Source organism: Uranotaenia lowii, unplaced genomic scaffold (genome assembly GCF_029784155.1).
Source record: "Uranotaenia lowii strain MFRU-FL unplaced genomic scaffold, ASM2978415v1 HiC_scaffold_154, whole genome shotgun sequence".
Classification (NCBI taxonomy): domain Eukaryota; kingdom Metazoa; phylum Arthropoda; class Insecta; order Diptera; family Culicidae; genus Uranotaenia; species Uranotaenia lowii.
Genome location: NW_026597566.1, coordinates 1 through 69,254, shown reverse-complemented (window position 1 = coordinate 69,254; position 69,254 = coordinate 1). Strand labels below are relative to the sequence as shown.

General features: G+C 40.4%; 8 protein-coding genes and 1 long non-coding RNA gene across 14 annotated transcripts; 4 read left to right on the top strand and 5 right to left on the bottom strand.

Moving 5' to 3' along the window:
• Window positions 1-5,591: 5,591 nt before the first annotated feature.
• On the top strand, window positions 5,592-8,185 carry LOC129759425 (adrenodoxin-like protein 2, mitochondrial). Its single transcript, XM_055756872.1, has 2 exons — window positions 5,592-6,032; window positions 7,424-8,185. Exons 1-2 carry the CDS (start codon window positions 5,818-5,820, stop codon window positions 7,758-7,760), a joined length of 552 nt encoding a protein of 183 aa, XP_055612847.1. The 5' UTR covers window positions 5,592-5,817; the 3' UTR covers window positions 7,761-8,185.
• Window positions 8,186-11,125: 2,940 nt separating this feature from the next.
• Window positions 11,126-13,088, bottom strand: LOC129759422 (AP-2 complex subunit sigma). The gene is made up of 4 exons (XM_055756868.1): window positions 12,875-13,088; window positions 12,584-12,762; window positions 11,994-12,380; window positions 11,126-11,929 (listed from the first exon to the last, which is right to left on the bottom strand). Exons 1-3 carry the CDS (start codon window positions 12,875-12,877, stop codon window positions 12,134-12,136), a joined length of 429 nt encoding a protein of 142 aa, XP_055612843.1. The 5' UTR covers window positions 12,878-13,088; the 3' UTR covers window positions 11,126-11,929; window positions 11,994-12,133.
• A 5,187-nt stretch (window positions 13,089-18,275) lies between these two features.
• Window positions 18,276-20,007, top strand: LOC129759419 (thiamin pyrophosphokinase 1). Its single transcript, XM_055756867.1, has 4 exons — window positions 18,276-18,530; window positions 18,869-19,004; window positions 19,067-19,230; window positions 19,301-20,007. The coding sequence occupies exons 1-4, from the start codon at window positions 18,513-18,515 to the stop codon at window positions 19,769-19,771; spliced, it is 789 nt and encodes a 262-aa protein (XP_055612842.1). The 5' UTR covers window positions 18,276-18,512; the 3' UTR covers window positions 19,772-20,007.
• LOC129759417 (asparagine--tRNA ligase, cytoplasmic) lies at window positions 19,992-22,412 on the bottom strand. Its single transcript, XM_055756865.1, has 4 exons — window positions 22,328-22,412; window positions 22,135-22,262; window positions 20,970-21,837; window positions 19,992-20,907 (listed from the first exon to the last, which is right to left on the bottom strand). The coding sequence occupies exons 2-4, from the start codon at window positions 22,151-22,153 to the stop codon at window positions 20,133-20,135; spliced, it is 1,662 nt and encodes a 553-aa protein (XP_055612840.1). The 5' UTR covers window positions 22,154-22,262; window positions 22,328-22,412; the 3' UTR covers window positions 19,992-20,132.
• A 112-nt stretch (window positions 22,413-22,524) lies between these two features.
• On the top strand, window positions 22,525-32,981 carry LOC129759418 (uncharacterized). The gene is made up of 2 exons (XM_055756866.1): window positions 22,525-22,739; window positions 31,857-32,981. The coding sequence occupies exons 1-2, from the start codon at window positions 22,652-22,654 to the stop codon at window positions 32,954-32,956; spliced, it is 1,188 nt and encodes a 395-aa protein (XP_055612841.1). The 5' UTR covers window positions 22,525-22,651; the 3' UTR covers window positions 32,957-32,981.
• On the bottom strand, window positions 25,797-27,383 carry LOC129759420 (uncharacterized). 2 transcript variants are annotated; one of them, XR_008740172.1, is made up of 4 exons: window positions 26,940-27,383; window positions 26,583-26,873; window positions 26,386-26,522; window positions 25,797-25,928 (listed from the first exon to the last, which is right to left on the bottom strand). It is a non-coding gene; the product is annotated as an uncharacterized LOC129759420 (long non-coding RNA). The 2 variants fall into 2 exon arrangements; XR_008740171.1 differs by having other exon boundaries at window positions 26,386-26,873.
• On the bottom strand, window positions 32,950-36,214 carry LOC129759416 (nibrin). 2 transcript variants are annotated; one of them, XM_055756864.1, is made up of 3 exons: window positions 36,058-36,214; window positions 33,389-35,457; window positions 32,950-33,144 (listed from the first exon to the last, which is right to left on the bottom strand). In XM_055756864.1, exons 1-3 carry the CDS (start codon window positions 36,083-36,085, stop codon window positions 33,112-33,114), a joined length of 2,130 nt encoding a protein of 709 aa, XP_055612839.1. In that variant the 5' UTR covers window positions 36,086-36,214; the 3' UTR covers window positions 32,950-33,111. The 2 variants fall into 2 exon arrangements, with proteins under 2 accessions (XP_055612839.1, XP_055612838.1); XM_055756863.1 differs by having other exon boundaries at window positions 32,950-33,118.
• Window positions 36,215-36,407: 193 nt separating this feature from the next.
• LOC129759414 (RRP12-like protein) lies at window positions 36,408-61,326 on the top strand. Of its 3 annotated transcripts, none has more exons than XM_055756858.1 (8): window positions 36,408-37,429; window positions 37,511-39,263; window positions 39,320-39,479; window positions 41,326-41,888; window positions 41,951-42,102; window positions 42,165-42,717; window positions 42,927-43,064; window positions 61,269-61,326. In XM_055756858.1, the coding sequence occupies exons 1-7, from the start codon at window positions 36,517-36,519 to the stop codon at window positions 43,045-43,047; spliced, it is 4,215 nt and encodes a 1,404-aa protein (XP_055612833.1). In that variant the 5' UTR covers window positions 36,408-36,516; the 3' UTR covers window positions 43,048-43,064; window positions 61,269-61,326. The 3 variants fall into 3 exon arrangements, with proteins under 3 accessions (XP_055612833.1, XP_055612834.1, XP_055612832.1); XM_055756859.1 differs by lacking the exon at window positions 61,269-61,326 and adding an exon at window positions 43,123-43,212; XM_055756857.1 differs by lacking the exon at window positions 61,269-61,326 and having other exon boundaries at window positions 42,927-43,212.
• On the bottom strand, window positions 43,066-44,505 carry LOC129759415 (transport and Golgi organization protein 2). Of its 2 annotated transcripts, XM_055756862.1 has the most exons (3): window positions 44,340-44,505; window positions 43,583-44,267; window positions 43,066-43,523 (listed from the first exon to the last, which is right to left on the bottom strand). In XM_055756862.1, the coding sequence occupies exons 2-3, from the start codon at window positions 44,194-44,196 to the stop codon at window positions 43,307-43,309; spliced, it is 831 nt and encodes a 276-aa protein (XP_055612837.1). In that variant the 5' UTR covers window positions 44,197-44,267; window positions 44,340-44,505; the 3' UTR covers window positions 43,066-43,306. The 2 variants fall into 2 exon arrangements, with proteins under 2 accessions (XP_055612837.1, XP_055612835.1); XM_055756860.1 differs by having other exon boundaries at window positions 43,583-44,505.
• Window positions 61,327-69,254: the final 7,928 nt, after the last annotated feature.

The window sequence follows — 69,254 nt, the reverse complement described above, 5'->3', positions numbered from 1 at the left end:
TAATCATAACCTCAATGTTTTAGAATTTGAGATGAAGGTGTTCTTAATAACATAATTTGTTATTTTATTTATATACTGTGGTTCGATTACAGTGGGCCTACAGTAGATTTTTTAAAATTAAAATTAACTAAAAAAAAAGACAGTTCAGTGAATTATTCCAATGCTCAGAGATTGAAATAACATATGTAAATCAACGAAAAAAGCGATGAACATTGTTGGAAGTTTAACCAAAATTTTTCGACACTGAAAATACAAAGATTCTCAAAATACGCAAAAATAACTGGCGAAACTTTTGAATTTTTCTTTATACCGTGAACGGCCCTAATTCTGCGCATTTTCATATTCAAACAGAAATATTTCAAGATGTGATGAACAAAATATTCATGAAAAAAGCTTAATCTCTTCAGTCACTGTTTATCTTCAAAATGAGAAATTGAATAAATCAAAATAAATGTAGGAAGCAAACGTTGAAAAATGGCCGGCGTTAGCAGTACAGCTCAAGCGTTAGGAAAACAAAAAGATCAAATGAAACCGTTTTAAACAGAATTTTCTCATTGGAAATGCCTTTACGTGAAAGATAAAATCATTCTGAACATGACTGCCAAAAAAATTTAGATAAAAATGGTTTTTCAAATCAAAACAATGATTTAAGCAATGCGCAGAATTTGACACCATTTGTTTACTTATGTTCCTAATGCGCAGAATGAAAAGCACCGGAGAGAACTGATGTTTAAGTTGCAAGGAATTGAATGCAGGGAGTTAGGAGACGTTTAATTACAGTTTTCTAATAAGTTTTATGAAGATAGGGTATCCGTAAAGTTGTTGGGAGTTTCTTAGGAATCCCTTCGAATCTACATGTTTTGTTGACAAAAAATAGAAAATCTTGATTTCCGTTCTCTATCGTGTTCGCGTGTTAATCGTTCAGTTCCAACTGTACAGACTGTTCCGACATACACAAGCGGTTCCGGCGGGCCGCGGAATCGTCCCAGCTGGGGGAACTACGCGAAGCTTCTCTCGATTCACCCGCTTACTCGCACTCGTTGACTAACTGATACTGACTGATAGTAAGCCAAATGAAGCAGCGCGTAGTTCCCCCAGCTGGGGCGATTTTGTGACCCGCCGGAACTGCTTCTGTATGTCGGAATAGTCTGCACTGCACACCAACGAAAAAAGTTAGTTTGACCAGATCCGGCGAACAACATGATCGGTCAACAAATATTTGGTAAGCGAGCTGCAGGAAAAAAGCATCTGTAAGAAATAGTGAAAGAAAGTGTCACATAAGCTTCAAAGATCCAAGGCTTGAATTGGCCCTTTTTCATATTTTGCAATTTGCAATAGCGTTAAACATGCTTTTTAATACATTTTAAGTAAATTAAATGTTGGTCTTATCAGTACGGAGGGGTATATTGGTTTTATTTGGGTGCGCAGAATATGGGACATATGCGCAGAATTAGGAACAAATAGAAAATAGTGCGCAGAATAAGGGCCACTTGCATTTTTCCCAAATGTTGTAAATAATCCACATTTTTGTTCCAAAATTGAGCTCTGATTATTTTTGCCGTTAAGTTTGTTATACCGTATTTTTTTTCACCTGGAGGCAAACTAGAGGCAACCTAGGTTCGCTCTAACTGCTGTCATCGTGCTCATTTATTGCTCGAGAGGCAACCTAGGTTCGCTCGAAAAACGGACGGAGTCGCCCCGAGAAGAAAGTCAGTTTTGCGAGAAGTTCCAATACTCTCAACGTTGTTGTCAAAACATTAAACAGCTGTTTTTGGCTGAAAGCAAAACAGTTGAAATAATGAATTGGAAAATGATTATTGCCGCGATTTTGAACCTCTCAGCCAAGCAAAATCGTACTATCTGCTGTCCAGTGCAATCCGGACACGAAACAAGGCAATCCGGATGTGAAGAACCGAATGAAGAAATCCAGAAGGGAGAACAAAATGACAGCTGCATGTAAACATTGCGCTCACGCTATTTTTTTTTAAACTCAAAATTAAGTAGTTTTAGTTCAAAACAGCACTTCAGTGGCATCCCTCAACTTTGAGTTTGTCTGGGCAATAGCAAAACTAAGTTCTGATAGGCATACTCAATACTAAGTTCGGCAGCCGAACTCGAATTTATCCTTTCTTTTTTCGAGGGTAGCTTATTTTCAGGGAATTAAAGGATGATTAAAATTTTTTGTACCCGGATGTTGCTGTTCCGGTACATTCACTGTATTTGCTTAATTTTTATTACATTCTTCCGCGCCTTAAAGTTAAAATATATTGTGTTCTCAGCATGCGTAAATTTTGTGTTTTTGCTCGCGTTTTTTTTTAAATTAAATTTATCCTGTTGCTGCCAGACATGCTGAGAACTGAAGTGTCCATTACCAGGGGGCTCTTTCGAGCTTTTTGGTGTGGGGGAGTGTGGCGGGCCAAAAAAAAAAAAATTTTTTTTATTTATAACAATCAAAATTACATTTGTTCAAATAAAGGTTGAGCGATTTTTTTCCAATTTTCTGTCCAACGTAATTGTTGAAAATCTTTCAAACTTGTATGGATAGTTTCCTTTTGATTACTCAATTATTTTGTGTAATTTATGATACAACACACGAGTTCCGATTTTATCAAAAACACTGAACAAACAAGTACTTTACCCAACTTTTCATCAACCGAATGCTAAACTTAGCAAAAAAATGCAATTCATGAAGGATGAAGGACAGAGAATTGAAAAAATGTGTAAACATCAAGTCTTTTTAAAGCCGTCCACACTTACCCCAGGCAGGGGTTGGAGACAAAATTTTAGTTTTTTGTAAATAAACACTTTTTTCTTCATCTTTAACCGCCGTTTCTTTTCCTAACTGGTTGTTTGGAATGTAAGGATTGTTTCAATGTAGAGTTTTTCATCAAGAGCCAGCTAGTTTACGAGAAATTGGCAATTGAAAAAGATGCACATCACCTCGACATCGTAGGTGAAAATAGGAAATTCGCAAAAAAGTCGTTGTAAACATCCGTTATTGTCGGAATTCTATCTTTTTTACAGTTATTGGATAGATTACTAGTAAATTGAACATTCTGCATTAAAAATTTGAGAAAATAGTGCACAGTATTGTTTTAATAGCCATCGTCCACACTTACCCCGCGTCCACACTTACCCCGGTGTACCTTACACAGAAAAAAAATCTGAATCCTTAACAACACTGAAATTGAAAAGCCTTTAATATTACATGACATCGAATGCGATTTATTGATGTAAATTTATGGATTGAAAAAAGTTGAATCCATAATAGCACTGAATTCTAATGACATGAATATTACCTGACACGGAACGCGATTATTTTATGTAAATTTCCATCACATATGATGTAAATAAAAAGAAGCATCACATATGACGTAATTTTCAGTGCGAATTAAATATTACACGTCTTAAATATTTACATGTCTTTCAAATTTTACACGTCTGTTGAAATTCATAGACGTGTAATATTCAACTCGCTCTGAAAATTTCTTCATATGTGATGCTTTTTTTTTCGTTACATCATATATGCTGTAATTTTACAAATGGAGCCATGGAGTTTATTTAATATTACATTACACTGAACGCGATAATGTCATGTAAAAATAAAAACTGTCAAAAACAGGAACACAAATGTAAACAGAGTGTTTAGTCAAGTCTTGATCCTAAGTATTTTGTTAAAGCAGTTAGCTTCTCAGTCCATCGATATCGTTGGTTCCGGATATCTCCGAAAAGAAGCGGCAGCGGAAGTGGTACTGGAAGCGGCCCAACACTACTCTGCATGCTTAGATCCGGTACTTCGAAAGAAATTGAAAGGTGGTGAAAGTGCCTTTTAAAATTAATGAATCATTAAAATTTGTTTGTAGATTAATAAAGTAAATGAAATTTATTATTAAAAGATTGTTTCTTATAAAAAGATGAAAAAACTCCATTGAATCTGGTCAATAAAAAAGTAAACAAAACGAATTCCAATAGGATTTTTCCTGAATTCAGTAGCTTTAAAATTTACATCACTTTCATATTACACGCTGCATAATATTACAGGCGTGTAATATATAACTGGCACTGAAAGTTCCGTCATATATGATGCTTCTTTTTATTTACATCATATGTGATGTAATTTTCCAGATTTTTTTGGTAGTGTGTTACTTAACTTTAAGTTCATAGAATCGAACTATGTTTTGAACCACGGTCGTACTTAATTTTGAGTTAAAATAAAAGAGCGTGTGATTGTGATTCACATAAATTAAAACTTGAATGATCGTCTGATTTGAGGCTGGGTCGTTCGGCCGAAAGTCATGAGGCCGAAAGCCATTCAGCCGAAGGTCATTCAGCCGATGGACGTTAGGCCGAATGGGCTATCTGGCCGAAAAGGCCACTAGGCCGAATGGGTTATTCGGCCGACGGTTATTTAGCCGAATGCTGTTAGGCCGAAAGGACGCAAGGCCGAAAGGATGTTCGGCCGAATGATCACTAGGCCGAAAGGTTATAAAGCCGAATGGTTATTAGACCGAATGGTCATTAGGCCGAATAGTCGTAAGGCCGAATGGTCAATAGGCCGAATGGTCATTAGGCCGAATGGTCATTAGGCCGAATGGTCGTAAGGCCGAATGGTCGCAAGGCCGAATGGTCGCAAGGCCGAATGGTCGCAAGGCCGAATGGTCGCAAGGCCGAATGGTCGTCAGGCCGAATGGATGCTAGGGTGAAAGGTCGTAAGGCTGAATGGCTGTTAGGCCGAATGGTCGTTTGGCCGAATGGCTGTTAGGCCGAATGTTCAAAGGCCGAATGGTCATTAGGTCGAATGATCACAAGGCAATCCATTAGGCCTGATGACCATTCGGCTTGATGACTATTCGGCCTAACGACCATTCGGCCTAACTACTGATCGGCCTAACTACTGATCGGCCTAACTACTGAGCGGCCCGACATGCAAGAAAGCGATAATATGTCTTCTAGTCCTAGCATAAATTCGGTTCAACGACCATTCAGCCTAGTGGCTATTCGGCTTAACGATCTTCTAGCATCCATTCGGCCCGACGATCATTCGGCCAAATGACCATTCGGCCTAACGATCTTTCGGCTTAGCATCCATTCGGCCCAACGACCATTCGGCCTTGTGACCATTCGGCCTAATGACCATTCGGCCTAGTGACCATTCGGCCTAATGACCATTCGGCCTAATGACCATTCGGACTAATGACCATTCGGCTTAATGACCATTTGGCCAAATGACCATTCGGCCGAATGACCATTCGGCCTAATGATCATTCGGCCTAATGACCATTCGGCCTATCGCCCATTCGGCCTGATGACCATTCGGCCAAATAACCTTCGGCCTAATGTCGCATTCGGCCTATTGTCCTATTCGGCCGAACATCCGTCGGCCTTTCAACCCATTCGGCCTAGCGACCTTCGGCCTAACATTTTTCGGCCTATCGGCCTTCGGCCGAATGTCCGGCCCCCGTCTGATTTCGTTCAATTTTATCATTTGAAGCTTATTCTAAACTTTGTCGAGATTTACCGTTATAAATCAACTGTGGTAATCACAGATGTTCACTTATCGCGTGGGCGAACGAGAGACGTCAAAAAGCTATCGTTTCTGTTCCAACTCTCAAAATCCATCCGATCGTGCTTGAGTGTGGAAGCATTTTCTTGTTACCAGCAGCAAAGCATAGCTTAAAAAATAATTCAATCATCTTCAATTTGCCAAGAGCAATCGAAGAAATTAGCATAACTTAGAAGAATATTTGCATCGCGTGTGCTTTGCCTGTCTACCTCCTAGATTAAAGCCAGTGTTATTACGGTTAATTGGTGTCCAAAATGTTGAAGCTGATTACATCACGCTGTGCTCAGTTAAAAATTCGCGAGGGCATCTTGGCAGCTGTCAGCAGCAGCAGCAGCAGCAAAACCAGTTTCGTCGCATTGTCATCCAATGGGTACCATCAGCAGCAGCAGTCTCAGCGCCAGCTACACAACAGCCTAATTTCTCCCCAAAGAAATCTGTCTACGTCCAACCCGAAGCTGCAAAGTGAAGAGTAAGAATATTTTTACTTATCGGGAATCTTATCTGCACTGTTATTCTGCTTATAAGTGCATTGATACACTGTATTGATTACGACAATGCTAATGTTTAGATTAGGCACAGACCCTAGCTAGATGAAGGGCATGGAGGAAAACTTGAGCGGGGGTGTTTGAATTAGGTTTTTTTTATTTCTTTTTTCGAACTGAAGGTATGTTACGAAATCGCTTCAGTCCAGTTGCCGTTGACTGGAAGGTAATGTTTGGTACCTACATCAATCGCATGGAACACATAAACCTTTTAAGCAATAGCTCCATACGCAGATGTCTACGGCGAGACTGACTTTAAGCCTGAAAGCATACGATTGTTTTACATTATTATTGATGGCCTGTGTCGTACTGAATCTGTTAAACAATGAACCATAAAATTGTTGCCATCACCAAGCCAGACGGAGCCACAATTTGATTGTTATCTTCGTTGAGTAAATTTATTTTAACAATTAACGGATGGAGCATTTTGTCGAGAAAAATTTGCAAGTTAAGGAATCGCTGCAGAGTGCAGTAACTTTTGGAAGCTCTAAATTGAGGTGGTAGGCAACATTGGCGTTCAATTTCATAATTCAAAACTGTTTCATAAATTTTAAAGATCCTAAATACAGTGAAAATTAACCGATTTCCTATATTGTTTTTCACTCATAGAATGTCGAATAAAAATAAGTTCAAAAATCGATACCAACTGGAAAAATGCTTGTATCATTAAATCAAATTTCGACTCTAGCAAGACAAATAACCAGCTCAAAAATTCCTGAACTGAAACGCTTTGATTTGATTCAATAAACAAATCCAATGGCTTCGATTATTGTTTACAGTTTGCTCCAACGTTCTTGTAAATTTGTTATCAGGAAAAATATATAACTGACACTATCACTGACTAAGTTCAATGGAAGATACTGTTTTTCATTGATTTAACGCTTTCTTTGTTAGGTTTCAACATTTCTCTAAAAGTTCCAATGAAGATATTTATCTAGTGAATTTAATCAAACTTGAAAACTGCATTTCGATAGACTTAAAATTGGTAAACGAGGGTAACCAAAATAGGTTTTGAAATGGCAATTCACCCGTTTCATCATCATTAGAAATTCGCTTATTACAGGATTAATCCAATTCCTTTTTTTGGTATTTGCTCCTTTAAACGGAGATAAGTGCTATTTCCATGTGCAGAGTCATTCCAATTGAAATGTAAACAACTTAAAACATTATAATCCAAATCGAAAGCTGAACTTGATAAATTTTGTTATCAATGGTTGGAGCTGACAACGAACAAAAAGTGTCAAATCACCGACTTTATCGAACGGTTCTAGCAACAACCTTATCTCAACACTTTATTTTTTATACCTCCTTTTTTCAGGGTTGAAATCACATTTGTCCGCTCGAGTGGCGACCGGATAAAGGTGAAGGGCAAGCTCGGAGACTCGCTGCTGGACGTGGTCGTCAACAACCAGATCGACCTGGACGGATTCGGTGCGTGCGAGGGAACGCTGACTTGCTCCACGTGCCACCTCATCTTCTCCAAGGCCGATTACGATGCGCTACCGGAGAAACCGAGCGATGAAGAGCTGGACATGCTGGATCTGGCCTACGAACTGACCGATACTAGCCGGTTGGGGTGCCAGATTGTGCTGACTAAGCAGCTTGAAGGGCTGGTGGTACGGGTTCCGTCGACAATTAACGATGCCAGAAAGTAACGATGTCCTATGGGCGGGCATAATCCTCTTCACGTCTAGAGTTTAAGGTAAGGTGGTGGGATTGTGTGCTTCTGAGGCGCAAATGAGCGTGAACGATCAATGGATGAACGAGAGTTACTCACCGTAAGGCACACCATTTCTGTTCCAGTTCCGTCTAGATAGTTTTTATTTTTCTTTATTTTTTTTTCAATGACACCATTATGTGCTTTGTATTGATGCAAAATGGAGCCATCTTGATGTAGAAATTCCTCATATAGCTTGAAGCCAACGACAACATTTGAATGATGTCTGCAAGTTAGCTGTTTGTTAGATCGGCAAATTGTAACTTGAAGTACGTACGTTTGTGTTCGCGAATGGAAGTATAGATTTGATAGTGTTATTTTCAAAATCTTGTTGAACAAATATAAAGTTATATAAATATTTTAGAGGAACTGTGCGTTAATGTATCCAAACGTGATGTATCACTTCCGTCTGGTAAGTTTGAGCTAAACCTCGTTTTTAAGATATGACATTTCTGATGATGCTAGAACGAATAGTAGAATGTCGCTAAAATACCGGTATAGACAGATGTATCAAGTGGCCACAAACGTTGATCTGAGCATTTCGGACAACAGTACGAGGCATTTTCGTTCCAGTTTTTGCATTTGAATTTGATCATCGCTTCTTTCCTCGGCGCATAAATAAAATTTTGACTACGGAAGAATCAGGCATCAGTAGTTCGTCTTTTGCGTTAACTCGTCAAGATAATATTGGTCAACTTGGATTCCTCTCTCATCTGGTGCAAAACATACGCTACCTCTATGAGTTACCCTTTCAAAACACACTTTCTGGTTTTTTTTGCGACAACTTCCCGGTCAAACTCATAGCGCAGGACTCATTGCTTGACTCCAGTCAGCTTTAAAGTCTTGGTCGTACATGGCAAATCTTCCGATTAGGATTGGTCGATCTTGGATCGATCCTTGGTAGATCGATCTTTTCAACTCCGATTTTCGATTTTTTGAATCGATTCTTCGGCCAGGAAAAAATCGATTAGATCGGTTTATTTTCGATTCGATCTTTCGATCTTTTTTTCTTATTTAGGGAAAATAAGGGTATAATGGCCTCCTTAAGGAGGACGCTTATTTAACCATAGAAAACAGCTATAACATGTGAGTTACATCATTTTTGTTCAAACACTAAAAAAGTCAATTTAATAACTGGACGAAACTTGAAAATAGTAGATATAAACGTTTAAAATTGAATCTTAATTTTGTGTGACGAAATCTGAAAATCGGACACTATAGGGGCAGTATAAGCACCATCAATCGGGGCACGATTTGCGTTTTCTGTCGTAGAATCTAGCAGCGAATTTCATATAATGAGCTCTATAATTCCGTTGACTTCATTATATGAAATTCGCTAGCAGCGAATTTCATATAATGAAGTCAACGGAATTATAGAGCTGCAGCTTGACTAGTTTACATCTGAGGGTTTACCTATTGGTAAGGTGTCGGAGATAATCAGAAAACTCGAGTTCAATTCCTGATCGAGCCGAATTTTTTTTTTCCATTGAGTATTCATGATCAGTTTAAAAAAAAAATTAATTCATTTCAATACAATTTAGAAAATTATTTCCAAATCTAGTGAATTGTGTGCAGCATGGTGTTTGTGATTGATTAGAATAAAAAAAATTTGCTAGAATTCGCCCATCTTTAGAAATAAACAAAAGTGATTTTCCAAAAATTACTTTTTTCAAAAATTTAAATAAATGTGATTCTTGTTTTTTTCGCATATTTTGTTCGATACCTCACATTAACATTAAAAATCTCAATAAGAATTCCTTGAAATAATTTCAATTAAACTATAAATTATTTACATTACATTACTTAGAAATATCCTCTCATCCAACGGGTTCGACACATTCATGAAGAAGGCTGGCCAGAAGATAGGAAACCGATACCAAACCGTAGCTACCGAAACCACAGCTACAGGAGGCCACCACCGGACCCTAATGGAACACTGATATCGAAGAATAAACCCTACAAACCCCTTCCTTTTCCCTTATTAAAATTTTGTTTTTTTTTTTTTTTTTAACTGTTGAGTCGCCGCGACTATTACGGCCCCCCTCCCTACTAACCAGTGATACAAAGACCCTCGGCACATTTAAACTTTGTAAAAGTAAAAGGCCTTTAATAAACTAGTTGTAAATAAAAAAAAAAAAAAATACTTAGAAATATCAAAGCGTTTCCGAGATATTCGGATTTTTACTAGTGTTGTTTTAAAACACTAACTTCGGTTCACCTTACATAAAAGCGCTTGAATTTTTTTCCTTTCCATATGAAGAAGGGTTATACGAATCTTGCGCTTTTTTTGCATATTTTTCATAAAAAGCAGGTTCCTCTTGTTACAAATGGAAAAGATCGATTAATCGGAGATCGATCTTCAAGCTCCGATTTTTTAGATGGATCGATCCCAGAACCGTTCATCTGAATCGATCTTGGAGATCGATCCTTTCCCGAAGATCGAACAATCCTACTTCCGATCATTTCCGCTCTCTCATTCAAAGGCCCTGTTAAATGGAGATACTTCAACTCCCGATTCAGTCAGCAGCTTCACGGATAGGCATCTGATTTAGAGCTTGCACTCACTCTTCGTTTCCCGAGGTAAAATAGTGTATGCATGAGCAATCTTCAACTGCTGTTTCTTCGGTCTCTCAGTAGCAATGATCTCATCAGACCATCTAACCTCCTCGGGTTTGAGATTCCCTACCATCTTTGCCTTACCCCCTGGTCTTGTCCATTCTAAGTGGCTCAAGGAAGATATTCGCTTGGCAGACTTGCGCAAGACTAGCGAGGTTCATTACATGAGGTTTTAGCAATCAGTTTTGTAGGTAGATTTCACTGCGCTCACTCACACGGCGTTCGTAAATTGATTTTTTTGGGCGAGCATTCAGTCGATCGATTATTTTGGTAGACGTCAAATCACCTTTCAAAACTTTTGCATACAGTTATAATTTACAAACGCCAGTTACAAAAATAATCACTACGACCGAGTAAACCAATTTCGAACGCTTCGTAAGTCAGCAGGTTCACTTTAAAGAACAGATTCTAATTGTGTCGAACGTCTACTTTCTTCAGGTTTACTCATGGCCTCAAATTTTCCTTGTACTGCGCTTTGATGAGATGATCTACCTTTCCGAGACTTTGCCCAAATGTTTAAATGGTAATTGATATCCTTTTTTCGACTCGAACTTTCGACGCCTAAGATCGCTGCAAATAATCCGTTTCCGCTACTTCTTTAAGTCTAGAGGCAGAAGGTTTAAGCCTTATTCCACAGCCTAATGCTAAGGAAGGGTGACACACATATAAAAATATCCTCCCTTTCCTTCATATATGTATGTATTTTATTACTGACTAAGAATCTTTACAATATTTTTTCATCTTTAGATATAGATATACGCGTATGTGTAATAATAATAATGATAATAGCGATAATATTGTTTATATTTATCGTAACATTACGATTAAGGATTTTTGTTACACTACAACACAATATTAGTTTGCAATAGTTATGTCCTTCAATTTTAATATATTTGTTTCGTTTTGAATGTTCGCAACGTTGTACGGCTATTTGTTCTATCTTTTACACTTAACTTCGCACCAATCAACTACTTACACCGTTGTTTCTCAATTTTATTTTGTTTTTTTTTTTTCAATTACACGAAAGAGTAAGATGCTCTAACAATTATTTTAAACGCTTTATATTCTCCAGTTTACGTAATGGCAAAATAATCATCAGCTCTATTACTGTGACTTTTCGATTTCGCGGGACTCCATTATACTTTTTATTATGCTCTTTATGATTTTAGGAATTATTGCTAGCTTTTCAAAGTTTTTATCCACCATCGATTTAATTTCGGTACAGTTCGAAACAATAAGAATGATGAAAATCTTTGGACCCGCAGGAACGCTCGAAGCAAAGCATCTAGATTACTGGTTACTGGTAGAGAAAGCGGTGGTGAAGAGTACTTTTTATCGTTTTGAACTTATGTTTGCATACATGGCAGCATGGTCTGTTCAACAGTGCAGGATGAGATTCGCCTAACTGAACATGCGGAATTACTCGGCGATGCCGCAAACGAAAACTTGTTCCGTTCTGTTTCGGGTGGTTAGCATTTCGAGGAAAATTACCTAAAAGTATCAGATATGGTTTAATAAATATCGTTACAGTTAAATTGAACAGTAGTCAACTTACGATTTATATTCCTCAAGTTCAGTTTCCGCAGTAATAAGCAGATAGAAAATAGCAAATTGTCGTCATTTATCAACAATGAATAAGGAAAACGAGAGCAAACTTCCGCTGAGTAGCTTGGTGATGGTGAAAGCAGTCCGAAATTACTCGAGCGAGTTCAGCGTTAGCAGCTGTTTTAGTACTTTGGTTTGTGATGTTTCGCGGATTTCACCGGCCAGGAACATCTCGTCCACCACCGAGTAGACCTTGTAAAAGTTGAATACCAAATCGAGCTCGCACACGTTATGGAAATACTCGTTCAGAACCTCTACAAAATTGTGAATAGCCTCTAGGTAGCACAGGTTGTTGTCGTTTACGTCCACACAGATGCAGAAGTACAGACCAGCGTACCTTGAATATGAATTTATAAATGTTTTGAAGAATCATTTACAGATCATAAGGGAAAAATGGGCTATGAGGAAAAAATATCTAGCTGACCTTACTACCTATCAAAGGAAATCAATCTTAAGGTCTTATGCAATTTTGTTTTACTTTTTAAAATCCAAGAGTTTAGTACCCGTTAGCAGTTCTCATGGCTTTTAAAACAATCTTACCTCCGATAGACGATCTTGAAGTTGCGGAACTCGACAAAGTTGGTATGTTTGGCATCTCGCACCGTGACGACAGCATGCACTTCCTCGATCAGCTTCTGCTTCTCGTCGTCGTCGAAGTTCATGTACCATTTGGCGAGTCGGGTCTTCCCAGCTCGGTTTTGGATAAGGATGAATCGGATCTACAGGGTAAAAAGCCATCCGGATAGTAAATTTACAAAAACTCTCCGCCCCTTTCCCCACAGCACTAAAGATCAATTGAAGCGAATCAAATACACACAAACTCCAACTCACCATTTTCTATGAAAACCAGCTACGACGACCGGAAGCTTTTCGATGCAATGGATAAAGCGTTGCGATAGATCTTACCGAAGGCAGAGGAATGTCCGCCGTGATAGACCCGAATTTATTCAGATGATTAAGGAAAATTTGTGCTTCAAAAATTGATTATCAGCAGCGACAGTCAAACTTTCCCGAGGAGATTTTCCTGTGAAGTTCCTTTTTATGATTAATCCCGAACGAGAGAAAGGGAAAACAATTGACAGCACCCTAGCAGTGACACCCACCGTTTATTATAGTATCTGCCAGCACCACAGGGCGGTCGCAAAAATTTGGTATCATTATGCTGAATGGACATATGCGGGAATTCACGATATAATTTAAAATTTTTATTACGTTGATTGAAAAACGTCTTTTTGACGTAGTAATGGACAATTGCATCAGACCATACAAAAAAATTTGGTATCGAATTTTGAATACGGCAAATGGGCCGACATCACTATTTCGAGAAAAATGCGTTCAAAGTTTGACAGCTCCATAATAAGCTCCCAGCCAAATTGTTTTTAGTTCTCTTTATTTCTCGTAAACCAAATATCCTTTAGTTAAAGTTGTAGGTACACTCAAAATCGGTTTCCGAACTTAGTTTCTCACCCAACTGTTAACTCCATTTGTTTACATTTGGCGCATTCGCCCTTTTCAAAATTCACTACCGAATTGCTCAGTTGACATAATGGAAGTCTGGCTGATGTCATGCTGTTTTTTAAAGCCTAGCCCACATTAGGCAACATGAACTGCGATTTTTGTTATGAGACGAACTTTGTTGTCTGATGTTGTTGTTGGAAACCTGAGACGGTCTCAGTGTCTCCCGAAGAAAATGGGAGACGCTGAGACCGTCTCGAGGCGAACCGTCTCCTAGTGTGGACTAGGCTTAAGCGAGCACTCTTTGGTTTTGCTTGAATGGAAATTAGAATGGCTACGCAATTTGAGCGGGCAGTTTTGGCTGTGCATGATAAGCGAGCACTGATGCCCATCACGTTATAAATAGATAAGGTAGGCTACTAACACTCGTTTGAATGTAAACAAGTGACGTCATTACTATCTTTGAATAGCGTGCCAGGCAACAAGTTTTGCACGCGTAAGATAATGCTGCATACACCTAGGATTACTAGATGGATAGTAATGACATTATTGAAAATTCTTAAAATATCACCTTATTATATTGTGCACCGTAGCTGCGTATGATAAGCGAGTTTTGCTAGCTGCGCATGATAGGCGAGCTTTGATAGCTGCGCACGATGAGCGAGCTTGGATAGCTACGCATGATGAACGAGCACTTATGGCTGCGCATGATAAGCGAGTATTGGTTGCTGCGCATGATAAGCGAGCTTTCATAGCTGCGCACGATGAGCGAGCTTGAATAGCTGCGTATGATAAGCGAGCTTTGATAGCTGCGCATGAAAAGCGAGTATTGTTTGCCGCCACGCATAATAAGCTAATATTGGTTGCTGTTGCTGCGCATAACTAGCGAGCGCTTATGGCTGCGGATGCTGCGCACCATGAGCGAGCTTGGATAGCTGCGAATGAAAAGCGAGTATTGCTTGCTGTGCAACCTTAACGAACACCATTGGCTGACGTGCATTAAAAGAGAACTGTATAACAGAAGCAAGCATAAATGGCTGCGCATTCGTATTACCAAATATTGCAGCTACGCCTAAATGCTAGAAAACATAACTTAGCATAGACGCAAGCATAAATGGCTGCACTTTTGAGAGTGCACACGTGGCCGTGCAACGAGGCGAGCATATTTGGCGCTACAAAAAGCAAAGCATTTAGGAAACTGCGATAACAAGAAGCACAAGTAACAGTGCACTTTTCTGAACGGAGAAAACAGATTGCGTAAATCTAAGTTAAAAAAAGTTCTTCTAACCGGATGTTTGAAAGAAAAAAACAATGAACGGAAACGATATTTTTTCTTTGAGTTATGCATTTTAAGAGCAAACGCACCAATACGGGAGTATACGCGGCCCGATTTTGCTCATTTCAGCGGACCGATTTTGGTATACACACTCTTTCGCGCACCGGGTGGAAGCATTTATTTTTAAATTGTGCATTGCACTGAGAAAACTTTAACAGAAAATATTAAATTAAATTTACTGATCGAATAAATTTTCGGAGTCGATAGTTTTTTCGCTTCAATTTCGGTTATTATCATTTTTATTAATAATTAATTATTATTATGCATAGCGATTGTTGGAGGTTATTCGACGAGTTAACTGTTAACTATCCGTTATGTGACGCCAAAGTCGACATGCTGGTTGAAGATACCATACAGCAGCAACAGGGCCACGCAGTTTCGAGCGACCAGCAACCGGGTCAGGTTGTGGATGCAGCACGAACTTTTGTGCAGTTGCAGCCGGAATCATCCGAAATTCAGCGGAACTTGTGCGAAATATGCCAGCTGCTGTGGAGTTCCACTATCAAACAGGAGGTTTTTCGCCGCTGGTCCAAGACTTTGGCTTCAGTGAGTCGGAACCATTTTCCCTGGTGCAGCGCAGCGAGAAGGAGGATTGTATGCGTCATTGCCCCGGTTCAAACCTATCTGCTAAAGATACTGCTCATGGCCCCGGTCAGACGGTGAAGTTTTTTCTTCTATCTGCTGCGTACTTTCCCAAGCTGTACGGAGGGTAGAAAAAAATTAAAAACAAAAAAAAAATCGCTAAATAAACAGTTTTTTCACTAACCTTTCGCTTACGTTGATGTTACTCGATGCTGGTCAATTGCAAGTTCTGCACTGTTCAAAGATATGCTAATTCCGACGACCACTCGGCTGCAAAGATCAAACTCTGGGCCACCGATTCCGAGGGCCTAAATTTTCACCTCTTTCGAGCCAGCACAGAATACTTCCAAAATGGCTCTATATAATCTTTGACACATTTCCGATCCCCCCGCGAACAAAATTCCGTCCGCACATTCGACCGAATCAAAAGAAGAGCCACAATTGCTTAATTAATTAACAAATTGTTTACCAAAATTACAAAATTTTAATAAACATCGTTTGTTGAACTTGCCTTAATTGGTAGATTTTTTTCAGTGCATGTTTGCTCTCGCCCCTTTCTAGTGAGCAAATTTGGTGATTTTGTCGGTCCCGACGGCAACGGCCCTATTTTGCTCACCCTCATACTAACCCCCGGTGCGGTATGAGAGTGATCAAACGCGTGAGCATTTTCACTATACTCGCGATTGCTGCGGATGCCCTAAGATTTCTTTTTTCCTGAGACACGCAGAAAAATATATTTTAAAAATAATAAGATATCGGTCAAAAATAATAAAAATTTTGGTTGGGAAAAAGCACAAATATAATTCAGATTATATCGACATAAAAAACCGATTGAAAATGAACTTATCATCCTTGTTTAAACAATATAGGCCCTTTTTGAAAATGATTCATAATTTTTAGCAAAATAGCCAAAATTTTGGGTAAAACGTACAAAAGATTTTTGGTCTGAAAACAAAAATAATTGGCATTTGTTTATAATCAGTTCTGTATGATTGATGTAAATGAGTATATTAATTTTGAAATAAGGGATTTTTTTTTAAATGGATTAAATTTTATTACACCAATTAAAACGGCATTTTGTTTTTTATTAATGATTTCACAATATACACTGTGTTTTTCCTATGCTTTCCGTTCTCCTGTAGGGCAGATCTTCCGTCAAAAGCGGAATCTGAATCACGATCACTTGGCTTCGCACTGGTCCCCCGAATGTTGATGTGCATTAGTTTAAGTTTACGAACTGCGAAAGGGCGGGACCAGGAACGCAAAGGCCGATTATTATTGGGTCGCGACATCTGAAAACAGAGAGGAAAATATATAAATCAATGTTTGTGAATCAACAGATGCGCGAACAAAATCAACCCCATTCAGTCTGCCTGTCTCTATGGGTAATTTTGATTCACATGCGTATTTTTACAAGGTGTAGTTTTTGGTAATATTGGCAACTAAGACTCACCTTGATTGTACCCGATGTCGTCGGTAACAATTGTTTAAAATATCGTCCCGCTGGAAGGGCTGACGCTGATAAAGGCATCGCTCCACAGCCCGATTCACTCCCGATAGCTGTCCAGCAGGAGGATTGATGGAATGAGCTGTGTCGCTCAATTGGTTGGTAGTCCTGATCCGACGAACCAAATTTAGTCTCGGTCTGGAAAAAAGGAAATGCGTAACTGCTTCCATGCAGTTTTGATAATGAATTTAAACAAAAAAAAATAACTTACCTACAATGAAACCAACTCTGTTGCATATCCTCGGGAATCCGGGTTTTCGATTCCCGAACGCAAGAAGACAAAAAATTAACCGAGAGGTGTTTTTCCGTTCGGATGCAAGCGAGCGCAATAAGGTAAAATTTGATGATTTTTTTTTCTTTTTTTTTAGTTGACATTTCATCTTGCACGCTTGGCTAACAAAACATATTTTTCGATTCAGAACAACCCAACTATTAATTTCAAAAACAACAAAAATATTTATTATTAAAACGACGCACCCCTCTTCCATACACGATGGCTTGCTTTCGACTATTTTGTAAAAATGACAAAATGTGGGATTCTGTTTCGAATCGAATTTCATATCAAAACTACCGATTAAATGTGAATGGATAAAACAAAAATTAATAATAAAACGTTTTGTTGAATCGACTCCCCATTCTTTTTCTGCGTGGAGGAGGGTGAATGTGTGGGGCCAGATTCAAGATTGCCTGACCAGCGCTGGCACCTCTAAGGAGAGACTCTCATATGAGTTGGTGGTATCAATCGCTAACGTAATGGATCTCTTGTGTACCTTGTCATCGCGGCGGTGGCAAAAAAAAAACAGTGTGGTAGATTTCTGGAAAAAAACCAAAGAACATTGACACTTTGTGGTTTCGACAGCAGGATTATTGAAAGATCTATCTAGGAAGGCCCCATGTTTCTAGGTTTACCCAATGCTAGGGACTTTTTCGACGTTTGCTTCCAATATTTATTTTGATTTTTTGAATTTCTCGCGAACAATACATCCGACTTCAAAATAATTGGAACCAAATTGAAGATAAACAGTAACTGAAGAGAATCTGCTTGTTATGTGGATATTTTATCCTTCAAATCTTGAAATGTTTCTGTTTAAATATGGAAATGCCCAAACTTTGCGACTGCGCAGAGTTAGGGGCGGCCACGGTAGAACAAAAGGAAACAAAACACCTAAAATTGGTTCAATGTGCTAAAACATTCATTTTTACTCAAAATCTGTATACCCAAAGATGAAAAATCCTGAGTAAGCGTGAAGAGCACATGGCGAACTCTCTTTCTCCTTCTTTCTCTACAATTTTGATAACAATTTTTGCGAGAGAGCGCATTATGGTTCTCAAACCTGCCGTTCGGCGTTTTATTTACGGTGCGAACTTTCGCCATTCATACTATGCCTACTAGACTAGTGAGCTGAAAAGTACTACTGCTTCAATGCGTTAGTGTATAGTTGCTATTTCATAATAACAGCTGCTAGCTGCTTTTACCACATTCGACAGTTAATTAATAAAATTGTATATGATAGCAGTACTACGTCAGAAATCACGTGTTATCGGCGAAAGCAGGCTGCGATTATCGGAAAGGACTTTGAAGAAACAAAATGTCCAACGATGATGACGTAAGTGATGGCGAAAAGCGTTCAGTTAAATTTTTGTCAAAATAATAAGTTCTTACGCGATTGTTACGCATCAACACACACCCACCGATTAGGGCGGCTCGTGCTGATAAGAGTGACACGGCGCCTGTTGGAATTGTGTGCTTTTTTGCACAATGCCACTTGAAGGCCACTCATGTGTTGATAGTAGAACTAGTTGAAACAATTAAATGTTTTTGTTCCGGGGATCACCTAGATCATAGTTGGCTTTCTTGGGAAAGTATTAATTCCCGCAAGACAACAAAAACAACATGATGAAATTAGTCATGACATTTACGCGAAGGCATATTTCCTCGTTGCAGTTGGCCGGTCCGGCAGTCTGGAATCCGGCGGACTTGATCGACGGTTCCGAGGGATGTGGCGACGAACTGGCTGTGGTGATGTTAAATCGGCCGATTCTGCTGCCCAAAGAGTACTTGCGTAGCATCTGGAATAATGGTTGGTTTTTGTGGGACAACGTGTTCGAAGCTGTTGTTAATATGTTTCGTTGTGTGTTGCAGCGAAGGTCCGAATCACTGTTGATGGTGGAACGAACCGGTGGGTAGATTTCGTTAAAAGTCACATCGGACCGGCCGACCAGCTTAGGCCTCCGGATTTGGTGACCGGGGATTTCGACTCGTGCACCGATGAGTCCCTGTCGTACGTAACGCAGCTAAACTGTAAGGTGAGTTCGAAGATTTTTTTCGAAAATAGAAAATAAATAATATCCTATAAGAAAACTGTTTCATTTGCAGATTATTAAAACGCCCGATCAAAACGCAACAGATTTTACCAAATCCTTGAAGGCATTGCAAACGACCGGCCATGATCGACAGATAACACGTGTGCTGGTACTGTGTGAAAGTTCCGGTCGGTTGGACCAGATCATGGCAAACATCAACACTTTGTACCTGGCACGGGCCATACTGCCCAACGCATTTGTTTTCCTGCGGTCCAGCAATTCGCTCAGTTGGCTGCTGCCGATCGGGAATCACTGTATCAACATTCCTAAGCGGCTGGTTCAAGAGCACATCTGGTGTGCGCTGATTCCGATAGGGCAGCGAGTCATCTGTAGCACCACCGGGCTGCGTTGGAATTTGGAAAATCGAGTGATGGAATTTGGCAGCCTAGTGAGCACTTCGAATACTTATGCTTCCGAAGAGGTGTTCGTTCAAACCGATGGCCCGGTAATCTGGTCCATGGGAACGACGCCAAAGGATATGTGATAGTGGCTGCAATGGTCACGCGTTTTTCTGCCTGAACGACGTGGAACCAAGTTCTAATAGTATTTTGCCTTTGTTAATGTTAAGATTTCGGTTCCTTAGGTGCTTGCAAAAATTTCTCTGTTCTATCTTTATAGTCACTCTGTTTGGGTCAACCATTGGGGACAAAATTTGACTACACTTGCTTTTCTATAGAAATGTGATATGAATAAACGACAGCACATTGATGCTTAAGCTTATCGAGTGTTTAATTGGGCTTTAACTTTTTAAACATTACAAGCTGTGATAGAAATAGTGAAAAATGCCTCAATTACTTAGTAAAATGCATGAACCAGGGAATAGTGGAAGCAGTTTTTCTCGTTGCTTAAGGTTTGCATCTTCCCAAGAATCTTGGGTATAAACAAACTTCGCGAATATGGTACCGGTTCAAGAGCCAGCACATGAACCGTTCCAAACCTAAGCCGTATCCTCCGTGAGGTTGAGAACCGTAGACACGTTGATCGATGTACCAGTAGTACGGCTTCGGGTCGATTCCTTCGCGTTTATAACCTTCCATCAGCTCCTGATGATCCCAGGACCTCATCGAGCCTCCCACAATTTCACCGACGTTAGGGAGTAGTACATCAACACTTTCGGTCAACCTCTTATCGTCAGCACATCGGGCCATGTAAAACGATTTGATTTCAGCCGGGAAGCGACACAGCATAATGGGTTCGTTGATTGTATCGGTCATTTTCCGCTCCGGCGCTTCAGGAATATCCTCGCCGAACTCATAAAAAGTGCCATCATCTTTCGTAACGTTGTTCTCCTTCAACCAGGTAATCGCATCGGCATACGGCATACGACGGAATGGTCTTTTTGGGGGAACAAAGTCCGGGTTAAGCTCCTTCACCAGATGACCCCATGGTGATTTGAGCACCCGATCAACGACGTCCACCACCAAATCTTCCAGCCGATCCAGCAACTCGTCGAACGTTATAAACGGACATTCGGCTTCCACGTGGCTATACTCGGCCAGATGCCGCCGGGTGCGACTTTGCTCAGCCCGGTAGCTTTGGGCAATGCAGTATACATCCCCGAGAGCTGGCAGCACCGTTTCCAAGTACAATTGAGAACTTTGAGTGAGATAGGCTTCCTCTCTGAAAGGAAAATATGATCATTTATAACTCGTATTGCAAAAAGAAAATCAATTCAAACCAACCCAAAATAGTCCAACTTGAACAGAGTGGATCCACCTTCAACTTGCGTTTGCACCAACGTTGGTGGAGTGACCTCGGTGTAGCCACGGTCATGATAATGATCGCGGAACGCTTGCATCAAAACGTCCCTCATCTTCATCACCTTAGAGGTGTTCTCGCCTCGCACCATAATGTGCCGCTGATCTAGCTGCACATCCGGGTGAGCTTCTTCGTTCAGAATCGTGTCAGCACCGCCAGGTGGAGCTAGCCCAATCAACGTCCAATAGTCGACGTGCAACTCGTGACCCCCGGGAGCTGTCTTACCCTCTGGCACTTCCTTCAGCGTTCCGAACAGCTGAACCGACGATTCCGTCGAAAGAACCAACGCATTGTACGTTTGACACAAGGCATCCGTCAGCACACACTGCAAGAATCCAGTTCCATCTCTCAGCGTGATGAACATCAATCCTTTGCCCTGCCGTCTCAAACGATGCACCCAACCGTAAATCTTCACCCGAATACCTCGGTTTTCACTACCCTTGAAAATCTTAATGCCCTTAGCCGCCGCCCACGAGGGATCCTCCTTGATGACAATCTTTTTGGCATCCTCAAGATTTTGCTCCCGCTTCTTGGCATCCTCCTCTTCGCGCTTCTGCTTCTCGGTGTTCTTGTGGTTGTCACGAACCCACAGCTTTTGGATCTTCTTCAACTGCGACTTGGCCGCAACTTCGTACGGAGAATCGGCCTTCTCGTCTTTGGCGTCTACGTAAATGGTTGGGAAAGGTTCCTTACCGGCATGTCGCATCGCCTGGAGAATTGTTTTGAAGGGTTCCTCCGCCGTTCCTTTACCCGATTCGTCATTGCCTCGCTTTTCCGAGGTGTAAATTTCGTCTAAAAAAATTAATTGATTAATTTAAAATAGCTTCCCACAGCTAGCAAAATATAATTAAGTCATTTCATAAAAGAGAAAGCTTGTTTTCCATCGTGTAATCGATACTTGGGTGTATAATCTGCCGTGCCACGATATGATGGAAGCAATCAATCAGAGATGAGATTATGGTGTTATTTCAGCCATCAACCTCTGCTGTTCTATTTTTGTATTTCGATCAATAGAAGACTAATTGAGAAACCATGAGTTATTTATTACTAATCTAAGGTTAATATATTAAAATAAGATACATAACTTACTTATGGTTAGGTTCTCCATTGTTGAATTTTCGTCAGTACTAATCCCTATCGATGGGCTCTTCTCCGAGATTTATACCCTTTCAACCAAGGAAGATAACGACCGACCGAGATACTATTGTGTGTAGAGCCTGCAATAGACGATTTTGATGAAATTTCTGTTGCAATCTACAAAAGATATTGTAAATACACGCACCTTTTCGGCATAAAATTGAGGAATCCACACGGTGCGCGAGGCGAGAACCAGACCGCGATGATGTTGTGGCAAGAAAAATGTCAGAAAGTACAGGGTTGCCATTTCAATTTTCGAATAACTCTTGAGTGTTGTTAGCCCACTTGAAGCCCGCCCGTTAACTGGTTGGGGTATAGCACGTGCATTTGTTTTAACGGAAAAGTGGTGGTTGTTTTTGGTTTTCTGTTATTGCGAGTTGTTAAAAAGTGGCTTGAAATATTCAAATTAAAGTGAAATTTGTTCTGTTAATCATCAAAAAGGGTGATATTTTTCATTTAAACGTGAAAGATGATCATCATGGATTTGTGGAACCAGCGGGATCTTGTTCCACCGGTGTTATTTACATTTCAATGTAAAACAAAACATTGCAAAGACGGTAAGTTATACCAGTTATACCTTATTTTTTATTCCGAGTGTGCCCTAGTTTTGCACTGGTGCACCACTAGATATTGACTATTCAATAAACTTGTGTGTGTGTGTGTGTGTGTGTGTGTGTGTGTGTGTGTGTGTGTGTGTGTGTGTGTGTGTGTGTGTGTTTGGTTACCCAGGTGGTAAATTCGAAGAAGGAATTTTACGAATAGAGTTGTTTTAGAAATTTCCTACGCACACTTTCAGAGCGTGTATATGAGACGGGACAATTAACCTCAAAAACTCTCGGTACAAAAAACGGGCAGCCGGTCGACGCACATACTTGTTTTTGAGGTAATATCACGAACACTACCAGCGGCAAATAGGACTATTGGTCCCAAAGCACGTCGAGTGCCGTGTCTACATGGGAACAATGGGTCAACTCGTTATATACTCATCCGTATATATTATGCATGCAGAAAAAATCCAAAATGTGAGCGCTAATAATCACATCAGCTTCGCCTACTAGCGACACGTCGCGACGTTGATAATGGGCGATGGGCGCGCTCGCAGTCCCGGTATACGATTTCTCGTGTGTTAAACAGAGAGAGAAGTAGCCTTCACTCCAATTTCACTCCGATTAGCTGTCATTCTTATGGAAATCTGTGTAAGAGTAAAGAGCAAGCTTTATTCTTTTTAGAAGGCCCAATCCCAATAGTAACGACGCAGCGCGAGTTTCTTAGGAGACTTGAAGCGATGCGATTGATGTCCTAAGGAAAATTACAGTAAACAACATAAACAATGTACGAGTTCTACATCAAAATCGCCTACTGGACTGAAAATAGAAAAACAAACCTACGGATGACAGGAATCTCGCTAGTCAAAAAGCGTCGCTAGTCCTACTGTCGCTATTCGGTTTGGTGCTATACACATAATACATATGCCCTAAACTCCACCTGAGGCCTCAGACTATTTCCCAAACCGGTACCTGCCCTGAGGCAATACTTCGGTAGGGGGTGTCTAATTGACGCATATGCGCTACTTTCGCAACACTCGCCAAGAAGTTCATATTTAAATTAAATATCATCCTGACCGCCCGAGATCATCTTCACGTTGTGGTCCCATCGGCTACGCTGATTGTTTTGCGTAGTTCATTTCATAGCTTCGGACTCTTTAAGCTTAGTTAAGTTAACCTACGTTATCCTACGTCAATCGCAATTTGCGCCAGTCTCCAACTCCTTTGCAAAGCAGTCATTATCCGAGCGAGCCCATCACTGACTGCCTGCCATGTGTTGATGTCATCACACATCTTCTGCAGCATGTTGTCCGCTGTCGTTTCTGGTCTGCAGGCGGCGAATATGTTGGCACGTTCCTCTTCAAATCTCGGACAATCAGGCGCGGATCTAGACATTGCTCTTAGGGGGGGTGATTTAGTAAATTTTCAAAAAATATGGCCAAATTTATTAAGTGATTTGGCACAATAAAAACTGTGACAGGAAAAATGTTGATGATAAAGATGAAGGGAATTCAGTAGCATGTAAATAATGTTGAAAACAATTTAAAAAAAAAGTTTGTTCAAAGAATTCTGTACATCTGTTTGAGGCTGGCTTAGTCTTAGGTAAAATGCAGGCAAATGTTTTTTTTTTCACTGGTATGAAATTCAATTTACGTTTATTTATCTAGTTGGGGATATGGAGGTACCATGGAATGTTTATTTTTATCAGATAAGAAATCCATGAGCAGTTTAATTTTGAAAATCGTACTTTATTTTCAGTCAAAAATAAACCTGTTGGTATGATTTCAACTTACTCAAATGAGCATCTCTGGTTTTATGGTTAAAACTTCGTCTTATTAATGTTGATTCTATTACAATACTCGGGTAAAAAAGCCATTTACATAAGTTTCAATTATATTTAATTGAAATATTTTCTCTTTTAAGATCCAATTTAAACCGTATGCTGCTTCATTACTTTTCGAAACCCGTCAATGTATTTATTCAATAATTTTACATATTTTTCACTTGAAGATCCATTAAAATATCAATTTAAAAACGTGAATCAAAAAACAATCTAAAACAAATAAACATTTAAAACACAAATAAGCACGTATCTAAACAAATAAAATAGAGATTGCTAATAATTATATTTTATTTTATTAAAGGGGTTCGCTGAATAAATTTGCCTCCTTATATCTTATTGAATACTTACAGCGTTTTTTTACTGGGAGTTTTGAAAAACAAGGCTTAGTAACAAGATTTAACAATTGACCAGTTTTATTCACTCCACCAGTGAGGTTGACTACAAAGAGCGAATAGACTTTACTAAGATAACCTTGCTCAGTTTTGGAAAAAAAACTAGTAAACTAAAAGTTTCCAAATGCAATGCACTTGCGTATCATTTTTCTTTTTCAGCACTTCGACTTTTCAAATGCTCGGAGTATAGAAACGAAAATTGTGGTGGAGGTACCCAGTGTTTAGTTAAAATGTTAAGCTTTGTGATATCATCAATAAATGAGTAAGGTTTAGGATGAGCCTTTAGAACAGCACCTTTATCTGTTTCTAAGACTTATGGGTCTGCAGCAGATGCGAACGTCTGATCATTCTTGGAAGTCAGAATTGCTAGTAGAACTTGAAAACATTTCGATGCTTTTATTGTTCAGTTGCAGTTGTATGTACTTACACCTTATCATTTTCGGTGGCATGCATGTTCCTGAAAGCAGAGACAAACGGTAGCAGATCTGGATGTCTGCAAAGTTTGATCGATCAGATTTTCGGTTGCTACATCTACACACAAAATTTCTGAGGCCGAAAATTAGCAAAATTTTGCTCAAATTTGACCAGCTAAGTTTTTAGCAATCAATTTAGCAAAAAAAAATTACTGGAATTTAAGCAAAATAGTCCAAAGTGTCCGGACTAAATTTTTACTTATTTTTCAGCAATAAAAAATATTGTTTGCTGAAATTTTAGCAATAATTTTTTTTATCCCAAAAATTACTAGAATTTTAGTTATTTTTCAAGCCCTCGTTTCTTTTGGTTTGTGATATTAATGTTTAAATAAAAAATTCTAATATTTTGTTATCTTTTTATTCTCCACCATTTTACTCCGCTCAATTCTTCATCGTGTCAACCAGGTTCATCCACCGACCGAATAATAAATAAGGGGTTAACCAGCTTGCTCGATAACTGACCCGCTTTAATGGTTTGCATTCGGTGATAAATCTGAAAAATTAAATCATTTTATTCATTTATATGCATGAACTTTTTTTTATGTTTTTTTATTTCTGATCAGCTGGAATTTTAACATAGATACTTAAAATTCAAATCGAAAGCAGATTGAAATTACATTTTCTGATTTCAAATTAAGTTTGGAGATTGAGAATGAGGCACCTATTTAATTTATCAGATAGCAATTTTAGATTCAGTTTTCAGAGTTCAGAGTAAGAGTTGGAATAAAAATGCCTTTATTCAATTTAATGCCTTCTTTCAGAACATGAAGAAATTAGAATTCTTTTTAAAATTTCGAATGCTTTTTTAACACACAGATTAAGTTAAACAGTTTATAAAAACAATAACAAAAGTAAGTCACTTGGGGATAAGGAATGAAATTTTGTAAATATGCAAAAAAATCCGATTTCGGAATACTATTTCAGAAATGAATAATTAAACAAAATTTTACCTGCTAATCGATGTCTTATATAAGAATCTTAGGAGATTAACAAAATTCACGGTCCTCCCCCTCTTATTCAACGATTTTTTGATTGGAGATACTTTTTCCCACTGGTTGCGGTCAGTTACAACTTCCCGGATGCCTTTCTGAAAAAAGAAAATAATTAGAGAATTTTGCATAAATTGCTAAAGAAGTAAAAAAAATACATCATTTGGTAGTGCTCGTTCCAGAACCATCTTCATACAAGTTTTTGTTCTGCGAGTTGCACAAGGTTTGTCCCAATCGACATAATAACGAAAAGAGAAGCTCTGGTCAAATTCAAATTTTTGGCCCTACTTTGCTGGCAACGAGAACGGGCCAGCGATTACGTCATCAATGCTCACACCTTCAGTCTCGAGTTATTCAACTTCCGACTGCCAACCTTTAGACAACCGTTGTGAGTTTTCAGAAGCCTGTGATGTGCCATCGGAATGGCCATTAACTTTCTTCGTCCTCAGCTAAAATAAAATTTTGTTTTAAGTTAAATAGGTTTAAATTTTGTTTAGTTTAAATTACCCACTTACCGAGCAAACTCAGGTAGAATGTTCTGCCCTATAAATTGATTCGCTTCCGTGAACAGTAGCAACGTTGCCGGAACTAAAGCGCTGGTTGATCAATCGAGCAGCCCCCATCCAGCGGAGGAATTCGATGTATAGGTTCAACTCTTTCGTGTTTCGCGCCACGCCAGCTGTGTTATGGGCTCTTCCGCGGGCGGTCACCACAACTAAATAGTTGGCCGGCACCCACAGGAAGTTTTTATCAACACCCGTCCAGATGGAATTCCGGAGCAGCCTGAGATGAACGCACCGGGAACACCAAACAGAACCACAGCAATTCCACCCGCACGCACAGATCAGCAATGTTGACATCGTTGGTTGGTGCGAGTTCTGGAACAAGTTAATCAATGGAATTTTATCTTCCTCCAACAAAATTCGTGAAAGAAAAACAAAACTTTTATTTTTCCTCGCTTCGAAATTGCGACCGACTGGACGAAATGCAGAAAAAAAAACGACTGCGGTTTAAGTATATACAGACTATTGTTCGAGTCCATGCTAATATAATTGCTCAATTTGGTAGCAAAGGGTTTTTTTTACTCAAATTGAGCAAAAGCCATGACAATTTGAGAAAATGCTAACTGAGCAGTAAATTATTTTTTTTGCTAACGGAAAGTAACGGCTCATTTTTGCTAAGTGGAGCCTCGAAAGTTTTGTGTGTAGAAATAATATCAACTATAGAGTTGATTTTGACAGTTCTTACGCACACTTGCCTACGTATATGGAAAAGAAAAGTAAGAATAACCTCCAAAATTTTAGTTAACAAAACGTTGATGTCCGTTCAAGGACATGATCGCTTTTGAGGTTATTTTCCCAGAGTTAAAAAGTGTTACTGAAAATGTCAGAATTATGTCACGAAAATTTCTAGCTGTACATAGAACAATTATTGAAAATTTTCATCCTTGGACCCAATACAATTTTATTTAGAAAACCATCGAGTTTGGTAAACATTCATAAATAAGAAACCACTTTATGATCAACTTGAAAATAAATGTTAGCTTCTTTCAGGCCTTTACAAGAAATCATTCAGAATTAGTCACCATCAAACGTCGTTTCTGGTACTGGCACTTACAACAACACTGGATATCGGTTAATAAAGAAAACCAATCTGCTGTCATGATTAAGGAAATTCATTAAAGAGTGAGGTGCATGCTTTATCCTTTTCGCACGCCTGAAGCCAACACCCAGATATACACGCGCATACTGTTTATAGGTACTTAATTCAAGAATATTTTTAAGCAGCTATTGAATTCTTACTCACGCGTAAAAATGGTAATGTCAATGTTAAGATATATTGAAACATGGAAAAGTTATATTTCATCTAAATTGAGTTAAAAAATTATTGAACATTTTACAGATGATTTTTTTTCCGCCTGGGGGGGTGATCACCCCCATCACCCCCCCGTAGATCCGCGCATGCGGACAATAGAATACCACGTGTTCGGGTGTCTCGTCCACGTCACCGCATGTTAGGAAGACCGACGAGGCCGCATGCCCGAACCTGTGGTGGTACTTCATGAAGCATCCATGTCCAGTCCAGTCAGGAATTGCGTCATGTAGAAATCCACTTCGCCATGCTTTCTCTCCATCCACTCTTTGATGTTTGGGATCAAACGATGGGTCCACCTTCCTCTTCTGAGCTGTCCCACAGCTGCTGCCAGTTGGCCATGGAGCTATCTCTGGCTCGTGTTCTCACGTTTTGCGTGCCTCTATTTTCGTAGCAATATGAGTCCTCCACCAACAAAACCGAGATGGGCATGACTCTCGCTACAACGCATGCAGCCTCCGACGAAACGGTGCGGTATGCACTGATGACCCGCAAATTCATTCGACTCTGTACACTGTTCAGCTTCTACTGGTTACACTGGATGTTAAGACCAGATTTCCAGGCCGCCCCTCCATACCGAAGGATTGACGAAATTACACTCGAAATTATCCTTCGCTGACTACTTCGGATCCCCGAGTTATTCGTCATTATCCTTGTGAGTGCGGCCGTTGCTGTTGCCGCCTTCTTGCACACATACTCAACGTGGTTTTTAAAGCTGAGCCGGTCGTCAATCATCACACCCAAATATTTAAGCTCACGCTTTGATTCGATAGTGCATGATCCAACTGTAATCTTGCCTGTTTGCGGTGAAATCAGGTTTGATATCAGGACCATCTCGGTTTTGTTGTGGGCCAACTGCAAACTTTTGGAGTGCATCCAGCTCTCTACCGCATCTACAGCCTCTGAAGCTCTTAGCTGGACGATTTCTGTAGAGTTACCCGTCGCTAGTAGCAAGACGTCGTCCGCGAAACCAACCAACTTTACTCCCTCTGGCAGGCTCAATGTCACCACCTCATCATACGTAATATTCCACAGAACCGGGCCCAGTATCGACCCTTGCGGCACTCCAGCTGTAACATTCATTTCCTGAAATCCTTCGCTCGTCATGTATAGAAGCTTGCGGTTCTGGAAATAGCTTTCCACTAATTTGCACAGATATTTCGGTATCCTCTTTTTTAAAAGCGAAGAAGCAATCGCTGCCCAGCTGACACTATTGAAGGCGTTACGCACGTCCCATGTTACCACCGCACAAAAACGGTCCCCTCTTCTCTTCGTAAGTCTGGCTTTATCAGCCGTTTCGATGACAAATCGAATGGCGTCGACTGTGCATCGCCCTTTTCGAAAGCCGAATTGATTGTTGGACAATCCGCCCTCGCCCTCAGTGTACCGCTGGATACGATTCAAGATCACCTTTTCCAGAATCTTTCCAACCGTATCCAGTAGGCATATTGGCATGTATGCCGATGGGTTCCCCAATGGCTTTCCTGGTTTGGGCAGCAGAACCAGCTTCTGCCGTTTCCAAATATCTGGAAACATCCTTTCCTCTATACAAATTTGCAGTGACGATCGGAACATTTCGGGAAATTCCATAATCGCGGCCTTAACTGCAATGTTCGGGGTACCATCTGGACCCGGAGCCTTTTCCAGTTGAAGGGATTTGGCGTTGTCGCGCAGTTCTTCCAACGATATTAACTCCTCCTCGCTCGTATCCCAGTCGATCGCGACTTGCGGCCAGCTATTGATATCATGATGAGGGAACAGCTCTCTCGTTATTTCTCTCAGTTTGTTGGGGCACATTTCAGGTGGTGTGCTACCGCTTTTGTTTTTTGCCATAACTATCCTGTAGGCATCGCCCCATGGTCGGTCATTGGCATCAAGACAAAGTTTCCTTAAACATGCCTTTTTACTCTCTTCAATTGCCTTGCATAGGTTTCTTTTCGCATTTTTGAAAAGCGGCCTACGCTCGTCTCTCTCCATTTGAGTTCGTGCTCTCTGCATGTTTCGCCTAGCGCGAAGACAGCTGGCACGCAAAATCGCGATTTCCTCAGTCCACCAATTAACTGGTGGATGTCGGTTTCTACAATAAGCGCTCCTCGTCATTGCTGCGTCACAAGCACGTTTGAGTACTTTCGTCATGTTTTCCGCCGACAAGTTTGACAGGTTTGGCTCCCATTTCAAAACCTCGACAAAGACATTCCGGCCAAATTGTTTTGTCCTCCAGCGTCACCTGTCATTACCTCTCCTCTGACTGACGTGCACTTTGACCCACACGATAACGAATCGCAAAGTGGTCACTATGAGTGTAGTCCTCGCTCACCCTCCAATTACTTGTCCATCTGGGACTAGCAAATGTGATATCTATAATGGATTCACGTCCCTCTCTATGGTAGGTTCTAGTATTACTTACGTTCGCCAGGTCTACATTCAGCCTTGCAAGTGCTTCAAGTAGACTCTGTCCTCTGGCGTTCGTAAGAGAACTACCCCATTCTTGGGCCCACGCATTGAAATCCCCAGCGATAATAACGGGGCTTCAGCCTGTGAGCAACTCGACTATCCTATCCATCGTAGCTCAAAACTTCTCCAAGGTCCACCTCGGTGGAGCGTAGCAGCTACAGAAGAAGATCCCATTGACTTTGGCTATCACGAAGCCTTCTTCATTCGATGTGACCACTTCTTGTATGGGAAACTTTCCTGTCACCCCTATTTCTGCCAGATTGGCACTATCGGTCACCCAATTTGTGCCATTCAGGGCTCTATAATAGGGGTCTGCTACTAACGCTGTGTCTAGCTTCTCTTCCACCGCAATCTGTCGCAGAAGCTGTTGTGCTTCGTGACAGTGGTTGAGGTTGATTTGGATTACTTCCAAGCCCTTGATATCGCTGCTAGCGCCTTTTGGTAGGCAGAACACCTTGGGTTGCCAGTTACATGGTCACCAGTGCAAATAAGACACTTCGCCGGCTTACTGCAGGTAGCCGCTATGTGACCAGATTCTCCGCACCCCCAGCATAATCCTCGTCTGTCAACTCCCTTGCAGTCAAACGACTTGTGGCCGTACTCCATGCATCGAAAGTTAAATGTGTGTGTGTGTGTGTGTGTGTGTGTGTGTGTGTGTGTGTGTGTGTGTGTGTGTGTGTGTGTGTGAGTGTGAAAATGGTCGAATTTTTGTTCTAAGTGTCCTGTCAGTGTGATCAGTGCTTTTAATGTAAAACTTCTGAAAACAATCTCGTAAAATGACCATTTTGATTGGCAAAATAGTTTGTTTAACGAGTGTTCATCTTGAGTAACATGGCATGTAAACACAGTAGCATGAAAACCAACCCATAATGAACTCTGTGATGCCGTATATGGCGTTCCACTAGGTTGTCACCTTAGGCCAGTTATATTCATTATGTTTGTGCATTGTTATTGCCAGTTCAGAGTTCAGACTTCGTTTCTAACGGGTTTAGGAACCACAAATCCAATCCTGAAAACATAAGCCCAAAAATAATAGATCAGAATAGAACAGAAATTCTAATGAACTAAATTTAACCGATATTTCCAATATTTCTGAACAATTCCAGAAATTCGCGCCCTATACAGCACCATTCAGAACGCCTCAGACTACTTCACCAATCAGCAGGGCTTCGAAAAGGCCGCCGCATACGTTTCGCGATTCACGGTCAATTGGTCCAACCGCTTCTACAACATGCACGGGTTCAGACTGTTCAAGCGGATCAACCAGGCCCTGTTGCGGGTCCGCTCGGTTGACATCGGTCGAATACTGCTGAATTTACTAAGCCTGCTGCCGGAGGGGACTTTTCTGACCAAAACAATCGACTTGCCTACACTGGCAAATCTGGATTACCTGATGATTCGTTTGCAGGGTCTCTCGAAGCTGTTCTGCCACATTGTGGCTATAACTAGGGAAGCAGCACGGTATTATATTCGTTTCATATCGACTGGGTATTTCTTCAATTTAAACTCCATATTTATTTGTTTACTGGCCGAAGTTTGGTACAAATCTCGAGATATTTGTACGAAAGTAGTTCACTATTATGAAGAGTTGTACCCTCTGAGAAACATACTTCAGAACAATGGTAAACCTTGGCCCACGAGCGGAGATTGTGATTTACCGAAAAGTTTGAGCAAATGGCTTGGAGACGATTGGGTGAAACTGATTGATATAGATGTAGATAGCGGGGAGGGAATTTTGAACATCGGTACCGACAGTAGCTTGTTTCTGTTTCTGACTGGAGATGACGAAGATTTGGCTTCTGGGAAAAAAATTGATGCGGCTATTGAAAAGAAGATTGCCACGGGCGGAGTTGAAAGCTCAAAACCAAAAGAACTGCTGGTTCAGCGAATAAAGGCTGACGAAGGAGAAGTTGTGAGGAGGGATTCGAAACCTAAAGCGACAAAGACTGATTTGAAGGTTGTTGATAATGTAAAGTCTAAGTTCGATGTTAAGAAGTTTTTGGACGACGAGAAGAGAAAACGGCAGACTGATATAAACCAGGCAGTGACTGGGAAGGTTAAAGATCAGGTGTTCAACGTGTTTGCCAAAAATATGCTGCGCGAATTAAACCAATTGCCTACGAAAGAGTTAGTCCAAATGTTCAAAGAAGAACTTTCGAAGATCATTAGAGATAAAACGCAAGCTCGAAAAACGACAAATAAATGAGAACGTAAAGTTTATTACAGTAGAACTAATACATGGTTATTTATATGGTCAGTATCTTCCGATATCCCTTTTCAACGACTAGAAGAAGTCATCTTGGGTGTTGTCCAGCACGCACACGGATTTGGTCTTGACTATGGTTTGTTGTGGTTTATAGTTTATTTTCTGGAAGAGGAAACGCGAAAATGGAACTGATGTACGGTTATCACTAAAGGTTGAAGAAAGCAACACTAGGACTGTCGTCATAAAATGTAGAGAAACATTTACTTAGAAGTTATGTGTAATGTATTCAAAATTTGGAAATGAGAAGTTAGACACAATGATTGACAAATAAGTATGAAGCACAGCGAATGGTTGGAAAGGACTATTATCGAAACAGGAAACAATTTAAAAAAAATACCAAAACCAAAAACAGCAAACTAAAGCAAAACTTACCTTGACAAAAGCTTTGAAGTTGTTTCCGCCAATCTTGGATCCATTGGAAACGTTCGAATTAGTACGAGTCGAAAAGAAGCTGCTGTCATTCATTGGCACCGGTCTGTGGGAGACCAAGGACATGCACTTGACACGTACCTGAAACATCGATTCCATTCCGTCTATCCAGACCCGAGTCTTTTCATCGCAATCGGGGTCCTCTTTCTTGATGTGCATAATCGTTTCATCGCCGTTGTCATCCGCTTGAGACTTCACTTTGAGATCGGCAAAAGAGGCCGACAGCCAACCGTCAGCTGGAATGTGTACCGGTTTTATGAAGGTTTTATAATCTGCTGTTGTGGCATTAGTTGTGATTGCGTTTAGCTTTTCGGTGTCATTGTTGGGAACTAAACTGGAACTTTGAGCGTTTTCTTCCGCAGAAGTTAGATTGCCCCTACGATTGGTCCTTCGAGAGGGAGCACCATCGAATGCAAACAGATCATCGTCGGTAGATTGTTTGTCAACATTTCGAGTTTTTCGAGTCTGTTGGGACTGTGTAGCACTGAATGATTCGGTCAAAGTTGGTTGACGTTTAGCTCGTTTGGGCAGAGCTTCTTCAAAGTTGAACAGATCGTCATCGCCATCATCGAGCATCAGATTGACTGGCCGTTTAGCTTTCTGGCTTTTCTGGAATCGTTCTTCCTGTTCTGCCGCCTCACGATCAACAGACATAAAACCGAAACTGTTTGAAGCTCGCGAAGGCAGTGGTTGGTTAGAAGCTTTTTCATCAACTTCGGATTGACTAGATACTTTTTCCGCTGTTGGTGAAGTTTGACGTGGTTCATCCACGATCTTTGACCGAGTTTTTTTGACATCCGGTGGACTTGTCACCGGTTCTGTACATTTCCGTTTTCCTCGTTTACCTTCTGTATTCGTCCGTTCGACAGGAACAATCTCCGGCATTTTAAAAGCAACGTCAGTGCATACTGACTCTTTATCGGGACTATCGCAAACATCAATAGCTTGAGAACAATCTCTAGATTCAGTTTCCGGAATTGAGATGTTCTCTTTTAGCTGAGCTTGCGTCTTCTTTGACAAATCCTCACTATCCTTGGCGAGAGCTGGTCCTTGGGTAAATGGAATGGTTTCTAGGTCAAGAACATTGGTAAATTTGTACAGAGGGTTACAATACTTTTCCAGGGAACAATGCAAAACGGCCAATCCAATTTCTGCATCGGGAATCAACCGTCTACCCGAATTGCAAACAATCTGAGTCAAGCCGTCCACAGCTTGGGAAGACGTTTGTGAAAACGAGTCCGAAATTGCCTGCATAACTATTACGTGTGGCTCTGTGAAGAAAGCTTTCGCAATTTTTCGCTTCTGAGCGCAGAGACAAGATCCTCCAGCTTGCTTAATAATACCTTCGTACTGGGTCATATGTTTCGATTTGATAAAAACGAATACCTTTCCCTTGAACAAAGTTTCCCTAGCAGCAACACATTTGAAGGAAATGCCATCGCTTCGAACGTAGGCCTCTGTGAATTCAGGAATAAACTTTTCGTAGTTCGGCAGTTCAGAACCACTTTCAATAGCCTGAATACAAGCTCCGAAAAATTCAGGCTTCACCACTGGAACCTGCGCTATCAGGCACATCAGTAGCTTCGGTGTTGTAGTAATGGTCTTCATGATCAAATAATTGGTAGCTTTCTCCTGAAAGCTGTCCAAAACTCGTCCACCTAATTTCTGTAAAGCACCTTTCAGCTCTCCGTCAACCGAAATGGTCGAAGTGATACAATTGAAGCTGGCACGCTGCACTACCCACAAACTCTGACATTTACCAAACCTTATGCGATCCTGAACTTTCAGCGGGGTCGGTTTATCCTTGGCAATCGGGTCACGTTCCTGTTCGATGCATTCGTTGAGAAACGTTCCGTACCGGGAGCCGGCATCGACCACCTTCAGTGCATCGGCTTCCGGATACAGGAAGGCATGGTTTCGGCTTATCGAAGGGTCCCCCTGGATGATCAGGTCCCCCACGGAGCGGCTAACCGTGTGTTTCGAAAGCTCCGGCCGAATGTAGTAAAATGTGCCTGTGCGGGTTAAGAATACGGTGTTATAAGTCATAATGTTTTTGGTTCAGATTTCAATTGGGTTCAATATATATGAATTTGCCATCAGCCCTGTCATGTACAAGATTTGTTTGGAGAAGGATCGAATATGAGGCAAGTTCTCGTCCTAAAATTTGTTGCTAATTTAGTCGCAGGATTCCTATATTATTCAATAGATCATTAATGGTCTTTTTTAAGCATTTCTAACGGAATGTGTTAATAAATTATTTGGTTTAGAATAGTTCTGAAATGAGTTGAAATAATTTTCATAATTTATTACAAAAATCTAATAGCTTCATATTGCTGTTCAGCTGCTCAGTCATTTTTTTTAAATCCTAGACACGTCAACGAAATATCAACTTGGCTCTTTTCTTTCTACCACATAGAAAATTCTAAATTTATTTAAAGCGTTTCAAATCAGATAATTATTCCACGCGTGCAAGGGATTAACGCTCACGAAAATTATATGAGACAACGTTAAATAATCCCACGTAAAGATCCTCGACACACATCTGATCAATTTCTAATTCATCCAAATAATGAAACTTTTTTCCATAAGTTAAATTTTCCGTCGAAACTTACCATTTTCAAGGTGTTTAAGAAACCACATAGTTTCACGCGTACTTAACGAACAATTTAAAACAAGAACAAATTATTAACAACAGTTTTAACAGGAAAAAACAGGATTAAGAAAAACAGTTATCGGTAGCCGAACCCGAGTTGCTGCATTTTGTTTGAAATTTTTGCTTATTCGCGCACCAAAACAGAAAATCCAAATACTGGTGAGCTGACATCAACCTAATAAAAGCGCCGGCTTAAATCCCGCCTCCCCGAATGGTTTGAGTATTGGCTTAACGAATTCGATTGACAGTTGCCGGCAAAACGAAACCACGTTTGTTTTTGTTATTTTTGTTCCTCTCTATCTCCTTCGCCATTTATACAGCGAAAAGTGATCGTGCATGGTCGCACACACGAGGTGGCTTTTGAAAAGTTTTCTTTTATTGAAAAACGTGAATTTAGTGCAAACTAGAAGATTTCAGAATGGCTAAATTTCGTTCCAAGCTGAAGAAGAAGGTAGGGAGCAAACGGTGGGCTCGGGGTACGGCTTCGTCGTCGAATCCGGAAACGAACAAGCACCGAGCCAAGGCGAAGGGGCGATTCTTCCAATCGAATCTGAGCTTGGCTCCAGCTCCGGCTGCAGATGGTTCCCCGGCCAGTCGCCTAACTTTGGAAGCAGTTCTGAAGCACGATGCAGTCCAGTCCTATAGCGGTGGGGCCAAGGCGGACAAGGGTGGCCCGACCGTGAACGATATAGCGGAAAGTATGCGATCGTTCAGTATGAACGAGATCCTGGAGGGTGCGGATGGAATGACTGAGTCCCAGCTAGGAACTTTCAAGACGTTTCAAACATTTGCCTCGAACTATAGCGCCTGTAGTAATATGAGTTTCAAAAAGCTGTTGAACAATTTTCGAGCTGATTCTCAGCTGCAGAAGGACATGTTGGCTATTTTGGCTGCCTTGACGGAAGTCTTGAAGGAAAAGGGTGGCGGCCAAAGTAGCACCGAGTATTTTCTGGCGTTGATGGAAACGATTGAAGCTACCAAGGAAGAAAACGACACGGTGGCAGCCGTTTCACTTTTGGCCATGGGAATCAAATCAGTACCGGAAGCTGTTCTGAGGAAGAAATTCTCCGAAACGGCTCAGTCCTTGTTGTCACTGTTGGAACGGTTTGCCGAAACCGATAATCAAAATGTGATGCGCAGTGTGATCGGATGTTTGTCCGTTTTGCTGCGTGCCCAGGAATATTCACAGTGGAAGCTCTCGTCGACGGTTAAATTTCTGGATGCAATTTTGGCCTTTGTCATTCACAGCAAACCAAAGGTACGCAAAGCAGCTCAACATGCGGTGGTGGCCATCATCCATGGCAGTTGCTTCATGCTGCCGCCGAAGCCGGGTAAGCACGGAAAATTTCAATAACCTAGATCATCTTTATATAAGTACTAATAAATATATTTTTTTAACATAAAAATAACAGACAAGGAGGAAGACGAGGATAAAATGTGCGACGAAGAGCCGACAAAACTGTTGGTCAAATGCCACCCTATCGGCGGTCGGGTAGCCAAGTTCTGCGTGGGCCAGTTTAGCCCGGAAAATATCGCCAACAACCAGACGGTTGTGCTTCACACCTTGGGACTTTTGCACAATGCCCTCGCAGGGTTTTCCAAGGACGACATCAAGTTGGTGGCCGAAAGTCTGCTTTCGATCATGACCGCCACCAATGTGCTGATTCGGACGAACTGTTTCCAAACCTTCCATTCGCTGTTCTCTTCCAGAACAGAAAATCTTACCCCGCCGCTAGCCGGTAAATTACTTGCGGCACTCTACGATTATCGTCCGGACAAATCAGACTGCAAGCAGATTATCGCGTGGTTAGCTGTACTTAAGGAAGGTCATCTTTTCTTGGCCAAGCACAATCTTACCATGTGCAGCAGTGCATTGCCCCGATTTGTGGAAATTTGCGTACGAGATTTCTGGGGTTCCGACAAAATGGAAGTCGTTTCAGCTGCTTCCAATTCGTTAAAAGATATTCTGTACGAATGTGTACAACCGTGTTGTGAAGATGAGGAAGTCGAGAAGCACCGTGTCCCGACTGACCGGGTGCTGAAAAGTATCGCGGAAACCCTCAACTCAGCACCATTTGGTCATGCTTCCAATCAAGTGTTAATTATAATGGCTATTTCGTTCGACATTGCTGGCAAACATTTCGGAGAAACCTTGGCTCCAGCCCTTAAAACCTTAGGAAACCGTTACGATCCACAATCGTCCTCTCGCATCCAAGTTGAACACGCAGTTCTTCAAGCAATCGGTTCCATGGACACAGGATTGGTCCTACAATGCATCCCACTGGCAGAGGAATCCGGTAAAATTGATCTGGAGCGAACCTGGTTGCTTCCACTACTTCGAGAAGGACTCAATCAATCGCGGTTGGAAATATTCAACAACGTCATCTTGAAGCTAGCCTACCAATGCTATATGCTGTGGAACAAATTCAAAGAGTCCGATAACAAACACCAGGCTCACATTTTCGAACTGCTCAGCTGTCAACTTTGGGGTCTGTTCCCTGGTTTCTGTCGTCGGCCTAAGGATGTTACTAACTTCCGTTTGATAGCAAAAACTCTCGGTACAGTCCTGAACGAAAATGCCGACTTCCGAGCACCCATACTGGACGGTCTTAAGGAACTCATCATCCATCTCGAATCAGACAGCGACAAGGCTGAGGTTGGCAAATATGCCAAAAACTTCCTTCCTCGTCTGTTCAACATCTACACCACAAAGCCCAAAGGCAGCTATGAGAACGAAGTTCGCCAGACCACATTCGAGACCATCAAAGCTTTTCTTTCGATTACACCTAGACCGATTCTCGAAGAAATGCACAGCGTAGCGGTCGAATCGATGACCTCCAAAGCTCCGGGAACGTTCATCTACGATATGTTGTTCGACATCGTCGAACAGCTGTCCCTGTACCAATCGGCGGAAAAGCTAGACGACATCTACCAACGATACATCACGGCCATTCTGAAACGAGACAAAACTCAGGAAACGGTCGCCAAAACGAATGCCAACGTTCGCCGCCAAATGAAGAAAGCCTTCAAACTGTTGCGCGAAATTTTGGCCTCCGATAATGGGGGGTGCGTCGAATTTGTCCAGAATAAACGGGGCAACATTGAAAAGCTCCTGTTGGGAACGCTCCATTCTACCTTTGACGGCATTCAGGCACCACGTTTGGCGTAAGTTTTCTTTAAATTTAAACTAAACATTTATTAAAACTAATTTCAATTTACAGCTGTCTCAAGTTGATGATCGAAAAGAATCCGGACAGTAAGATCGGAAACAAAATCATCACCCGAACCGTACCGGAAGCAATTGCGTCCTACAATGTGGAAGCCGTCAAGCAGGAGAATCTGTCTAACGATCTCATCGAAATGGTCGGCAACATGTATAACGTGAGTAGGAACAAATTGCATTTAATTATCACAGGGAAAAAGTCACATTTTGGGTTTTAATGTTTTAGACGTTTATTCTGAAAGAATTTTACTCTTTGAATTTGAATGTTTGTGTCAGGTTTTGTCTATCATCGCGTTTTTAGGTGAATTGTCGTTTAAAAATCATGGATCAAAATCAGCCATTGCTAACTGATGAATAAACAAACTTACAGCAAAATTGAATTTAAATCAATTTTGTATCCTTCACTCAAATAAGCCTTCAGAGAGCTTCGAGATATTATGTTGCTTTGGAAATCCTACACTCAATAATTTTTGAAAATTGATAAACAAATTCTAACAATTTCACGCTAGACCAAAATAGGGGTGGCTCCAGAGAGTAGAATTATTCTACTCTCTGGAGCCACCCCTATTACAGGCATTGTCTCTTGGAAACAGTAGCCCTCCGTTGTTTTGAAAAAGAAATGATTTGTTGAAAAAAAAAAGATAAAAACACAAAAAAAAAAGATTCAAATTCAAAAGCAAAAATTATTTTAAAAAAAGATTATAAGGTACACCGGGGCAAGTGCAAACTCGGGGCAAGTGCAAACGTTCAACTTTTCTCTGTTACAAAAAAAGTAAAAAATATTTCTTCTTCTAGAAATTGTTGTTTAGACCCAAACAAACAATCTGACATAGATAAACTAAACTTTCTTTAAATTTTTCACTAAAAACGCGGCACTGTTTGATCACTCACGAGTTCAAGTACGTACTAGACATGAACAGTGTGTTTTTGTTTTGCATATTTTGGCTACAAAAAAGGGCATTCAAATCCGAATTTTCGTTAAAAGGTGAGTGTTTGAGATCGATATTCAAGTGAAAACAGAAAATTTATGATAAATTTTCAGTACACCCCGAAAGTTGTGAAAATAATATTCGCTCTTGTTAACCCACACTGCGGGGCAAGTGCAAACGACACTACCGGGGTAAGTGCAAACGCACCTTTAAGCCATGTAACATCAGCCATTTCAGAAAATTCATCACCAAAATGGTTCAGCATTATATTAAAATGGTCAGAAGGGGTATCCAAAGTGTTGTATCTGAAGCGGATGTTCAAAGTTCCGTAATGCATCAGTAAAAGAGGGACTTTTGCTTTAAACACCAGTCACCAAAAATGAAGTTCCAAAAAGTTATCAATATTGCAAGAAAACAGCAAATATATTAATAAAAGTTGATAAAACGTACCGGCACATGTATTCAATTCATTTTAGGACCGATACACTGACTCATCTGTAAATTGGTTTGGAAAAAGTATTGCGTTTGCACTTGCCCCCATAAACGGGGCAAGTGCAAATTTTGAAATTTTTCCACAAAAGCACCGTTACTTTTTACCAACATTTTTTTATTTTTCACTTTCAGCGGGAATTTGTTGAGAACTATTTTAGTGATGCAACGAACGATAATTGATAATTTTTGAACTTATACATATTTTTTAGGACATGTGAAAGTTGAACTATGGTGAAAACCGTTTGCACTTGCCCCGGTGTACCTTATCAAAAAGTTACAAAAACCACAAAAGTAACAACAATGACAAACATAGCACAAAGGGCAAAAATTACAAAAAAAAACAAAATTGACAAAAATGATAGAAGATCAATTACCTCTATCATTGTTGTCAATTTTGTTGATAAAAATTACAAAAATAACAAAAAAGGGAAAAATGATTAAAAGATAAAAAACATGACAAAAATTATTAAAATTTTAAACGTCTTTATATCTCACATTAAAATAAACAGGAATAAAATTGCCAATTTTTTTTTTCATTTCATAACGATATTGAACAATAATTTCTTAATTTCGCTTATTTCAGAGCGAAGGTAAAATCAACGAGTTCGTGGACATGTTGATCGCGGGCTTCACCGGCGATAGTGCTCTGATCTGCAACACCATTTGGGTGCTGAAGAACGTTCTGCAAACTTTTACCGGCACCCTTAAAGTGGACACGCTACGCTTCATGCTGGAACAGGTGCTCACATTTGTGGTCGGCAACAACCGCAGCGAGGTCGATGCCGCACTGAACTTCCTGCTCATCTACATCAAGATTCTACCGATCCCGTTGGTCACAAACTATCTGGCGTTGATTGTGAAAGCTCTTTCGAAAATGGTTGCCGATACCAAGCGCCACTGTCGGTTGATTGTGGGGTACACGTTGACACGGCTGTGTAAACGATTCGGAGCGGATGAGATTGTTAAGTTGGTTCCCGGTAACGATGAAACCACGCACAAGCGGTTGAAGAAGATTCGAAAGGATCTGGCGCGGGCCAAGCGAAATAAGCTGGAGGATTCGAAGAAAAAACGAAAGGGAGCCGACAGCGATGACGATGATGATGTAGATGACGAACTGGCCGGGCATTTAGAGAAGAAGAGTTTGACGTGAGTTTGTATTTGTCCGTGAATGGAAAACAGGTGCTAAAGGGTTGATTTCGCTATTTTAGGATCGATGATATTCTGGCAGATTCCGATTCTGATTCAGACTCTGGTGTGGAGGACGAAAAGAAGGCTCGTAAAAAGATGAACACTTTCATCAAGGAATCTCCGGACAATATAGTTGATTTGGCGGACTTGGATGCCATCAGCAAAATTACAAGTAGGACAGCAATTTGAAAATGTAGAATTAGATCAAAATTGAAAAATGTCTTTTCATTTCAGCATCCCGGCCAATGGATCAATCGGAACCGGGTACATCAGAACAGGGCCGAAAGGCGTTTGCTAAAAAGAAGGACGCCAATCGTGGCTTTGCCACGGCATCCGATGGCCGTCTGATCATCGAAGATATCGAAGACTACTCGGATTCGGACGAGGACCCGGATGAGAACGTTGGCTACAAGGATAAGGCCAAGAAGCGAGTTTACGATCAGGACGATAGTGACAGTGACGACGATGAAGACGATAAGAAAGAAGCAATGGATGAGGATGAAGGTCCTTCTAGGAAGCGTAAGGCCATGGAAGCGATGAGTATGCGGTCGGGTATGAGTGGATATGTGGCCGGCGGCAAGGGTATCCATCGACCGGTGGCAGCTTCCGTTAAGTCTGGCTACAGCAGCAAATCGGTGAAATCGAATAAGAGTGCTCGGACGGCCAAATCGTATGCGTCCACCGGTACCGAGTACAAGAGCAAGAAGGCTCAGGGCGACATGTTGAAGAAGGGCAAACACGAACCCTATGCGTATGTTCCGCTGAGCAGGAATTCTCTCAACAGGAGGTATGTATTAATGCAGCAAAGTGCGAACGGAAGGAATTTCGGGTGTTCAACTTCCCTTTTTAGATTAATTTCCAAAACAGTTAAAAGAATTTTTCTCAGTCTTTATTTTAATATTACAATTTTTGATTCAGAACTCTAAATTATACCACTATCACTATACCAATATGTATGTATGTGCTATTTTTTTTTAATTTTAAATTTATTTTCAGAAAACGTGCAAAAAATTCTGGCCAATTCAAGAGTATTGTGAAGGGTGCCAGGAAGGGGGCCGCGGCCGGCGCCAAGAATCGCCTGCTGAAGAAGAGTGGTGGTTCGAAGAAATCATCCTAAACTCGGACACATATGTGGTAAGTGTAGTTATAAAATTTAAATTTTTTTATTGGATTTTTAAATATGATTCAATAGTATTTTTATGCTATTACACGTCGCAACGTGTGGAAATATATGGAAAACATGTAAATACATTCTAATACAAAATAAACACACAAACAAATAGCACGATGCTGCTCATTGGTCCGAAAGCCTGAATCGGTTGCAATTTTCCTGTTACATAGGAGGAGTGAAGTCTTCGATTGATTGCATGAAAAGTCTACCACTGTCTTTGAAGATGGGTTCGCTTCCATTCTCCATCCGGATTTGTCCCAACCATAGTCTCTTCGATGAAATCCATACGGTTTTCATGATCTACTAAAATCACGGTTCGAGTACGACTGCCATAACCTTCACTGGGGTGTCGCACGTTTATATGTGCTAACATCTCCGCACAATCCGGTGCCCGGCGACTCAGTTCGGCATCTGGGAAGTATCTAAAAAAATAGAGGAAAATAAGTTTTTTTTTTTCTTTCGAAAATTCTTCTGAATATACTTTTCGTTACTGCTCAGCAATTGCAGCAGATCCTCCACCAGCTCGTCTTGCCCATTTACGTCCAGCTGCCTTCCCACCAATTCCTCGAATCTCTTCCTTCCGTAACGAACTTTTTGTAGTGGCACGTCCAGAGTACTATTCCCGAATCCTAGCGCCCCGTCCAGCGGACAATTATCGATCTTATGGGGAGAATTGCTAGCATGCATTACGGAAGCTTCTGACCTATCCAGTTGCACCGAGACGAAATTGAACGGACCGTAGTTGTCATTTGCCAGCAAGCCCTTGCTGTACTCCACATTCGTCTGACTCCCGCTCAAATAGTTAGCCACTATTGGCCCCCGACCCACGGTAACATTAGGCTTGCTATCGCCCGTAACGTTAAGTAGGGCACCAACTTTGATAATGCCATCGAGACCACTAGCCCCGAGCCAGGTTCCACCCTCTCGGCCGGGTTCCATATCACGACCCCCAATCACATGGGGACTCTCGACCCAGGGTCCTGCTTCCAAAGCCGGCCTAGCGTAATACTCGTCCCTATTGGAAGCCACTATCAGTCGGTACTGGCCGGCAATCGGTTTCCCATTATTGTTGACGAAGATGAATAGAATGCACATGATCAAAACGTTTTTGAGCAATTACTCTTGAGTATTTTACGGTAAAAAGTTTTTGGAAAAAAATCTGGAAGCTGAAATGAGAGAAAAAACACAAAAATTAGCAAATCATTGCTTAGTTCTACTGGTGGGTGAGATAATTCTACACCAGTCGTGTCCCAGACGCTAGGAAGGTATTCACAGTTCTGATTTTGGTGTTTTGGCTTTCTAAACTGAAGGTGCTTGCCCGAGATAAACAGACAGACTTGTTTATCGTCCTGTCATCTCTGGCTTGCTTGCTATCCGAGCTTGTTGATATAGATATGGTAAAGGTTGTTTTTTTTTCTATTATCCAACGTACATACCTTGACCGTGAAAACGGTGGAGGCATCATTTGGAATAGTTGTGCTGATGCTGATAAAGGAAGGAACGATAAAGATAATCAACCTTCCGATCGAATTTGCAGTTTCTGCAAATGCTATCATTCGATAGTTGATAAATATGTTTGGCATAGAATAAGATCTTTGGGTGTTCGTTTGGAATGAGTTCAACAGGTCATTTGTTTGATACAATCTTATTCGGAATGTCGAACTCATGTGAGAGAGATTTTGTTGTCGAAATGTCATAGGTTTTGAAATTAAAAAATATCAATGAATTTAATTTTAAAGAAAACAATTTTGCGACAGACAGAAGCTGCAATTTTTAGCCAATATTGTTGAGCAGAAAAAACTGACTGACCAAATCCGTCATTTTTTTTTTCAAAACAGTTGGAAAAATACTTTAAAATACGGCTCAGGCCGTCTTAAATCAGATTCGATCTCCCTATTTCTATACGAATCTATTAAAAAACGTCCAAAGTCATAAAAATGATGAAAAACACGACATGCCTTATACCATCAAGACGCCATTCACCGCCCAGTTAAGCGGTTTTTCAACTTCAAACATGTGTAATAAAAAAACGACGGCAGATTTTTATTCGCTTTCTTTTCCAATACATCCCAAAACTGCTCTACTTTAAATAAAAAAATTAGTGGAATGCGAAAAATGTACGCTTTTCAAAATAATTAACTAAACTTTGGGGTGTTCAACTGGCCCTATTACCGCCCACTCGACTTTTTCGGGTATCGATAATGTTTTCAAGGAAAAACTATCTAAACAACACGGAAACTGTTCTTTTTAGTATTTTCCATGCAACGAGCTGTCAAAACCATATTTTGGCTCTTTAGAGAATACATTTTGTGAATTTTTTTCCGCAAATTTAGTACAAATTTTAACAAAGTGCGTTGACTGACAAAATGATGATTCCCGGCAAACAACCTCAAGTAACCGGTTACTTTCAGCAATAAAACATCATTTTCTAACATAATCAAACTATATGCTTCTTACAATTTACACATTTGGCACAATACATGCGTTAAAAACAAAGAAATTGTGCGTGGCCGGTCATTAGGAACCCACACTTTTTTTTATACACCAATTACCGCCCATCACTAAACGCTTCAAAAAACAACAACTATTGAAAAAATCGAAATTTTTTTTATGCAAATCTATTCTACGAAAATAAAACTATCGTTTCAAGTTGATTTTAGGTCCAATATGTACTATCTAGTAAACAAAAACCCTTTTTGCCCTAGGAGTACAGTAATGCTTAGTTCGCTAACAGGCGTCGAATTCAATAATTTGACCGGAAACGAAAAACCAAATATTTTATTTCTGGCTATATTTAGCATAATTAAGTGATGTTTTTTCAGTGAAATGGTCGAACAATGATGCCGACACAGAACACAGGTCTTATATTTGGAGAAAACATCCCAGTTTTTTTCAAAATACACACAAAAGGGTGATTTCGGGCGGTAAATGGTGTCTGGGCGGTGAATGGCGTCTTGATGGTAATTGTCTATTTATCAACTTGTCAAATGATCAAATTATTTTAAATAGGTTAAGTTTTTATTAAAATTGAGATGCTTAGGATCAGCGGGGTGCAAGTACCCAAATGATAGTTTCAAAATTGTCAAGGTGTTAATATATTTCATATATTTTTAGAATCAGTTTACTTGTAAAGTGGCGTGGCGAAAAGAAACGCGTGTAGTTTGGTTGAAGTAAAAACTTAGAATAGAATTTATTAGCTGCCGAGCAGGTTTTTATACCCGACAGGAAAACATATTGCTTGGATACAGTTTGTTTATCTTGACAACGGATTCATAGGTTACTATAATTTATCATAAACTCAACACTCCTCCTTAACCTATGATTCCTTCTTAAAATCTGCCACCAGATTCCCTCCTGGGTCGTTTGCCTGTCTTGGTTTCCTCGTGGCCGTCGAGGATTTCGCTACTCCCATCGTCTTGAAGACCATGATGGATTTTCGAGTATCTGGATCTCCTCCCCAATCGGCATCCGCATAACCTTTTACCACTAGCTTCGCCTTGTATCGCTGGTGTCGACCATCGGATTTTCGTTTCCGCTTGGAAATGCGCTTGTTTCGAATCGCCGTCCTGCCTAGATCCGTTTTCAGCAAGCCCGTTCACTTCTTCCTGCATGGCCACATTCACACGCCCTATAGCGTCGGTGCAGTTTACTGGCTCGTTCTCCTTTTCGTACTGTAAAGGACCAAGACCAGTAACAAGACTAAAACAAACAAAGTCTTTATACTTGCCTGGGAAAGCGCGCTCCCTACCGCTGTGCCTCGACCCTTGATGCTCATCAGCTGGTCTTGTTTTTAGTTGCGGCGGGAGCGCAACATCAGTCTCCACCACACTTGGCTCAGCTTCTGGATGATCATCCTGCAATGTTTCGACTTTTGGCTCGCGATCCGGAACCACACTTAGGTTCTCGGCTGATTTGGAATCACATCGCAGAACAATTCCATTGATTCTTCTGATGTTTCCGCTGGAATCGACTTCGCCGGTTTCCCTTGGCTCAACCGGTATAGCCCATCTGTCTCGGATCCAGATGCAATCACGTCACCATCTTCATCCAGGACCTCGCAACGACCGGCTCGGAACACCACCTGCAACCCTTTGTTGCAAATTTTGCTGAAGGACAGAAGGTTGATTGCCAGATCGGGAACTAGAAGAACATCGCGTACTTCGATGGCACCTTCTTCAAGCACCATAGTGACGTTGCCCCTGACAACAGATTGTATCGTCTCGTTGTTTGCCGTGCTAATGGAGTGCACGAAATTTTCTTTCTTGATGAAACCATCGTCACACTTGGTCATGTGGGAACTGGCCGCCGAATCAAAAAACCGCGCACAGAGCCTTACCATTCGAACCACCAGGATTGTTCGAAGAACCTTGCTTTTCAGGACAATTAGCTGCATAATGGCCTGGTTGATTGTAGTTGTAACAAACGATGTTCCTTCTCGCACCATAAATACCCCTCGCATGCCGAAACTTTTGATTCGTGTACAGGGCACCTTCATCGCCAGAGCTCGTCAATGGCCACTTAACGTCTTGAAGAATCTTCGTTTTGATGGCATCGGACGTCAGCTCCATTCCCGACGCTTGAATGCCCATTATCATCGGGGCATAGTAAGCCGGAAGACCCTTCAGCAGGAAAGATGCCAGCCACTGATCGTTAACCTCGAAACCGATTTCACGCAGGCTGTCGGTTGTCGTAACCAACTCATCGATGTAATCCTCCACGTTCTCAAAATCTTCCAGTTTGACCGACGTCAGTTTGTCCAGTAATGCCTTCTCCAGCTTGTTCAAGGCCTCTTGTGCTGTTTCCGCGTTCCTCACCAGATTAAAGTTGCTCTTCTCGATGCTCAGGCAAATGGCAGCTAACGCTCGCTCGTCCATATCCACATCGTCGCCATCTCTCGGTTTGACGGCACGCCACGACCCTTCTCGGATGAGAATCATCTTCATCGAAAAGGACCAAGAAGAGTTGTTGATCCGTCCCTTCAGCTTCTCGATAGCCGGCAGGCTCACCGCTCCTGCTGCTGCTTGAGCCACTGCCGCTTCCTTCGTTCCGGGGACCATCACCTCTGGGAAGAACCATCTTGGGAAAACTTCACTTTTCTTGAACTTCTTTGACCAAACTATTCTGGGCCCATCATAACCACTTGTAAAGTGGCGTGGAAAAGAAACACGGTTGGTTGAAGTAAAAACTTAGAACAGAATGTATTAGCTGCCGAGCAGGTTTTTATACCCGACAGGAAAACATATTGCTTGGATAAAGTTTGTTTATCTTGACAACGGATTCAGGTTACTATAATTTATCATAAACTCAACAAGTTTTGATTCAATCGAAAAAGTGTTGAATCTGAGTTTTGTACCAGATGTAGGTAGAGAGGTGAAGAATTGATATGTATAAATACTTAACTCAAAATTGATGATTTTGACACTTACTTCTCTTTGATCCAGAGGGCCACAAATATCTTTTTTTTAATGTATAATGATTCGAATGAACTAAATTTGAATTATGCAAACTTATCCGAATTTCGAAATGCAAATTGGCCGATAGAATGTCGGTAATATGCGATTGGATTGATTTGTCCTAAAACAGTCAAATATATACACCAAGGTTTTTTTACACTGATATAAATTCCTACCGCGTAAAAAAAACCGTGTTAATTCCCGAAAATCGTGTAAAAAAACCATGTTAATTCCCGAAAACCGTGTAAAAAAAACCTTTAGATCCTAGAGCTGGCCATGAGAAAAAAAGTGATCGGTTGTGTTCATGACAGCTCCGTGAAAATTATCTCGATAGATTTTTTTCACTATGGAAGCGTTATTTGAAAAATACGAAATTGGACCATGTGAAGAAGAAAGAAAGATTTGAAAACAAGTTCTCAAGAAGTGTATCTGTATTTATTCAAATTTGGTTATGACGTTACTGAAACTCGCTTCCGGTAAATTAAGCGCTACCAGATCGGCCAACAAAAGAGTCCTGTTATCCTGTTATGCAGCCTCGGTGAGCCCGTTCCGATCTATTTTGTATTAGGCTGATCTTATTTATTAAGACAGCTCATTTTTTCTTGTTATTTCATTCTACAACATTTCTCCCTTTATAATGTTGTTGATCAAGCATCATAAATTAAAGTAGTAATGGATTTGAGAAGTCATGAAAGTAAGTAATTACGAAAGAAAACTGAGCAGAATTTTACCGGATTTGAAAATTTTGTGCACAGAAACTCAATCATGTACGCGTCCTCTCTAGATTTTTTGTGAGCTGATATTAAAAACTTTGTGAAAGTATGTTCTGTAGGATGTGATATTACACATCCGCCCAACCCGACATTTTCGAGTGCAGTTTCCGATAGAAAGATGTTCAATTTTATACGCCAATTAGCGTTAAAAATTTATGTGATCATTAAACTTTGAGAATGTTGTTGAATTTTTAAGCTCAAGATATTTTTTTAGGATTATTTAAAAACCAGTGAATTTGAATCTTTCGTTCAAATATAGAATTATTTTAAATGGAGAACTTTAATGATAATCCATGCTTGAAACTTACTATTTTAATAATGTGAGAATAGCTGATCTACAGAAACCCAAATGTAATATTCTATATTCTAATTATTATTGCGGTGAGTATAATGTTGGTAGGTATCGTAATTTCCTAATTCCTTAACAGCATTTAATGTATCAATATTCCATATATACTTTCCCAAATGACATAAATTCATATTTAGGTCTTTACATATTCAAAATATTATATGAAGCGTTTGGTAGGGATCTCCACGCTTCATTCCGCCCCTGTATCCTGTATCTTTTGCGGTTTTCATCACATGGTTGGCCTGGCCGTAGTAATATCTGCAATGCATAGGAATATGTAACAGATAATACGCTGAAAAGAAAAATGATAGACGCAAGTCTTCAATTTTCCAGGATGCCTACATGTTTTGGCCATGTTGATGTAAGAAGAAGAAGAAGAAGAAGAAGAAGAAGAAGAAGAAGAAGAAAACCGTGTAAAAAAACCTTTAAATGTCTGCAGTTCTGAAACTGGAAACAAAAGGACATGTAACTTGACACTTGAGACCTGAGACTTGAGACCAGACAATTGAGACATGAGATCTGAGAAGTTGGGAAAATCTTAGCTATGAGACTAAGAACGTGATACATGAGACCTGAGACCTGAAACCTGAGAACTGAGACATGGGACATAAAACCTGAGACCTGAAACATAAAACATGAGACCTGAGACATGACTATTTTCTCTAAAAAACCGTGTTAATTCGCGAAATCCGTGTAAACAAACCGTGTTAATTCTCGAAAACCGTGTAAAAAACCTTGGTGCACATTCAACTTTTTTTAAATATTTAGATTTGAGGTAGACCGGGGCAAGTGCAGCAAATGCTTAAGCAAATTAAAAAGCAAAAAGACAATCCTTATAAAAAGATTCTAAGAACGAAAAGCGAAAGAAGTTGGCGAACATACAAATTTGTAATGAATAAATATTCACGAGAAATAAAGCTGGTTAAAAATCGATCAATTGAAGATGAGCTGGAAAGAAATCAAAATAAATAATGGAAAACTGCTATGGAAAATAATAAAACGATTGGTAAGTCCAAATGCTGCAAAAGAAAATTCGGTCTCGTTTGACGGGGTTGAAATCACGGATGAAACTGAAATTGCAGAGAAGTTTAATGACTTCTTCATAGACAGTGTCGTGGAAATCCATTCCAGTATTCCGACAAGTTCTTCATGGATCATATTGTCTGCAATGGTGGAAGTTTCAGTTCATTTGAAACAATAAGTTGTCAAGAATTTGATGAAATCGTGAAAAATATAAAATCGACAACGTCGCTTTGAAAGTTTTTAAGGATTCTCTACCGGTAGGTACTAGCTAATCAGTTGACACAAATTATAAATACGAGTCTACGAATAGGAATAATACCTTCTACATGGAAGCATTCGACTGTTGTTCCTATTGAAAAAGAGAAAATTGCACGAGAGGCTAAATTATATCGTCTGATAAACGATGATGGAAATACCTACAAGAAAAGGTTTTGGAGCTAGCAGTTAAAAAGCAATTTCTACGTTTTATTGAGTCAGAAGGAATATTGATCAACGAGCAATTTGGATTCAGAGGCAGCATTGAACGGAGTCTCCAGTGAGCTTGATACATACTTCGAAATTGGAAGACCAATATTGAATACGGTAGTTACACAGATGCCGTGTTTCTGGATTTCAAGAGCGCTTTTGAAACGATTGATCGGTTAAGATTGGTGAACGTTTTGGAAAGAATAGGTACTTAACTGGTTTAAAGACTACTTGAATGATAGAATGCAAAGAACAAAATATAAATCATCATATTCACGATATAGAGAAAATAATCTAGGGGTCCCCCAAGGAAGTGTTCTGGGTCCCTTATCATTCATATTGTACATCAATAACATGAAACACTGTCTACGTTATGGTTGTCTCAAACTGTTTGCAGATGATTCAGTCTCCTACTGGAGTGGTGATAACTTAGAGCTCGTTATCCGAAAAAAAAATTGTGTCTGAATCTTAATAAAATCAGCTGGATGGTTATCGGTGATCTTCAAATCAGGGTGTGCTCAGAATTGCGAATTGATGATTGTGCTATCGAAAGAGTGCGTCAGGTCAAATACGTCAGGTCAAATACTTGGGAAAACAAGTTGACGAAAAGCTGAATTTCATAGCACATAATGACTATACACTCAGAAAATAGCCATAAAATATGACATACTTTACCGAATCAGCCGCTATATGACTTTCTGGCAGGGCAGTCGGACTATGACATCGCCAAGAAATTCAATGCCGACCGGTGCAGAAGGATTCGTCTGCGCGAAGGAATACGATCTTATCGGGCCCGTAAGCAACCAAACCGGACATTGAAGAAGAATGTAGAAGCCAAAGGACGGGCCCGGAAGTTATACAACAAGTTCTAACGCTGCCCGTGGCGTAGAGGATAGCCTTCAAGTCTTCTAAGCCAGGGGGTATGAGATCGAATCCCGGTCACGGCATACATAGTACACTTTTCGGTGGGTTGGTGGTTTTAGCATTTGTAAGATGCTAGCCATCATATCCTCGGAGGAGTTACGGTTAGAATTAAGAAAAAAGGAATCTCTTCGAGGAAACATCATGTTTCATTGAGATCCTGCTTTATCCTTCCTCTATCATTATCTATATCTATATAAAAAAAGTACGACGAATGCATCCTCATGGATGACGAAACGTACGTGAAGATGGTTTTTGGGCGGCTTCCTGGCCAAAAATTTTACAAAGCCACTGGTCGGGGTGTAGTCCCCGCCAAGTTCAAATTCGTTTTTGCCGATAAGTTTGCAAGAAAGTATTTGATCTGGCAAGGTATTTGCAGCTGCGGACGAAAAACCCCGGTTTTTGTGAAAAACAAGACTATGGACTCCGAAATGTACAAGGAGGAGTACCTGAAAATCGTTTTTTTTCGTACATAAGATCTCACAAAGAACCAGTAAAGGTTTCGCCAGATTTGGCAAACTGCCACTACAGCAAAAAGGTACTACAGGGGTATCGAGACAACTGGGTTGATTTTGTCGAAAAGAACAAAAGAACCAACCCAACTGCCCTCAATTCCACTCTATCGAAATTTTTTTGGGGAATTGTCAAGCAGAAGATGAAGAAGAATGGTAGGACGATTCGGGATGCAACTAAGATGAAGAGATTGTGGAACAAAATGGCCGCTGAGATCAGCGTATAGGGTGTCCAAACTATGATGAGTGGTTCTCGACGAAAAATTCTAAATTTCATCAAAACAATGTTGGAATATTTTTTTTATTATTTTTCCTTTAAAGTGCAATAAAAACCCTTCATTTTGAGTTCAAAACATTTTTATTCCGTTTACATAGCTTCGAAAAAGACCCTTTTTAAAGCGTCCAGATTTTGGGTAATCCATACTTTATTAAAAAAAAATGATCAAACGCTCTCTTTTCTACAACGGACAAGGGAATCTTAAAAATGACCCCCCATTGTTTTGGAGACACTTTAAAAAAAAAACGAAACGCAACGATCCCTGTAGATGCAAGTTTCAATGGCGTTACTTCACGTAACATAACTGAATCCACGAACATGTTCGCCGATTTTTTCCAAAGTGTCTTAAGTTCCTCCGACATTGTAGCAAACAACAACTACCTAGCCTCCATACAATCCCATGACGTGAACTTACCTTTGCCTTGCCTCACCGAGCAGGGAGTATACGAGCAATTGTCCGCAGCCGATCCATCTAAAGGTCCCGGTCCAGACAACATAACTCCGACGGTTTTGAAACATTGCGTTGCATCACTAGCTGCCCCCATTTGCTGTCTTTTCAATCGTTCACTGAGAGAAAGGGTATTTCCAAGCGTCTGGCGAATTGCGGCCATCGCTCCTATCTACAAATCGGGAAATACCTACTGCGTCGAAAACTACCGACCAATTTCGCTTCTGAGTTCGATCTCCAAAATTTTTGAAGTTCTCATACATGGACGACTGTACGATGCTGCCAAACCATTGATCTCAGATTATCAGCATGGTTTCGTTAAAAAAAAGGTCAACTGCCACCAATTTAATGTGTTACGTGAGCTCGTTAAGTAACACTCTGGAGGAAGGTTGTCAAGTTGATTCTATTTACATCGATCTCGCGAAGCCGTTCGACCGTGTTCCGCACAGGATATTAATAGCAAAGATGGATCAACTTGGCTTTCCAACCTGGTTGCTCGAGTGGGTTTCGTCGTACCTATCACATCGCCACTCTTTCACGAAGCTAAAAAATACATGCTCGAAGACATTTGCCACCCCGTCAGGAGTTCCTCAGGGAAGTCACCTGGGACCGCTGTTTTTCATCATTTTCGTGAATGACTCGTGTGCCACGCTTCAATCGGATACGCCTGTACGCCGACGATCTGAAGCTGAAAGGTCGTCAGTAAAGTTGATTGCCTTGCCTTGCAAGCCGATATTGCTAGACTTGATAACTGGTGTCATCTAAACGGAATGCTGGCTAACGCTAAAAAATGTTAGGTTGTCAATTTTTCCCGTGCACGTCGTTATCAATTTTGAATACCAGCTTGGCGGAGAGAGTCTGGAGAATGTGTCTTTATTCTGGACTTAGGTGTGAAAATTGATAACAACGCTTACATTTGCCGAGCACATTGCGCTTACCGCTGCAAGGATTTGCAATTCTCGGATTTCTGCGTCGAAAAACATGTGATTTTGATGACATTTACGCTTTGAAAGCAGTTTATTGCTCTCCGGTACGTAGCATCTTGGAGCATGCTGCACGGGTGTGGGCTCTCTATCAGAGCGCACAATGCTACCGCCTCGAACATGTTCAGCGTAGTTTTGTTAGGTACGCTCAACGTCGCCTTCCTTGGAATGAACCGCTTCGGCTTCCATTATATGAGCAAAGATAAACCTAGCCACACTCGAAAAACGCCGAACCGAACTGCAGCAAATCTTCATCTGTGATGTGTTAACCTACCGCATTGACTCAGCATACATTCTCCAACGGGTCAATATGTATGCAACGCCAGTTTCTCTGGATACCTTACCACCGTACTACCATCCGATAGATAAATGTTGTAAACGTTTCAATTTAGTAGACGATCCGTTCGATTTTAACATGAGTAAGCGTAGTTTTAAATTAGTTTTCCCTTAGTTTTTAAGATATTAGTCTGCATGGTAATTTAACCAAAGACAAATTAATAAAAAAAAGTTCACTCGTGTTGGGAAAAACTGGTAGAAATTTTGACTCTTATAGCACATATTGAAAATTTTAGTATGTCATTTAAGAAAAAGGGCTTAGTTGCATCAAACTTTGTTTTTGAAGGAAAATCAAATGAAAACGTTTGAAAATTTATTTTTTTATGTTCTAACGCATAAAGCACCAATTGCAGTAATTTTTACATTTTTTTTTGTCGAAAATTGTTTTTTAAGGAAAAGCAGGTTGCTGCATACATATAGGGGTGAAAATACTACAAAAAATTCTACTAACTGAAATTGTAATAATTAATGTTTTGATGGATGGAATTTTTAAATTAACAAACACGTGATGCAAAACAATCATGTTCCAGCATATGGAAACAAATGTTACATGTATAAATGTTGTATCTAACCCTGCTATTGCATGATGCTCCGTTTGACGGTACGTACAGAGTTCAACTTTGTGTGGGTGTCATATTTCGCGAATATTTTTGTACCTCCGTTTTGTAATCGGTTGACGATATCTAACTGGGTCAACATTCACTGACCGATAGCAGAGAGGGACCATCTCTAATCTTTTTCCACTTATTTGGTACGTTGCGACCGAAAGTCATCGGTTGACGTAGCCACACTGCAGTGATTAGAAATCAATGTCTAGGGGAATGTCAAGGGGTTGTAAGTTGTCCTAGATAGGTAAAACAATTGACTTATATCATACCTTTGCAAACTGTAAAACGTTTCGAAGTGCGAGAAAAGAGGTTCAACGATCTCGCGACTTTCGACGAATTGTTTTCCCTTTCCTGAATTGCATTCATAAACATAAACAGCCTTATCAATAAGTAAGTCCTAGAACGATCGGCCAGGACTGTCAAGCGGCCCGCGTGCATTCTACACCAGATCTATTTGGCTAGTTTTTTTTTTCTGTTTGACTGCTGCATCACTGTCAAGTTCAATGCCCCGCAAGTTCGCGAGTGGCCGTTTGTAGTTGGGTGGTTGGCCACACACAACAAACCTTAGAAGAGTTGTGAGCAAGTAGTTTAAAAAATGCCCACAAACTAACTAGTCCCAATAAGTGTGTTTACATTCAACCATATAGTTAGGCATATGTTTATTACTGGCGACATTTAAGCTAGCTAAGCCGGCTGCAGCTAGGCGACCTTGAATGGGTTGATTGAACTGCTGCCAACTGCATCACCAACTAAACTACTAGCTAGCCTAGTAGTCCTATGCATTATTAGTTTGAATGAATGCATCAAAACCCTCTAAACTCTTCTACCATACCATACGTACCTACATATGCAATAATAAGAAGTGCACAGCTGTGAGTAACAAAAAATGCCAGTGACTGATTTAGAATATTAGATGTTCACGCGGGTGTGTGTACGTGCTAGTAAAAGGGCTAAGGCTGGGTGAACGAACGCGAAATATTATTTCATGTTTAATTCAACAGGGGATTCTGAATCATCTATCAAAAATATTTGTCACTTTCAGTTAACAACCGGCTAGCAAATGTTGACTTTCTATGGAATTGAGCTAGTTGAGCACTTGCATATCATGCTTCTAATCGAAACTTTTTTTTCCAATTTCTGATGAGACTAATTAAAATATAGTTCAAAATCAAATCTTCAACGTTCTACTTACATACATTTCATCATGACTTCACTTTTTTGAAAAGCTTTAAATCGTTCATTGATATCAAGTTTCTGGTTGATTTATTCGTTAGTGTATTTTTTTTCATAACAGCGGAATCCTTTGTTGTATAGAAATGTTAAAATTTACAGGCCATTGTTAAGAAATTATCTTCCAATTTTTTTTTGTTTAAATTACAAGATCATATACATAATTAAGAAATCAATAATCAATAAATGGGCTTGTGATATAGCTCAGTTGGCAAGTCTGTTGTCTCCTGAGCTGATGTCCACGAGTTCGAGCCCAAGAGTAAACATCGAACACAGTTGTACCGGATAAGTTTTTCAATAACGATCCGCCAACTGTAACGTTGATAAAGTCGCGAATGCCATAAAGATGGTAAAACGACTATAATCGAAACAAAAAAAAAATCAATAAAACAGTCGAACACAAAATAGATATTTGTGCAATTCAGTGTTAAAAGTAAACACTTCGACACTGAAAACAGTAGCGAAAAGTGCTACTTTTCAGCACTGAATTCAGTGTCGAGAAGTACATTTCACGACCTACTTGATCATAAATTTTCAGCCGTTGGCATGGTATACAACCTGTTATTTGTTGACATGCGCTTGTGTAGGTTTATTAATGAATTTTGAAGAAATTTTTCCGAATTTGAATAAAAATGTTTATGCAACTTATTGCAAAACTCAAAAAGTAGCACTTTTTGACATTGTTTTGGAAATTGTATTTTATAGTATTTCCCAAATCAATACAATATAGACACAAATCTAATTATTTTCAAGCGATTTTCATCAGATTTGGGAGGCAAACAAGATTTGACATATGTAACAAGCTGATATTCGCGTCACCGGGTGGTGGTCGATCAACCTGCGAATGCGCCGGTTCTTCAACATCAGCAACAACAGCCCTCACCTCGGAAGTACCGGTGACGACCGCTGCCCAAAAAATGATATCAAGATCGTCATAGGGAATTTTAACGCTCAGGTTGCCCAGGAGGATGAATTCAAACCGACAATTGGAAGGTTCAGCGGAAGAGGTAGCGAGTCCAAATTTTCCTGGAGAAAATGCGCCGCCTGGAGGAGGAGTAGCTCGAAGAGGTGCATCGTTCCCAGGAAACACCTATCACAAATTTCTATCAGAAGCTTAACGCGAAATGTGCCGGGATAAGGTCGGAGGCATCCTGACGGACTATCGTGCGGTGATCAAAAGGTGGAAGCAACACTTCGATGAATACCTTAACGGCGCACATGTAAGAGACCGGGGACAGCGGGGGAAGGTACATCGCCGGCGTAGTCCAGGAAGAAGTGGAGCCACTTACAACGATGAGTGAAATTAAGGAAGCCATTCCCCAGCTGAATAGCAACAAGTCGGCTGGGAAGGATGGCATACCAACTGAATTCACCAAAATGGGCTCGCACAAGTTGGCCGATCGCCTGATTGTTGATGGTCCAGATCTGGGGCACAGAACAGCTACCGAAAGAGTAGAAAGCAGGGATAATATGCGACGAATTGGACTGTGAGAACTACCGAGCGATAACTGTCCTCAAAGCCGCATACAAAGTGCTGTTCCGAATTCTACTTCGTCGCCTAACGCCACAGGCAAACAGATTCGTGGGAAGTCATCAGGCCGGCTCCATGGAGAGTCGTTCTATGAAGGACCAGATCTTAACATTACGTCAAATCCTAAAAAAAATCCGTGAACACTAAGTCCCTACGCACCATATATCTATTCATCGACTTCAAAGCCGCATACGATACGATCGATCGTGGCGAGCTATACATCTATGAGCTGTGTATCCGAGACTGACCGAGCCCGCTTTTCCAGTAATAACAAGGTCACGATCGACGGCGACAAGCTGCGAATGATTAGCTCTCGCACGAAGTGCAATGACGAAGTAGATGACGCTCATTAAACCGATTATCCTATGTGGCACAAGACGTGGATATTGCTCGATGAGGACCTGCACACACTCGGAGTTTGCGAGCGACGAGTGTTGGGAATCATCTTTTGCGGCGTACAGGAGAACGGACTGCGGAGGCGAAAGATGAAACACGAGCTCACGAAATTCTACGACGAACCCAATATCCAGAAGGCAAAAAGGCCCATTTCAATGAGCGGCTCAGAGCCGTTCGTTTAAATCAATGAGCCGGTTCATTTGAGCGGTTCAAAATTGAGCCGTGTCACGCAGCTCAACACTGAGATCGATCACATACCACGTGGACAACTCATGGGAGAGGGGTGTTGGAAATGTCCTCGCTTGTCCACGTAGAGGGGGGTTGGCGTTCAAGTCATATCCACTCTCTTTTTTAAGAGCCACGGTTCGTTTGTTCTTTTTGAAGAACTGGTTCAAATGAGCGGCTCTTGAGCGCTCGCGCATCACTACTTCAGCTACTCTCAAACTACTGAAATCCTTCAAGATATGTTTTGTTGAGAAAGAGGACAATCCGCCAAATTAGTTGGAGGGAGACTGACGCAAATTGTGATCGACGTAGGATAAATTAACTGCAATTAAGCTGATAGAGTCCGAAGCTATCAGGTCAGGATGATATTTAATTTTGTTGAGATTCGTCTCATCGAAGTAATCGATGAGATGAATAACAACACACGCATGTTGGTGTTATCATTAACAAACAAATTAGTGTAACTATGGTTCCCTATGAATCTCTAGGGAACAGACTAGTATAAATAGAACGCAAAGTTGAAAATAAAGTCATTCCAGTTTTAACCTTCAAACAGTTAGTTTGTTCTCTCCTTTCCACTCCGAAAGTGCTCCCTGCTGATGGCTCTCAACAAATTTGAATATGAACTTTTAAGCGAGTGTTGCATAAGTATCGAATGTGCGTGAATTAGACCCCCTTCCGAAGTTTTGCCTTAGGGCAGTTACCGGTTTAGGATACGATCTGAGGCCGCACGTGGAGTTAAGGGCGTATGAGTATGAGTATATACGAGTCGACCCATTGGTTCCATGAACCCAGATTAGTTCTGGAGAGACACGGTAACTCGACGTGCCTTGGAACCAATTCGTGAAATTTCTTCTTTGAATTTACCACCTGGGTAACCAACATACAAACACACACCTACAAAATGTGGGCTGTTCAGGTTTTGTTATATGAATGATTCGAAAAAAATATGGTGAATTAGAGTTGACCACTTTTTGATCCGAACACCCTTTTATCAGCCCTCGCACGAAGTGTAACCTGTATATGACGCTCATTAGACCGGTTGTTCTCTACGGGCACGAGACATGGATATTGCTCGAGGAGGACCTGCGTACACTCGGAGTATTCGAGCGACGAGTGTTAAGAACCATCTTTGGCGGCGTACAGGAGAACGGAGTGTGGAGGCGAAGGATGAACCACGAGCTCGCGCGACTCTACGGCGAACCCAGTATCCAGAAGGTGGCCGGATACGCTGGGCGGGACATGTTGCGAGAATGCCGGACGACTGTCCTGCAAAACAGGTGTTCGCTACGAATCCGGTAGGAACAAGACGAGCGGGGGCGCAACGAGCGAGGTGGTTAGACCAAGTGGAGCGTGATCTGGCGAACGTGGGGTGCCCGAGAAATTGGAGAACGGTTGCTATGAACCGAGTGAATTTTAGGAATTATGTTCGTCAAGTTATGTCGTGAGACGGAATACTATGTAAATAATAAAATAACCCTTTTATCAAGTAACGTTTGTATGAGTTCAGCTGCAAGCTCGTAAACACTTGTTCAAAAACAATGTAGCAGATCTCCTACTGGATTTTGAAATTGCAGCAATCTTGCTGCCTTGCAATCTGTGCACAAAATAAAAAGTGCGTCAGATGCGAATCAAGCCATAATAAAAGAAATAACCATAAACCTAAGCTTACCTGAGTATTTTTTGTGATATGTTCACACTCGGAACATCACGCTCCCCCTCTCGGCACTGCGTTCGTGGCCGGAACGCGAACCCGAACCAAAATTCCTGGCGTCCACTCCGGTGCCCCAAAATCTCTCCTCACCGGAACACGAACCTGCAGCAACTAATCCGGCGTAAAAATCTCTTCAGCGCTCGAGGCTGGAAACACTAGCTTGACACGCCTTGATGGGCGACAATTCCCGGCATCAAACTCTGGCCTTTGCTCGGGGCCTGATCACTTACTTCTTATCAGAAGGCCTCTTTTTTGGTGGTTCTTATCGGATCATCCACGCTGGTCCGATTAGACCTCCAAGAGGATCCTTTCCCGAAGCGACTTCCGGAATTCCTGAGTTGAACCCAAAGATGATTGTGGTTACTATGGAAACATTTGGTCAGTTACTTCGGAATGTTTCATTTTTATCTCTCGAGAATGAAGAACGGAATCTCCATTTCAAGAGAAATTTATTACCGCTCGTTCTCTTACCCGATTCTCGGAATGTTGACGGGTTGTCCGCTGTGGATCACAATCCTTTAATTGGCGTTTTCCAAGCTCTTGGGTAGACGCGTCGGGAAAACGTGTGAATTTTTTTCCATTTTTTTCTGTTTGGTCTTATGTCACCTGATATGTGAGCACTCAGAATAAAAACAACCCAAAATTAAGAATGCCCGGGCATCAAAACAAAGTTTAGCTGCCGTTCTTAATTTTGGGCTGCTGTCAACACCCCAAAATAAAAGTTCACAGCTTGAACTGACTGCCCCAAAAATTTATCGTTCGGAATTTGTTTCGTTTCTTGTCGCCACGCTGTTTGATTTTGTTATAAACTCTTTTTCCCAAAAGAAAAAGGAGTGAAAAATCGTTGGCTAGGTATAAAAGATTGAGTACAGTCATTATATTAGTAATAAGTGTTATTCAAAACAATATTTTTCTATTTTCAGCACCATTAATGGCTAAATTTAGGAAAAAAATCGGAGAAACAGACCCACCAATTGAAGGGGCTACCTCAGAAATATAGAAAGGTGAGTGTACAAGTATTCTTAACAGAAGATTTGTAAGTAAAATTAAAACATGCAGTGGAATCGATAGTTGATTATTTTCAATATCTTTTATTCTCAATTTCATTGACAATTTGACCTACTTTTATACTTAAAGAAATTATTAAATTGATCTTTAATTTGAAAAAAAATTTTCTTTGTTTTCCATTTCAGAGATTAAAAAATTCACCATGGGAATAATAAAAAGGCTCCAATAAAACACATCAAAATTAAAGCTAATTTGAATAAAAATAAAAAAAACTTCAAACAACGCCTTTATCTTTTTTTATGAATTATATGCCCATTTGAAATGCTGGAACATAAAATAAATATCGTTTTCTCGTCAGAATGGCTTTCTCGATTTTGGGGTGTGAGAAAGAGCTCGATTCTCAAGTTTGGGAAAATCCTTCCAAACTTATTTTCGTCGGGAGCCAGTTTCATCCGATTTTGCGGCATTACAACTTGGTTTTGGGTTGTAGCCGCCTAGAGTGAGAGACCGGTCGGCGGTATGTGATTTTAGACTTTGGGTTTTTGTGACCCAGTCAATAATTGTAGCTACAAGCCTCCTAACGATTTAAAAACAAATCTCTGGAGCCACTTCCACTATTTTCTCTGGAGCCACAGTCTCTGGTAGCGTTGATAGAGAAAACAATATTTTAAGCATAACCTGCGTCATACAACGATTATGGCGTTGGTGCCTGCGAGATTTTTATTGATATAATTTCATACAGTCTACAATAATATTAGGGGATATGTAGAAATATGAATCTTTAATCTCTAATAGTAATTCAAATTTCAGGGAATGAAATCGTTTTGCTTCAATATTTCTCAAAAGTAGAAATACAAACGGTTCAAAAATATCTGTTCTAACAAAGCTTCTATTTAATTTAATACCCCCAGGATAACATCAGTGCAAGTGTCTGGTCTGGTCTGCAGTCTGGTTTGAGAGATCTGGTGCAAAATTCAGTTGCACTATTTTTCATAATTTTCACTTGAATTAAAACAATTGAAATTCTTAAAATGTATGGACACAAAATTAGAATTCAAACATGTGCAGATGCACCCTTCTGGTCTGACACACATCAAAATTAAAGCTAATTTGAATAAAAATAAAAAAAACTTCAAACAACGCCTTTATCTTTTTTTATGAATTATATGCCCATTTGAAATGCTGGAACATAAAATAAATATCGTTTTCTCGTCAGAATGGCTTTCTCGATTTTGGGGTGTGAGAAAGAGCTCGATTCTCAAGTTTGGGAAAATCCTTCCAAACTTATTTTCGTCGGGAGCCAGTTTCATCCGATTTTGCGGCATTACAACTTGGTTTTGGGTTGTAGCCGCCTAGAGTGAGAGACCGGTCGGCGGTATGTGATTTTAGACTTTGGGTTTTTGTGACCCAGTCAATAATTGTAGCTACAAGCCTCCTAACGATTTAAAAACAAATCTCTGGAGCCACTTCCACTATTTTCTCTGGAGCCACAGTCTCTGGTAGCGTTGATAGAGAAAACAATATTTTAAGCATAACCTGCGTCATACAACGATTATGGCGTTGGTGCCTGCGAGATTTTTATTGATATAATTTCATACAGTCTACAATAATATTAGGGGATATGTAGAAATATGAATCTTTAATCTCTCATAGTAATTCAAATTTCAGGGAATGAAATCGTTTTGCTTCAATATTTCTCAAAAGTAGAAATACAAACGGTTCAAAAATATCTGTTCTAACAAAGCTTCTATTTAATTTAATACCCCCAGGATAACATCAGTGCAAGTGTCTGGTCTGGTCTGCAGTCTGGTTTGAGAGATCTGGTGCAAAATTCAGTTGCACTATTTTTCATAATTTTCACTTGAATTAAAACAATTGAAATTCTTAAAATGTATGGACACAAAATTAGAATTCAAACATGTGCAGATGCACCCTTCTGGTCTGACTTTTATATTTGGTTGTGATCAATCCATTGTGCCAAAATTGTTCATAACATTTCCATTGATATGAAGTTAGTTGCCTTTTACTGATAACCTCATTTCTCTGGAACATCAAACCACAAAAAGTTCCGTGTCATGTTACATATGATATTGACAATAAAAAAATACCGCTAGATGCCACAGACAATGCAGCAGATCGAAAAGTTTCCAGTTCCAATCGAGCAGGGAAGTTTCCAAAGAAAACCGGAAATTCTAACCCCACGCGGTCAGTCGGCTTTCAACTGATCATGATAGGTAGTAGTTCACATTTCATTTAAACTGCGTAAATATGCTATCGCGTATCGTCGTCGTCGTCGTATCGCACAATGAGTTTTTCCGAGAACTTTTTATTTAGAAAGCTCCTTTCACTGCCCCTGGATTCACTGCGTCCAGGCAATCCTTCCTACTATACCTACTACTACTTGAGTTGAGAGAGTCTCGACTATGGGCCAATGACCCAATTCAAGGCCAGGTACCATGCTAAACCCCTCTAGTCATCATCCCTCGTTAGACCCTCCTCTCCCTGCTGGTACTATTTACTATGTGCATATGGGAAATGCATCGATGCAGCACAATTTACGTCGCAATTTTTCAGATAGTTTATTGAAAAGTTGGGGTGTCCCGGATTTGATTTTCTTGAGTGTGACTTTTCCATGAAATCTTTTATCCCGAAAATTTTGTTTATAGCTTAAATCTTGTATATTTTTTTGGGATTTTAGGCTCAATGGGTTTATTCATCCCTACCCAAAACCTTGTATATAATTTCTGAGTCTATGTTTACGTTTATTTGCCGAAGTTCCGAAAATTTTGGAAAAAAGATTTAAAACCTGTATTTGACTGTTGAATTGAATCTCAAATCCAGACTTCCAAAATTTGTATTTGCAAACTCAATTAGGAACTATGTTGAAAAAATTGAAAATCAGTTTAACGATTTCGAAACATTTCCGGGACACCCATTATTCGATGGCACACTCCGTCTGGTTCCGTCCGGTTTTGAATCAAGGCCAAGGGTGGTGGTGATGGCAGAATGCAATCCGATGCAACCAGCAGAAGGGCATGCGCTTTCAAAACAAGGAAGTCAAGCTCTCCCATGCATATTTTGCTCACCCAGCGATGATTGAAACGTTTTTTTCCCCTCTAAGTCTAAAATAGATAGGCGTAAAAATTGCGCCACTACTAAGAATAGGGTTGGCAGCTCCATTGACGACCTGGGACTCTGGAATATTGTTAGATGATAAGCTTTAACGGTAAAATGGATCAATCTACCTCAGTTTCTAGTAAGTACTTTCTAAAAGTGGTCGCGCGCGGAATCTGTTTACCTATATATGCGATGTTTACTATTTGTGGCGCCTGGAGACGTGGTCGTTTTCCAGGGGAAGGGGTAAATACTATAGGACCATATTGTAAGACGTCAATAATGGCACACTAACTATTTACCTATTGCTGACTATAGCCCAGATCCCGGAGAGTATTATTGTTCGTTCCAGCTCTCGCCAGAGCTTCTTACACCAGGGCACGTACATACTACAAGGTATCTACGGTGTTAGATTTTCAATGCACTACCTACCCTCTTTTTTCAAGGCCAATGCATCACGTGGTCCTAGGTCATTCAACGTTCTGTTCTGAGTGCCACGCGTTCGACGTGTCGCCTCGACGATTGGTTTCTCTGGGCGGCCACTGCCGGTTCGGTGTGCAAATTGTAGATTTTTTTTATAGCGTATTCCTGTTTATGGTTATTATGAACCTTGAAAAAAGGTACATTCGTTCTTGTACTGATTGTACAAATTCACCACCACAAATTGTACCTTATACTAGATAAGGTTGGCAAAATTTTTCCCACACGTTTCCGGGCCGGGAAAATCTGAAATCCTGGCGAAATCCGAGCATTTGATTTTAAAATTTTCAACTCAAAATCTAGGAAATATCCGGACAAATTTGGTCAAAACTCAGGACAAACATATCTACAGAAGAAAAATACTCGCCACACATCAGCAGATTTTAAATCATATTCTTAGATTCCAGCTAACCGTTCTTGATTATTTTGATAAATCTTGCTCAAAGTATTTCGTTTTTGAATGCAAAAAAAAAAAACAATTCAAAACGTAATTTTAGTTTTTTGTCTGAATTCACAAATTAAGTTAACAAATCCGGGCAAAATCCTGGCTTTTTCCACGAAATCTGGGCAACCGGCCCGGACCGGACTTTTCTCAAATTTTGTATCGAATATCCGGGCAAGTCCGGGTAAAACTGGGCAATCTGGCAAGCTTAATCCAGGATTACTAGGCAACTAAAACATATAAATTTTCGAATAAGTAAAGTGGTTAACCCAGGGCCCAGGGGGGGGGGGGTTTTAGGGTGATCAATTGTTTACTATGATGCATGAATAATACAAATTGAAAACATTTTTTCCATACTATTTGTTTATACAGTTTTAAGTTATTTTAAACAGTTTTTCGTATAATATAGAAACTTTTGAAAATACATCCTTCAATCTTTGAAATAGTAAGCTCTTTAATATAAGGAATCCTTTAACAACAAAATGAAATCTATAAATTTGCGGATAAAAACTGGTGAACTTTGCTTATTTCATTTTTATATAGAATCAGTTTAAAAAAAACCTTCGAAAAAAAATCAATCATTCAAAAGTAAAAATAGGGGAGATGAGGGCATAACGAGCACCCAGGGCATAATAAGCACTTTTTTTTCTACATAAGTACGTATTTTCTTAAACAAATTTTCATAAGGACTTGTTTCGTACTACCTATAGTATTAATTTTTCACCAAAAAAGAAATATCCTTTTCATCTTTACAGATATATTAAATAATAACCAGCTAGGTTCTCAAGTGACGAAAATATTATAATTTTTGAGCACCACCAAATAAGCTTTTATGACCTTTGAATCATCTTGATCTGAAATGTACGCACTGCAACATGATCTACACATTGTTTCTCTTATTTTACTTATTTTATTATTAATTCATCGAACATAAAAGTTTAAATGAATAGTAAAAACACGGTCAAACAATATTAAATAATCTGGACTGACGTATTCGACGAATAAAGCGACTTGTAGATTCTCCAAACTGGTGTAGGTGTTCAGCATCCTGAAACATACGCACCATCGCGCTTAGTGGCTCATTGAAGCCATACGAAGTTCGATGAGTTTGATTGATTAGTAACGAGCCAGATCGTAGGGTCCTTGATGGGGCACTGAAGTTTATCATTCCTAGCAAATTTGGCGATTGCACTTCTCCGTTGAAAATTTTTGAGATAAATGCTGCCTGTTGAGACTTTCGGCGGCATCCAAGAGTTTCTAGACCCAAAAGCTGACATCGCTCAGGATAAGCGGGGAGATCTTCGGGGTGGCGCCAGGGAAGGTGTCTTAAGGCGACTCTGGCAAATCGCTTTTGTACGCGCTCAATTCTCAAAATCCAACTTAGCTGGTAAGGAGCCCAAACAATTGAAGCATGTTCAATTATTGATCGGACGAGCGCACAGTACAGGGATTTCAGGCATAACGGATCTGTAAATTCACGCGCAACTTTGGTGATGAAGCCGAGTTGACGATTCGCTTGATTGATGACTGAAGAACGTTGACTGTTAAACGTGAGCTGTGCATCAAGGATGACTCCAAGGTCATCGACTTCTGATACTCTGTTTAAAAGCTTGTTGCCGATTTTATATTCGTAGATGAGTGGTGTTTTGTTTCGATGAAAAGTGATGACGGAACATTTCGACACACTAACTGATAATTTGTTCAGCGTGCACCATTCGCCAAAGTGATTCAAGAGTGATTGCAAGCGAACGCAATCTTAGATATCTATAACAGGAACAAATATTTTAAGATCATCGGCATATCCAATTTTGGTTCCGTCTTCTAAGCTGATAATCAGATCATTAAAGAACAGAGCAAATAATAGGGGCCCCAAGTTGCTTCCTTGTGGGACGCCAGACCGATTCGTAAATGGAAAGGATACGCTATCGCCGAGCTTGATTCTAATACAGCGGTTTGTTAAGAAGGATTTGAGCCAAACAACCATGTTGTTATGAATACCAAGCTTAGCAAGCTTAGCCAACAAAATCCCATGGTCGATAGTGTCGAATGCAGCTTTTATATCGGTATACACAGCATCAATTTGTTTTCTCTTTTCTATCTGGTTCATGCAGAATGATGTATATTCAAACAGATTAGTACAAACTGATCTCCCAGGCATGAACCCGTGCTGCTCACTGGCTATGTAATGCGATGATGCGCGTAGAAGAGCTTGGCTAACGACAATTTCAAAAAGTTTGGAACCAGCAGACAAACTGGTTATGCCTCTGTAATGTTTTACATTACGACGTTCGCCATTCTTAAAAACAGGAAACATATACGAACTTTTCCATTTGTCAGGAAACTTACGTTGTTGGAACGACTTATTGAAAATTCGAGTTAAAGGTAATGAAATAGCTTCGATGCAGCGAGAATAAATAACAGCCGGAATCCCATCCGGTCCAGGCGCGAAAGAAGTTTTCAATTTTCTAGCAGCAGAAACGATGAGCTCTTCATGAACTGTGAATGTATTAAAGTCTATCACATCTGCGGACGTGATTAGTCGCTTCGCTGCAATCGCTTTCGGGTGTGACGGAATCTAAAAATACAGACCTAAAATGTTCTGCAAACAAATTGCAGCAAGTGTCTGGAGTATTCCCAACAGCTTCATGATAAAAAACGGACGAAGGCACAGAGCTCGACTTGTGTTTTGAGTTGACAAAGGTCCAAAAACTACGAGGATTTCTTTGCAAACTAGATTGCACACGCAAAACATGGTTTTTATATAGCAAAGCATTGAGTCTTCGGTAGGCAGTGCTAGCTATCTTAAATTGTTGTTGCAAATCATCAGTTCGATTTTTCCTTAGTTTGCGTAGACTAGCATTCCTCTCACGGCGTAGAATTCGCAGCGTTGGTGTACTCCAAGCGGGGGAAAATTGTTGATTGAACCTAGGAACGTTTGAATTGAACCAGTCGCTAATTATATCGCAAAAGGATACTGTCATGTCGTCAACCTGTGAGTTACTGAAAAGTACGTCCCATTCAATGCTGTTCAGGTATTCTGAAAGTAGCAAAAAGTCAGTCTTTCGGAAATTCAGAGGTCTGCTATTATCTCTTGAAACGTTTGGCGGAGCAACTTCGGCGGGCAAATCAGCGGGCATATCGAAAACAATGGGTGGGTGATGAACATCTACTGGAACCAAGGCATCAGGAGCAGCTTTCACGATGATTTCATCTTACTTAAACCGAAAACTAAATCGAGCGTCCGTTCAAGATGATTCCTGATTGCGTTAAATTGAACCAAACCAAGCGAATTTGTTCCTTCAATCAAGGTGGCAGCAGCTACACTAAGAGGTGTAGCCACCTTCTCAATTTTAAGTATCAAAAAATCACCTCGAACAGGAATCGAACTCGAGTCTACTGATTACGTCTCCGACACCTTACCAATAGGCCAAATCGACAGATGAAACAAGTCAAGCTGTAGCTCTATTACTCAGTTGACTTCATCGAGTCGAATTCGCTGCTAGATTCCCCTCCAGAAAACGCTCATTATGCCTTCATTAATGGTGCTCATACTGCCTCGGGGGGTTTCTCATTATGCCTCTACAGTGACTGGTTTTCAGCTTTCGGCCAAAATTGTTAAAATGCATTTTTAAACGTTTTTATCTACTTTTTCAAGTTTCATTCAATTAGGCCATAGACTATTACTCTGATCTCTCTTCAATTGTATCTTTTGCCTTTTAAAACCATAGACTATTTGAGTGTCTGAACACGAAACAATGATGTAATTTACATATTACAGCTGTTCTCTATGATTAAATAAGCGTTTTCCTTAGAGCAAACGCACCAATAAGTGAGTATACGCGGCCTGGTTTTGCTCATTTCAGCG

What these genes read in the sequence shown, in the direction of transcription:
- LOC129759425 (XM_055756872.1), top strand. Translation starts at nt 5,818, where the DNA reads ATGTTGAAGCTGATTACATCACGCTGTGCTCAGTTAAAAATTCGCGAG. An exon ending in CCGAAGCTGCAAAGTGAAGA is followed by an intron (nt 6,033 to 7,423) that starts GTAAGAATATTT and finishes TCCTTTTTTCAG; the next exon opens with GGTTGAAATCACATTTGTCC.
- LOC129759422 (XM_055756868.1), bottom strand. An exon ending in TTCAAGATCGTCTATCGGAG is followed by an intron (nt 12,381 to 12,583) that starts GTAAGATTGTTT and finishes TTCATATTCAAG; the next exon opens with GTACGCTGGTCTGTACTTCT.
- LOC129759419 (XM_055756867.1), top strand. An exon ending in GCGTAGCATCTGGAATAATG is followed by an intron (nt 19,005 to 19,066) that starts GTTGGTTTTTGT and finishes TGTGTGTTGCAG; the next exon opens with CGAAGGTCCGAATCACTGTT. An exon ending in TAACGCAGCTAAACTGTAAG is followed by an intron (nt 19,231 to 19,300) that starts GTGAGTTCGAAG and finishes TTTCATTTGCAG; the next exon opens with ATTATTAAAACGCCCGATCA.
- LOC129759417 (XM_055756865.1), bottom strand. An exon ending in TTCAAGTTGGACTATTTTGG is followed by an intron (nt 20,908 to 20,969) that starts GTTGGTTTGAAT and finishes TTTTCCTTTCAG; the next exon opens with AGAGGAAGCCTATCTCACTC.
- LOC129759418 (XM_055756866.1), top strand. Translation starts at nt 22,652, where the DNA reads ATGATCATCATGGATTTGTGGAACCAGCGGGATCTTGTTCCACCGGTG. An exon ending in AACAAAACATTGCAAAGACG is followed by an intron (nt 22,740 to 31,856) that starts GTAAGTTATACC and finishes GAACAATTCCAG; the next exon opens with AAATTCGCGCCCTATACAGC.
- LOC129759416 (XM_055756863.1), bottom strand. Translation starts at nt 36,085, where the DNA reads ATGTGGTTTCTTAAACACCTTGAAAATG. An exon ending in TCTTAAACACCTTGAAAATG is followed by an intron (nt 35,458 to 36,057) that starts GTAAGTTTCGAC and finishes TAACCCGCACAG; the next exon opens with GCACATTTTACTACATTCGG. An exon ending in ACTTCAAAGCTTTTGTCAAG is followed by an intron (nt 33,119 to 33,388) that starts GTAAGTTTTGCT and finishes TTCCTCTTCCAG; the next exon opens with AAAATAAACTATAAACCACA.
- LOC129759414 (XM_055756858.1), top strand. Translation starts at nt 36,517, where the DNA reads ATGGCTAAATTTCGTTCCAAGCTGAAGAAGAAGGTAGGGAGCAAACGG. An exon ending in ATTCAGGCACCACGTTTGGC is followed by an intron (nt 39,264 to 39,319) that starts GTAAGTTTTCTT and finishes TTCAATTTACAG; the next exon opens with CTGTCTCAAGTTGATGATCG. An exon ending in TGGTCGGCAACATGTATAAC is followed by an intron (nt 39,480 to 41,325) that starts GTGAGTAGGAAC and finishes CGCTTATTTCAG; the next exon opens with AGCGAAGGTAAAATCAACGA.
- LOC129759415 (XM_055756860.1), bottom strand. Translation starts at nt 44,196, where the DNA reads ATGTGCATTCTATTCATCTTCGTCAACAATAATGGGAAACCGATTGCC. An exon ending in TTGCTGAGCAGTAACGAAAA is followed by an intron (nt 43,524 to 43,582) that starts GTATATTCAGAA and finishes CTATTTTTTTAG; the next exon opens with ATACTTCCCAGATGCCGAAC.